This window comes from Ixodes scapularis, unplaced genomic scaffold (genome assembly GCF_016920785.2).
Source record: "Ixodes scapularis isolate PalLabHiFi unplaced genomic scaffold, ASM1692078v2 PGA_scaffold8__174_contigs__length_109621045, whole genome shotgun sequence".
Classification (NCBI taxonomy): Eukaryota; Metazoa; Arthropoda; class Arachnida; order Ixodida; family Ixodidae; genus Ixodes; species Ixodes scapularis.
The window spans coordinates 34,941,934-35,014,022 of record NW_024609883.1 but is presented as its reverse complement, the minus strand read 5'-3'; the positions used below and the strand labels follow the sequence as shown (position 1 = coordinate 35,014,022).

General features: G+C 43.8%; 1 protein-coding gene across 1 annotated transcript; it reads right to left on the bottom strand.

Annotated features, from left to right (window-relative positions):
- Positions 1 to 25,255: 25,255 nt before the first annotated feature.
- LOC8037821 lies at positions 25,256 to 55,129 on the bottom strand. Its single transcript, XM_002405654.4, has 2 exons — positions 55,101 to 55,129; positions 25,256 to 26,557 (listed from the first exon to the last, which is right to left on the bottom strand). Exon 2 carries the CDS (start codon positions 26,522 to 26,524, stop codon positions 25,256 to 25,258), a length of 1,269 nt encoding a protein of 422 aa, XP_002405698.4. The 5' UTR covers positions 26,525 to 26,557; positions 55,101 to 55,129.
- Positions 55,130 to 72,089: the final 16,960 nt, after the last annotated feature.

Sequence of the window (72,089 nt, the reverse complement as noted above, 5' to 3'; positions counted from 1 at the left end):
ATGGCTTACCCTCTACGCAACGAAGCCTAACTGAAAACTTTATGCATTGAAGAATAGGAAATAGTTCGAAAACTTAATAATGTCTGCCTAAACCCAAAACTCAAAACTGTAAATGCCGAAAATCCGAAAGTGCATGCGCAAGAACGCGGTGCCTGAAATTCTCTTTGAAGCTTTTGTTCACCTTTGAAAACAGGATAAAACAGTCAGTAGGATATCGAGGCTTCTTTCTTCCGCGGACATGCACGTTTTCTAGCCGTGCGTGCTGGTGTTTCCACACGTTGCCTTTTTGTGATAGTGCCCTTCTACTGCGAACCACCCATGACCTTCAGAGCTGCACACTCGTGACCTATATAATAAGTAGTCTTGTGTAATGTAGCGAATAGCGCTTGTTGGTAAACGTTATGCATGTTGAAAAGCACTCAAACGACGATGCCGGAAGGAAGACAACACACACGACAGGACGAGGCTGTTCTCGCAACTAAAGCTTTGTTAGTGAAATTAACAGAAAGAGAACAGCGTAGCCGACACTGATTACATCAACAAACCAGTGGCGTAGCATACGGAGGGGCCGGGGGGCCCTGGGCCCGGGTGCCAGGCGTTCCATTCCCGTGGAGGGGGGGGGGGGGGTACCTCTGGCAGCCCCCCCCCCACCCCCACCCCCCTCGCTTTACTGGTTTGATGTGATCTCGGGGAGTGAAGGGGGGGGGGGATGTCTCCGATAGACATAAGGGCCCCGAGTGCTAGATGGCCTAACTACGCCACTGCAACAAACACCTACTTATCTATTAGGCACTACAAAATATTTGGAGCTGAAACGGTTCACACACCGCTATTCATATTAGCTCGCAAAGAACAAACCTTTTTATCTGACAGAGCTACCGAAGGCGCACTGTCAGCTGTCAATAAAGTGTTGTCTTTTCTTACCAGTGTACGATGTTCTTATTTTATACTTGCGGCTTAATTAATATACAGAATGGGTGATTACTAATTTCTGAGGAATTAGTAAATATGCCCAATGAACTTCAAAAATATTACAAAGACAGAGGACATATTTTTAATGAAGTGACGAATGCGAATCGTGTTAAATTGCCACGTTTGACGCAGAATCCGCTAAGTTAAAAAAAAAATTCGGTGAGCTTTTTTCCGCATCCGCTCAAAGGCCGTTGAGCTTTTCTCCGCATCTGCCTGTTTTGCGGTGAGCTTTTCTCCGGTGAGCTTTTCTCCGGTGAGCTTATCTCCGGTGAGCTTTTCTCCGGTGAGCTTTTCTCCGCCGCCCGGGGGACAAACGTGCTACAATCGCATACCCTTCCAAGGTCATCGCTTGGGCGACCGCGCGCGCGCCCAAGAAACCTTTCTATCTTCTTTTTAGGGGTGGTGGTGGGGGGGGGGGGGGGGGGAGGGGAGGGGAGTGGTGTAGGCGCTGATTGTCTTCCTCTTTTGTGGCTTTTGACAGACGCACAACGAGACTGGCAGAACAAGCGCATGATTCATTTCTTTCGATGGAGGCGTTCTGTCTGTGTATGCGAACATGATTTTTTTCCCCTTTTAGTAGTTAGTTGTTCTTGCCTTGACTCGGGTCCCAGTGGATGCGTTGTCGTTGTATGCCCACTATTTCTTTTTTTTTAGTTTATGGTAGTTTTTGCGCTGATGGGGTATCAAGGTAGACAAAAATAAAAAAATAAATAAAATAGCGCCTCGACAAAAAAAAAAAAAAAAGTTGTTGCGATCAGGAACGTTTTTAAAGCGATTTTAGGAGCCTGCAGTGTTACCACAGGTGCAGGATTGAGAGCGTAACCCACGCACTTGAAGAGAAGGGGAAGCTCTCGTCTTATTGGAACTCTCTTTTATGGATTTCCACGTCGCGATTGTCCTTCAAAGTCAACTGACATTTATTTCTCGCTCGTGGCTTCCAAGGACTGGAAGCCACGACTCGAGCCACAATAGTTTTGCGAAATCAAGGTTTCGCTGAAATGGATAACTCTCACGTACAGTTCGACGCGCAATACCTTTGCCGTATTGACTCGCGAGAGATGCCCCCAACACGGCTGAGTATGGCGGTGCTCCAGACCTAACATCTAAATTTTGTTGCCTTACCTGTTACTATTTCGCACCCGTTTTGAGCCATATCAAAATGAAAGCGCATGATGAAATAAAAATGACACTCGTTTTCCGCTCGATGGAAATTTCACGCCAGCTCGCTGTCTTTGCTGGTACCTTGAGCGTTTCCCAGCGATGCGGAGAGTTAAAAAAAAAAAAAAAAAAAAAGAAAACACGTACGATGGCATCTTTTGCACACTCATTACTTCTATAACACTGAGCCACCTCGTATCCTTTTGTTTTTCTTTCATGGTACTTATTTCTTTCTGCGCATTACGGCTGTTACGACGCTAAGTCTGTCTGCCCTTCGAATTTGAACTTAGGCTCAGATCAGGGACGAACCACTTTAAATCAGGAAAATATAAATAACACTGTAGCAAAGAAAATCTATCATATCGATCGGAAATACGATTTGGCACATTCCATCTGAACACATATTGTGCACAGCGAATGCAATAGCGAGTCAGCGTGCAAAACGCCGCCACACTGAGCTACCATAACATCTCAGCGATTTTTGCATAGCACTGAGCACGGAAAAGATAAAACAGTTATTCATTCACATAAACGAAGCAAATTTATTTAAAGCCCGGACACTCCGTACGTCCAATCTAGCTAAGGTTATCAATAGACTCGACCATGTCATTTGTCGAAACAGATAAAAGACGTTGGCAAAAATGATTAGACTGAATAAGGAATCTAACGCACGTATTTTACCAACCGACGGTCGCGCGCCTTCAATACCCTTTCCAATTGTCATTGCGCACCTTGGACACACTTTGGGGAGCAATGCATATTTACATCGCCGCCCGAGGTCTCCATTGAACGTGTTGTGCTGACCCAAATAAAATGCTAACCTGACTCTCAATCGCTCACCGCAAAGGACGATTTCGAACAGGCGGTACTGTAGGTCACTTGAGATAAAAAAGAAAAAGAAAACAAGCTATAGAAACGAGCGTCGTAAAAAAGGGGACCGACATTTTTATTCCTACCTCCGAACAAAAACGAGCGCCACCCACTGCATCACACAGCGCAGAGGCCGGACTCGGCCACCGCGCGTACATACCAAGCGCGCGCGAGGGAGGGAGAAACTTCCTCCGCTGGGAGAACACGGCACATTTCGGGATCTATTTCACGCAGCGGATAACGCGGGCCTTTTCACACCTCGATAGTGGCGCCATCTAGAAGTTGCGCGTTCAACCACGTTTCGAGCCGCGCGCCATCTGGTGGCTGAAACGGACGAAGGATGGATGGATGGATGAATACGGCTGAGCCCTTTGGATCGGGCGGTAGCTTACGCCACCTAGCCATTTTGTTTTACCATTTAAGCTTAGAATATTTAAATGTGAAATCTATATTCACGAATAAATAGAGGTACCGCGCCCTCTTAAAGAAGAGAAAAAAAAATTGTACAATGATTGTCGCTATCACACATTTTAAAACAAATTTTAGATTTTTCCCCCTTTTTTACATTGAGGCAGGACAGAGAGCAGAGATAAAATTAAAGACCCTATCAGCTGTTTTAAGTTCCTGCTCATGTTCTGGATATTTTTCTTTTTGCAGGATCCGCGTTCCGCGAATATGCCTTTCTGGCGCGGCCTAGTCTTCTTTTTGCAAGCACGACCCCCCTTGTAATCCCAGGGTTTTACTTTTTAGTATTTTTGGCATACCTGGGAATAAACTGCCGCATACAAAGTGCCGTCACATCCGAGAAGTGATTCCACAGCGCCTGAGTGCCAGCACGTGACCGATAAAGCATCTGAAAATCATCAAGTGAACCTTCCAAACAATCCAAAATGCTCACGGCATTGGCGGCTTTAAAATTAAGAAACACTTTTCGCTACTGATTAGCATCAACGTCGGCTCTCATGTTCAAAGTCAGCATTACCATCTTGTGGTCAGATGAACCTTCGAAAATTTCACAGAGAGACATGTTTGAAATCATGTTGGTAGAAATAAAGTTTAGATCCACACTCTCAAAAAAAAAAAAAAAAAAGTATATTCTTACACCCTTTGTCCCGTATACGACACCCCAATACTTCATTTCGATGTACAGCGCGCCGACGTCGAACAGACGACCTCAACTTTTACGAGGTGCTTGAGAGCGGTGAGATATATATCACTCTAAGAAAAACGGGAGCGTGACTTGTAACCCTCAAGAAGGGAGCAAATGCGCTGACACAACCATTGGTCCTATAGGGGAGCAACGGTAACGGGAGCAACACTTGCTCCCCTACCGTTAGTCCCTCGAAGTTGAACCCCCAGGACTAACTTTTGCACCCTTGCATTTAGGCCACTGGGACTGAATGTTGAGCGCTTACCTTATTTATCACTAAATTTCGCCCTTACACACTTAGGTGGAGCTAGTCAACGTCAAATTCAAAATTGGTAAAAAAGTATGGGATCGCTGGGGTAGATCTTTTCCACGCTCATTACACCCACATAGGAACAACGCTTATTTCACATTTGCACGCGTATTATACATTTGAACATAGACAAGGAATTAGAACACAGATGAGACACGCACAACACACACGCGACGGCACGCTAATTCAATCGCCACCCGAAGCCTACCCATGCGCCTTTTATACTGATCATATGAAAGCAGTCGTTTTGTCAGTGACCATCTCAACCGTGAATGATGTTACAAATATGGTGCTGCTTTCGTACTAATATTGTTCTCCAATATTGTTGCTAAACTTTCCAAAAAGTGAATCTCCTACTAAGTAACGGTACACACAGTAATTACTTGTGACAGTTGTGGTTCTCCTTGGGGCCACTGCCTTTGGGAGTACCACGTTCGCGGCGAGACGCTCTACCGCGAAGCGGGTTCGTACTCGCGTGGCATGCTGCTCGTTGAGCGCAAACAGACACCAGTCACGTTGGTAACGGTGATAAACTGTTTATTTACAATGAAACAAATAACAACAACACAGCGGCTATAAGCTGGTGAACGCCGTCGGTGTGGAGATCGCCCACGGCCGAACGGTCGTCCACTAAGGTACAAAGTACGGGGTAAACGCTCACCGATGCGCCGGAAGGGTCCCCGTTGTCGCCGCCGCCGAATCCCAGGAAGAAGAGAAGCGAGACTGCTGTCCGCTGGTTTTAAGATAACGGCGGGGGCGAAGTGGCCAATCAAAGAGCGACACGTCGATCTCCTTTGTACGGAGGTCCGTTACGGAAATCGCCCCAAGGGGGGAGAGGAGGGAGCCACTCACAGTGGTAAGCAGCGCCACCTCTCGCTACGCCAGCGCGGCCGCCACGGCGCGCCAAAACGCTGACGCGACAGAATGTTGAGGGATCACAATCCCCACACAGTCTATAAAACAGCATTCCCATAGGCTCCCAGCAGCCATGTTCTCGCTTTCCCGCATAGACTGCCCTACTTTGCGCATGCGCGTCTCCATGGCAACCGTACCGTCTCTTGCGAAAAGAGAAGAAACCAGAATGAATCCTTTTTGTCTTTGGAAAAGTCTTAACCAGCTGCTACGTGGCTATTTTCATCCCAGATGAACCAAAAAGAAAATATAAACGCTTTCAAAACACGTTCAAAATAATGCAAAGGGTAAGAACGCCAGGACAATGGTCAAAAGCTGCATGACGAGTGCATCAACAATGGCGGCGCTTGGGTCAGCGCTGGCTTCCACGACGCACTGGAACAGAGGCTGCGACTGCCATAAAGTCAGCTTAAACATGCCCCCTCCTGCAATTTTTTGATGCTAGGATTGTCTGTGGATACCTCCCCCTGCGTTCCGGAACAATAAGTGCGTCGCTAACGTTGGCCATCGGCGATGCAGTATAGACGCCGCCATCTTGTCTGCGCGTCTTTTGCTCTTGGGCTCTTGCTCCCGCGGCTGCTTTTTCTCCCGCGCGCCTTTCGGTTAGTCCCGATCGAATGTAGATAACCCTCAGCATTTGCGGATGGTAAACCTAGCTCGAACCAGATGGTCTCTGAGTCTTTGGGGAGCAAATAAGGGTTAAGAGGACCAAATGCTGCCGTTAGTCCTTTGAGACCATCTTTTTTCTTAGAGTGTACCTCCCTAAACAACTAAAGTGAATATCAAAGACTGTAGAAAAAAACAAAAAAACATTGAGGTTTTGCAGTAATAACAAGAAAATCCCGGTTACTTTTTTGTAGTCAATAACACACACATTAGCTATTTAAATAAGTTGTCCTAGTCGGCTATCAAGGCATCTGTGAAAGTTGGGAACGACAGATCGGTGTCAGCGCGCTGTAAGTCGAACTGAAGATTTAGGGTGTCGTATATGGGACAAGGGGTGTAAGAATATACCCTTTTTTTCTGAGAGTGCAGTACCGTCGACGTCGTTAAGGTTGCTCTTGTATAATCTGTTACAAGCTGCGTCAGACCGTAGCAAAACGCAAGTTACAGCGATTAGTCACAAACGGAAACGTCAGCCTGTCCAGGAGTAAGTATCTGCCAATCAATGCCAGGTAAATTAAAGTCCCCAAGAGTAGGACATTGTTTTTACGATGCAGTTTTAAGTCCATGTAGTTGCGCAACTGCAAGATTGTGTCTATAGATGAGTTAGGGGTCCGTAAAAGGCTCCGATAACTATCAAACGATTATTCAGCTTAGTCTTTACTCATATCATTTCTAGTTCATCGACCATCTTCTAGTACCGTGAATACTATATCATTTTTAATGAGCAGTGCTACTCCCCTCCAAGCCCAGCACTATCTTTTCGCACTATAGTGTAATTTGGAGGCGTAACTTCACAGTCCAAAATATCTTTGTGCAGCCATGTCTCAGTAATAACGACGACGTCAGGCTCGTCTTCTAGCACAACACATTCAACTAGAGTAGCTTTATTCAGAATACTCTTAGAGTTAATGTTTATCCTTTCGAAGTCCGTCCGCGCACCCTGGTGCAGTCAGTTACTATTAGCCTCGCCGAGACTGGATGCCCCCGGCGACACAGGGTATACCTTGCCTTTCTATTTTCGTCCCACGCGTACATTGAATCGTTTACTTTTAATTTGTCATAGATCAATTTTACCTTTGACCCTTGTCTTTTTAGCTCGATAGCAGAACTCCATAAGTTTTTCCTAATTTCATTTATCCGTTTGGAGAAATCTTCATTAATGCTGTATGCGGCACATTCTAGTTTGACACAGTTTTTCAGAATTGTGACTTTGTCCCGAAAATCCGCAAGTTTAACAATAACCGGTCGATATCCGCGTGGAAACTTTCTGCCAATTCGGTGTATTCTTTCAATGGAGTCAATTTTTACGTTTAGTTTAGCATCGAACACATGATCAACCACAATTTTCGCTAGCGTATCCTCGCTTTCCAGTGGTTCTTCCGTGATTTCTCTAATGATAAGGTTATTTTTGCGCCACCGATTTTCTAGGTGATCGACTTGTCTAGTCAGATTAATCATTTCGTCATCGCGACCGCTGAAAGCACTTTCCAACCTGGGAAGTCTGCTACTGGTTCCTTTTACGCACTCCAGTTTTTTTCTCAATCTCCGACAGCCTGTTCTGCCCAATTAAGCAGCTAGCTTCTGAGGAATTTTGCTTTTCTTGGATTTTGGTTAATATTTTTAAGATGTCATTTTGAGTCTGAAGTATTTGCTCCAGTATCTCGCATGTTACTGGACCGGGGTTTTCCTCGACATCTGCGGATAGCTTCAGCAATGTACTTGCCATTGACCGATTATCACTTGCACATTGCAGGAGTATGTGTAGACACGGCAACACTAAAATGCATAGATGGTCACTATGAAGTCCATATTTACGATCACCAACCTGCGTGATTGTTTGAAGCAGGTTTGGCATAGTCACGGCGTGGTTTCCGTGTCCACATTTGGGAAGCATATCACATAGTGTGATACGCTTCCTAAATCCCTAAAATCTTAGCTATTCATGGTTTTTTCTTACAAAAGTCCGGGAAGCATACGGTATATTTTTTTATTTCACACAGCTAGTTAATAAATACAATAGTTTCTAAGGCGGGTCTCCTCCTCTTTGCTCAGCCGTATTGCCCCTTAAACGCAAAAATTTGGGGACCCCCTGCGATGCTTACATCGTGTAAAGGACAATTGATTTACTCCTAATTAACTTCAGGTGGAGACTCGGCTGATGCAAGGCCTTAATTAATATCATCAGCCTTCTATAAAAAAAATCTCACAATATCCTCGCACGAGTATTCCAGCGTAACTGGCGGAAACGAGAACTCGCAACAGACTGGAAAGGCTCCTAATACCGGTGGCAAACACTGTACGCCTCTCCGACAAATCTCTCTGTAAACAACCATAACCTCTGATGTTATTCTTTTAGTGTTTTACGTGTGCACGTAGAATATAAAGCTGCGCCAGGAAAAAATAATTCAATAGAATTACGTCCTTACGTTTACCTCCGCGGGAAGTTTTCTTCTGGATGCGGACGTGTATGGTAAGCCTTGTCGCGTGTACACACGCCACGTTTAACGATCTCCTCTTTTTTTTTTTTTTTTTTTCGCCACCGGAAGGAACATTCTTGGTTGGCACGTCCTTTCACTCGAAGGACTGTCGGAGACAGTGACCCAGTTAGGCGGTGTTATGCGAGCGCACGTTCGGCATGAACGGGCTGTGTATGAGGCCGGTTATTGATTAAGGGTGAGTTTATCCGGTTTATCCGTCGTCATTTCGTTATCATATAAAATCGTCTCTTCACCGAGGTTACGAGAACTTGAAAAGGGGTTGATGCTTTCTGAACCTTTCCTCTTTAGAACTTTGAAACTAATTTAGTGAGTTTTACCATGATCGAAGTCAGGATGAACACAAGATAATAAAATTTGACACATCAATAAAAACAACAACAACCGTGTTGACGTATTAAAAGTTTTAATTTGGGCTCCCTCTATTATGCAAAAGAACCATTCTCTTAATAAATAATTTTTAATTAAATTTAATTTTGTCACAATTTTAAAGGCATTTTGAGATGTATAACCCAGGAACTTTTTTGAGAATTCAAAATCTGATCGGTAGAATTAAAAATTAAGGAAAAGGCATTTTGTTATTTGTTTGAAGTTACTCGTTATGTTAGTATTGTTGCCTAATTACTGAAATTTTGTTTCGCATATATCAACAATTAGTTTTAGTTGTCGATTTCAAAAAATATTGAACACGAAAATGCATTAAATAAGGAAATGCACTTTGAAGACTTTATCCTCCTGAGGTCCCTTGCACAGCGGTCTCAGAAGGCTGTGCGCAGGGAGAGTTAATTTTCGAAAAAAATATCGCGCTATTTTGGTGAGTGCTAAGACCTCGTGTACAGCCAACGCTAGACTTGAGCTCTCCGCTCATTCAAAAAATAAACGCAAACTGTCCACCGCCTGAAAAAAAAAAATGGCGGGAAATTATTGCATGAGAGCATCGCCAGGCCCGTCCTGTCAAAATTTGTTTATCACTACTTCTATTTTGTTTGATATTCTAATTCGTGTTTTACTGAGTTAAGTAAGATGTCTAGCCCACTGTGAACACGGCTTTTAAATATTTAATCCGATAGAAACTAAATGCGTGTTTTACTGAGTTAAGTAAGATGTCTAGCCCACTGTGCACACGGCTTTCAAGTCTTTAATCCGATAGGAACTTTTCTAATTGTATCGCTGTATCAATGTAACAGCAGGCGCCAGGCCTCTCTTCATTCGTTTTGCATGATATTTCGTGAAAACAAGCAAATTGCACTTCTTCCCACTCCCTGAAAAAACTGTCTATGGAAGAAATTCAACTGCGCTGTAAACTATATTTCAGCAGGAAAGCGAACCTGTGTTCATTATCCAACTCAGGATGAAATTATGGATCTTCTTGCTCAGTCGTTTGATATCAAGGACTTGTCAGACGGTGACGAAGATTACTCGGGTATTAACGGTACAAATGAGCGAGAAAGCGGTGAATCTAGTTCCTCCGACTCAGAAGAACTCGACGTTGAGCCCCCAAGAAAAACGCCAAGAACATCGGGTTGTTATAAGGAGGCCTAGATGGGGAAAAAAAAAAAGAACATTTCACGAAAAAAAATGCAATGAAAGGTGTCTCGACATTGATATAGGTTTTAATTCCTCTTTTCAGCTGTCGTCCTACCTGGACGACCTTCTGGGATGACGACTCACCTCCTGACAGCCATGATCGTTTGGACTCCCATCAGTTACTTTACGTATTACTTTAGTAAGGACTTTTTTGACAAGCCTACGTTCTACCCCAATCTCAAAGTTTTGCACGACACGGAAAATTTCGATTTCGAAAATTCTACGCCCAAGAGAATTATCGAATTCTTAGGTGAGTGCATCGTTATAGCGTGTCTGAAGTATCCTCGAATACGTATGTATTGGAAAGCGAAGACCAAATTTCCCCGCATCTGTGACGTTCGTTATGTCAAGAGAACGTTTTTCTTTTAGGGGCGAAGCCTAGCCTTGTTCGTCCGTCCGTCCGTCCGTCCGGCCGGCCGGCGTCCGTGCTCACATAAAAAGAAAAAAAAAATGTTTGCGCAGTCGACAGGATTCGAACCTGTGCGGGGAAACCCCAATCGATTTCTAGTCCATCGCCTTAACCACTCGGCCACGACCGCGGGATGAGTAGGGGGCTCCGAGATGTGGTAGTGATTCAAGTGCTGGGGTTTCTGTCATGGATGTAACGTTGCATGTAGCCGCTCAACCTCTATACGACAGAAGGCGCTGCGGTCAGATGCGTATATAATCGCGTTAAACTTTGCATGCATTGGCTCAACGTTTATAGACGAGAGGGTGCTACGGTAAAATGCTCAAATGCGTATATAACCACGTTCCACACCACACATTCTCTTTCTGACATGGACCGTTGACTTAAAGGGCTTCTGACACGCCAAAAAAAATTGTTTCATGCTAGGCGTTGAAAGGGCATATCAGGACATTACAAAACATTTGTTTCACTATAGAGTTGCGTAGTTTTTTTTATAAAAACTAGAAATACGAGGCCCAATTCAAAGTTCCCGCCGTGCACTGTGACGTAGTAGTGTACCGCAAGGTGTTGGGGCGATCAGAAGGGAGCGGTGGAGATGCGTTCCCACGGCTTCTAGCGGATCCAAGCTGATCCGCTAGAAGAACCACTGGCTCTGCATTTCACCGACCATAAAGCAGTAATAATGAAGCAGAAACGCAACCCGAAATTCAGCACTAGCTATGAGCAATAAAAAAAATCAGCACCATCAGCACTATTTATGAACAATAAAATCAGTATCATCAGTACCACCAGAGCTTCGCCCCAATTAACATCATTCACCACGTGGAGATGCGGTCAGTTTTTTCTTCGCTCACTGCTGAGGTTTGTTGGCCCCCTCTTCATCAGCAACAAGTAAGAATAATGTTAGATCTGTAATTCGCATGGTCTGCGATGCCTGCATGGTGCAGCCAAGGACAAGAGCACTGAGTCTGCATGAGCAAATGGTGCCCTTCAGGGAAAGAGTACAAATCTTTCAGCATCTTTCTAGCAACCCGAAACCTGTTGGGGTCAAATTGTTTCTCCTTGCATGCCTTTCCAAAAAGATGCTAAATTTTCACGTGTACCAGGTGGAGGCAACGTTTGAGGAAAATGTCTCCCAGCGAAAATGTGGCGCTGGCACTCAAAATGTGTTCACACTTCTTGAAGGAGTGAAACCAAGCCATGTATTTCACTTTGATATTTTTTTCCACCGGTTCATCTTTACTAGATGAGCTCAAGCACAGGGGCTTTAATGCTACAGAAACGGTCATGCTGAACAGAATTTTCGCAGAGGTAAAACGCAAAATTCCTTCGGACAAACAGCTGTCTGCAACAAGAAGAGACAGTCATGTTGAGTTTGTCAGGGAAGATGATTCTCTCACTTGTGAAGTGGCTCGACAAGAAGGGAGTGATTTAACTGTTCACGGTGGATTCTGTGGAGCCCACTGAATGTTGCGATTGCTCGTCGAATACTGCTAAGGTTTACATTAGTGTCCCTTGGCCAGCTTTGATCACAACTTGCAACGAAAACAGGGGTAAGTGGAACTCTGCGACCGCCTTCTAAGTTACTTCTCTGTGAGAGCTCGAACCAAGAAGTGAATTGTGAGGTTCGTCTTTCATTTGGTCGACCTCGCCATTGTGAGCTTGTGGTTTCAGTAATGTGAAGAGTGTACCGAAACTGAGACACCCAAGAAAGACCTCCTTCAGTCTTTCGATTTCAAACGCCAAATCGGGAAAAGACCGCTGGAAGGCACTTGCTACACCAGACATTATTTCAATGTGAAAAGTTCTCATGAGAAGTCACCAATACTATCAACAAAACCAAGTACGCTTTCACTTCCTCGAACCGAGTTTCACGTGAAGAATGCAGACCACGTGCACGAAGTAGCGGATGTTTATCTTAAGCAGTACCCACGTTGCAGGAATCCCGGCTGCAATGTATGTTACAGAAGCGGCTGCACAACGTGGAATATTTTTGTTTTGTTTAGTCGGTCAAAAAAACTGTTTTGCCCGGATTCCATAAGCGGTAAAAAGGTCCCTTCCAAAGTTAAACGTGGCCCCAATCTAGTTCAGAAATAATGGTTTTCAGAGATTTGCAGGTTAGTGCAGAAATTGCGCGTCTTTTTGTTAAATGGAGTTTAACACAAAAGACGCGGCTTTTAGTTACATTTTCTTCACTGGCACTCAACGTACCGTACACTGTACGTGCCATAAAAACCAATGTAATAATAAAATCGAACCAATTTTTTTTTTTGCTCTCTCCCGTACCTTAGAGACACTACATTGCATCACAAAACAAATATTCATCTGCCCAATACTTTTCGGGTCTCAAGAGGTTAGACTATAAAAATGAGTTTCCTTCAACCCTATTTCTAAGAGACGACATTGTAGATACTCTTAAATAATTTTAATGGCGTGTCTGAAACGTGAACACCTGCCCGCACCTGCAAGATTAATCCAAACACAGAAATCCGTCAACCAAAGGTTTTCGAAAACCATTTTACGAACTTCCTTCCTCGCCTAAATAGTGGGAACAATTGAATTTTGTTTAAAGAAGTAAAACAACTGTTCAAATTCCAATAATCATAATAACAATGATGATATTAATAACATTAATATTAACACGAATAACAACAATAACATTAATAATAATAATAATAATAATAATAATAGCAACAATCATAATAACAATAGTAATAATAATAAGAATAATTTTATTGTCAGCGTTGTTGTACCAATGTTCATAGAAAAAATCGTAAAGGTGCAGGCGAGCTGGTGAATATTAATCATGTTGATTTAACCTGAGACTGGGGTAGAGGAGAAGCACCACAACGTAGAAGGGACAGAAAATAGACAGGACGACGTCTCAATTTTGATGCTTCTTCTCTACCCCAGTCTCAGGTTAAATCAACATGGTTTGTACAACTGTGTTTATGAACAAGTCAGAGCCTATATGATTATAAAGGTCCGAAGTACGTAACAGGATTAAATGGCGTTTTTTTTAATTTTTATCGCCTTCTTCTTCTCTGTTCCGCTTTTTAGCTTCCTCTTTGTTCTCGTCTTTGCCTTAGAACATCACACACGCCGGGCCTTTTGCCCTCAACCCTCCTGGGGTGATATGGAACCACGTTCCTAGGAGCAGTGATTTCGGCAAAGTCAAAATGAATGATCTCAAAGGGGACGTTAGAGTATTCGCGCGTGACCATTTCATCTCCGTGAGGTCAGTATTTCGCCTTATTCATTTTGCACGTGCGGCAAGTACGCACATAATTGGAAACGTCGTGCTTCATATTCTCCGATGTGAACCTTCGCTTCAGTTTCCAATAGATTCTCTAAAATCCGTCATGTCTTCCCGATCCCGGACTGTCATGGTAAAACTGCAGGATTGTAAGAACACTGGACTCTGGCACATGGACCTTTCCATCTCGCACTTCCATGTCTTGGGTGCCTTCCCAAACTCGGGCATGGTGAATGTCTCGGTGAAGATATCTTTAGGGATTCGTAGCTTGGAGGGGGCATCAGCATCAGGAAGCTTTTCTCCGGGTCGATGGGTTACGTCAAACGAGAACTGTTGTATCTCGCTGACCCACCTGACCAGCCGTCCTTTCGGTTTAGTTAAGCTTAAAAGATAAATGAGAGCTTGGTTGTCCGTGAAAAGTTTAAAATGCCGACTTCAAGGTAACTTCGAAAATATCGCAAAGCCATGACCCACCGCTAGAGCTTCTTTCTCTGTGGTGGCATAGTTTTCCTGGCTCTTGGAAAATGTGTATGAGTAGTATCCAACTACTTTTCAGTGGCGGTTGGGAGGTTCTGTCAAGTGTCTCTGGTAGAGGACGGCTCCTGTACCATAGTGTGAAGCACCTGTACAAAGTTCGAAAGGAAGTTCGAAGTCGGGTAGCACAAGGATTGGGTCAGAAGAAATTACCTTGACCAGGTAGTCTTACGCCCTTTCGCACTCATCTGACCAGATAAATGAAATATCCTTCCGAGTCAAAGTGGTGAGGCACTTCGTCTTCGTTGCATAATCTTTTATGAATGCTCGAAAATGTCCAGCGAGCCCGAGAAAAACACGGAGTGAGTGCAAGTCATAAGGCTTTGTCAGCCTGCAGATTCTCTGCACTGATTCCTCCTTTGTGCTTTTCGTTTGGCCGTCAAAAACTCTTCCAAGGAACTGTACTGTTTTTTGGAAGAATTCGCTTTTCTTCATGTTGATCTTCAACTTGGTTGTTCTCAGTGCTTCGAGAACCCGGGACAGATGGTCGACGCGCTTGTCTCTTGTCCGGGAATAAACGATAATGTCGTCGACATAGACGTTACAGAAATCACCCAAAAAGTGCTTGAGCACTTCATTCATCATCTTCTGAAACCAGGCTTCTGAGGTCTTCCATCCAAATGGTAGCCGGTTATACTCGTAGACATCAAATTGCGTCACCAAAGCAGTAAATCTGTTCGTCTTCTTCTAAGGGGACTTGCCAGTACCCTTTGCAGAGGTCAATCCGGGAAAACTACGAGCACCCTCCCGTCTCGTTGATGATGTCATCCACGCGTGGCATTGGGAAAGGGAAGAGCTAGGTCTGGCAATTAACTTGGCGGTAATCTGTGCATAAACGGAACGTGCCATCTTCTTCAGGTACGACGGTGATTGCAGATGCAAATGTGGACGTGGATGGTCTTATGATTCCGGCGTCTAGCATTCCTTGCAGCTCCTGTTTTAGCCACATCTTTTTTTCATGCGACATACTGTTAGGTTTTCTGCGTACTGCGGAAGTATCTCGTAGCTCAAAGGAAACCTTAATGACTGAGGTTGCTGGCGGATGTGATCCGACACATACTAGTTCCGGGTACACTGTAGGTACGTCATCTGAGCTCTTCACAATACGGAGCTCTTTCAGTGCGTCCATAGGCTAAATGTCCAAGTCCTGATCCAGTGTCACTTCGTCCTTCCAAGAAATGTTCATCCGAAAACGCTTCATATCAGGGCGTGATAAAATGAACATGAGCTCGATTTCCTCTACGACGAGTGATTCAACTGTAAGCTTCTTTCCCTGGAAGTCCACTTCCAGTGTCACCCAGTTTTCCATCAGCTTAATGGTGTTGTCATAGCTGTGAACTTCGATGGGCTTTCCAGCTCGTATCTTCTTTTCGTCCACGATCTGCTTCTTAACAAGACTGATAGATGCTCCGGTGTCAACTAAGGCATCCACCTGTCTACCACTGACGATAACAGGGTTATAGAGGATATTGTACCTAATAAGATAGACAGTCGCATTTTTTGGCATTGGGTGGGACTCAACAGTGTCTACACCCTTCTTTATTGTTTTTTGGTTGCTCGTCATCATCGCTCTCTGCGACGAGGTTGAGTGAATTGTGTCCCGACTTATTCATCCAAGGCTTATCACTTGCCTGGTACGCGGGGAGCTGGTTCCCACTACGACCGTCGGAAGTCGTGCTTTTGGGGTTGGTCACTGATCGTTGTTGCCCATGAGCAGTTGGGAGGTCCACACATACGTCTTTTAGTGAGTGCAAGAGGTCTTCAGTGGTCTTTGGAAATTTTGCTTGTACTTGCTTTTGTACGTCTTTGTTCATGCCATGGATGACCAGTGGGACGATGGATGTTTCCGGCAATGCAGGGTCGGCGAGCTGGAGAAGTCGTCTGTTCTCATAGAAGTAGTCCAGCAAGCTGCCTCCCCGATGTTTGTGGAAGATTGCCTTGTCTCAGAGTTCAACAGCATTCACCTCGAATGAAGTGGTGAAACACTGCTTCCAACGTTCCCACGATTCGCTCATGTACTCACGAACGCGGAGTTCATACCACTTCTTGGCATTCCCTGTCAAGAACAGCCGCAAATTGTTTATTCGTTCCGTGTCTTCTATCCAACGATTTGTCTCGCAGGCGTACTCGTAGAAGTCTAACCAAGTAGCCGCAGCTGAACGTTCCCCATCGGAAATATCTGGCTTCACCATTTCCTCCCGTCTTCGGTCGGAAACTTGCATAGTCTCAGCCATTGTCGCCATAAACTGCCTTTGCTGTTCAAGGTATGATACCTGCATTTGCTGCAACTGAGCAACAACTGGTGAGAGGTTCTCTTCGGGCGGAGCCACTTGAAGTGGAGTGGCGGTTGGCTTGTGGAACCACTCTTGGCAGTCGTCCATTTTGATATTCAGCTTTGCTGGTTTTTTTTTGGACAAGATCTTCTGGCGACAATGTCGCCTTACCGGAGATGAAGGTGATGAGCTCCGAGCTGCTAGATTGCTGAGGTAGATGAACTGGTTCCTTACCGTCTATTTGGTAGTTCTCCACAATGGGCCGTCCTTCTTCTCCAAGGGTCAAACATATTTGGATTCACATTGTGAACGGATCCTGTCGACTGCGCCAAGTATAAAGGTCCGAAGTACGTAACAGGATTAAATGAAGATTTTTTTTTATTTTTATCGCCTTCGTCTTCTTTGTTCCCCTTTTTAGCTTCCTCTTTGTTCCCGTCTTTACCTTGGAACATTACAATGATGACTTGTGGAACGGGGCCCTGGAAGTCGCAAAATGCGAGCTAGCACAAAAGAACTGGAAATATAATAAACAAGAAGTACTATACACACACAAACTCAACTGCACTCAAGGCTGATTCAAAACCTGCCTGGTTACCCCCGAACCCCATCTCCCCCCACCCCCCTCCCCACCTAAAAAAGAAAAAAAAACGTGCTACACTGCATTTATCATATATGCGAGGAGCCATTTTTTAACTTTCGTCTTGGAATCGAGAGAAAATACACAATCGGGTGGATGATTGAAGGTGTCGGGAACGCAGTAGCCTCGCATTTTCATTCCGTACCTCGGAATGATCGACTACCTAATAATATGAGATGGTATATGTAGAATCTTGTAGTTGTCCGTCCAAAAATACCGAAGAATTACTGTTTGTTGGTACAACGAACACAAATTTGGCATCTATAGATCGGTGAAGACATTCGTGCTGTTTGAGTGACTTGAATTGTACACCACGTTTTTTAAAAGACATTTCAAAACACTGTTTACCTTATCGTTCCGGAACCCAGCACTGTGCGAGAACACTGTCACACCATACCTTAGCACACTGTACGCCAAGGCATGAAGGAGGATTTTTTTAACGTCGAAAGGAGCAAAAAACTAATATTGTATAACAGACAAGCTACATTCTGTGAGCCAGGACATATTTATAGGCTAACTGATTTTTCCAGGACATGTCACATTCAAAAATAAGACCCATGTACTTCGTGCTGCCTGCCCATTGAACAGGAACACTACCGCCAGACACGCTATCCGCCCCGCGTTATTATAAAGGCCCATATATGAAACCATGTTTTATAATAATAATAATAATAATAATATTAATAATAATATTAATAATAATTTTGACTCTGGAGAGACGGTGACACCGCAGAAAGACCGGTGGCCCGTACCGTGGAAGCCCGCGGCGCTGCGTGAAAGGAAGAAAACGATGTGATGATTTTGTACGTATGAAAAGAGGGCACGAACATGATTCAAGTGAAGCTTGCGGCAGCGGTGGAATGAGTAGTGTTGCAATAGCAAAAAAAAAGTTACATAGTCTAGGGCATTAGTCTGGAGTCCGGTCGACAGAGTGTCTGCATGTCTTCATAATCGATGGGTATGTTTGCACTCAACTCGTGGGGGCAGAGAGCTCTACGACTTGGCTGCAGGCATCAGGCATGTCTCTTCGTGGGGTGTGCGTGCTTCCCAGTGCGAGCATTAAAGCGAGAGGCCTCATAGGACTTCACTGAAGTTCCCATAAGGTTACAGAAGAAACGAATCAAAGTCATGTCTCCGCGTTGAGCGAAGCTGCGCCCTTTAGCATGTTTTAGAAGGCTGTTTGTAGATGTGTCTCCGTAGGTAGAAAGCGTAAAACGAGAAATACTACGCCCGTAAAGTGTACACGCTGTACACTTTTCAGGGCTTGCAGTAGTGATTTCTGATAAGAGCTCCACACAGGTGAGCAAAACTCGAACTTCGGAAGTAACAGTCTCGTGTACAGGTGATGAAATGCGCTTGATGGTATGCCACGCGTGATGTGCGTGACAAAAACTAGTTTCCGGCGTTCCTTTGACTCAATGGCAACTATGTGGTTTGCGAAGCTCGAGTGGTTGTCAAATGTTACCACCGGCAGTTTTGCCCACCGGACTCGTTGGAGGGGAATAGCCCCCAGTGCGAGGGGCTTGAGGGGGGGGGGGGGGGGGTGCTTTTTATAGCAGTGAGGAGTGTTATTGTGACGCTCTTTATAGCGTTTAATGAAAGCAAGTGGTTCGTGGATAACTGGTGGCACGTATCCAAGTCAGCTTGGTGTTCGAGGTATGAGCAATGAGTACTGAGAGAATACATATTCGTAGCCTACATATTAAAACACCACGTAACAAGTTCTTCCCTAGGAAGCATAACACCTGCAACCCTGCAATTATTGGATTCAAATCCGAAATGGAGCATTCGCCGACCGCGTTCACTACAGCTCGAGGGTGTTCCATGCGGGCGCTACATAACTCTCGACTCCGACTTCGTCCGTCTCATTTGTTCGTAATCATGCGTACGGTGAACCGATCGACAACCCCTCATTACGGAGGTCCGGACAAATTAAATATTTATCGTTATACTTTTTTTTTGTTCTTCCAAGTCGGAATGAAATAAGCGAAATTGCGGCATTATACATTGCTCATAAGCCTTTATTAAATAATACTTAAATGTATACACGTTCATAAATAATTTATTAATCGAGGGTATTGCTCCAAGTTTCTATAAAAAGATAATTTATTTAGTTATTGCGTTCACCGGTAACTCGCAGAAATCTACAGGACCGCACTCCGTACTGAGGATTTGGTGGCTGACTGCGTTAACGCCCAGCGCCTCGAAGCACGGGGAGCAAAAGGTCGCGGTGCAGCACCTGTTATACGAGTCTTATGTCCCGTTTCGGTCTAGATACGCATCGTGTAGGCGTGCTGTTGTGTGCCACCACTGCGCGGTGCACGTTAAAACATTTCGCCGACAATTACATTGTACCGCAGCCAATTGAATGAACAATTATAAGCCTCTTAATGTGTTCTATTTGTTGATTGGTAAACGTTTTATTTTTTTTTTTCTATTACTAGTTACGATGGAGCACCAAAGTGAAGACATTCTTGGTTGTTTTCGTACGCCTAAATAAAGAATATTATTATTAATTGAATATTATAGACCAGCCGTCATACTGCACTGGACAACATTTATCATCTACTGCGGAGATTCTGGACGCCCATTGGGCTGACTAACCTCCCGCTGTCTGAACATACAGCACTACAAATACTTCCAGTGATTACTCTGGGGAAGTTCGGCTCTTTATCTGAACTACTTTTATTGTCATTTTGCACGATACCTGGCATTTGCGTGCAATTAGACAGAATTGATTTATTTAGTTCAAATGATTTTTAGAGCGCACTTCTTAGGCGCCCGTTTCCGGCTTGAGCGGCGACGCCGTCGCCGTCGGCGTAATGGAGCGTTGCATTATGGGACGTTTCCCATAATGGCGTTACACGTGACGTCGCAAAGGACGTCAAATGCGGTCCCGTGGCGCCACTAAACCCGGGAAAAGTTTTCCACTGAATTGAGCGGGAAAAAATTCCTGCTAATTTTAACGGGGAATTTTTTACGCTAAATTTAGCGGGAAAAATTTCCCCGCTAACTTTAGCGGGGAAATTTCTCCGCTAAGCTTAGTGGAAAATATTTACCTTCTTTACGCTACATGTGACGTCACTCTGACATCACACGTGACCCTCCACTCCGTACCCTCCCCTCCTCCTCTCAAGAACTGCGCTCAAATTCGACATAACAGAGAATTGTAAACGTCGTTCATTTTTAACGTTTTTTTTTATTACTATCGAATCCTCCTGAGCTCATCAACACACAGTGCTTCAAATCCACATTACAACAAAATTTCTAAAAGCAAAAAAAAAAATAATAATAAAAGAAGAAAGAAACTGATCTTAGGCAGGGTTTCATCACGCTTAATTATAGTGATCAACTCGACGGGTGCTTGAATCTCTGTCACTTTCTTACCTGACTCCGCTGCGGGGTTTCCATGTACATAAACTCCTTATAGCTACAAAAATAAAGGTTTGAAATGAGACAGAGACACGTGGTTCACTCAGGATTTTATTTGATCGTGACACTAGAGACGCATGTAAAGGGTTTCAAAGTGACTAGCATCTAGGATCAAGGCGTGCGGTTGTAAAGAGGTATAGGCATATCAAAAGGGGAAACTGGTAAAAATACGTCCGGACCTATGGGCACATATATTGATAAACCTTTTGTGTTGGTGTGGAGGGCGAACATGTCTCTTTTCATCTTTTGTTTCTCACTTCCTTCTGTGAAGAGTCGTCTGAGCCCAAACAAACAAAACGCTTATGACATTTGGGCATACGTTCATTTCAAAAGCACGACATCCCTGTTAAGTCTACCTCGCTTTGCTTGCATCTCACGTTTGTTTGACTTTGTCCAATCCACTAGTAGTGGTGACTTGGTTATAAGTAGCTTCAGAAGTGATGGATGTAGGATGGATTCTTTTATGCTCACTATCCGTCTGGTTCCTTACGTAATTCACCGTATCAAAATATGACAACATTTGTAATATATTTATGACTGCCACTTGCTTTTGGGCAACGAACTTTCAGTTATTTCTTCAGAAAATGCATACTCAAATGCCTCAGGTGCGTCACAAAGTCGCGGAGGTTTAGCTTTAGATTACTCCCATACTTAAGATGTTTGGGACAAGAATCACTTTAAAGGAAACATTCGGGATTCTTCCAATTGCATTAATATTTTTTGCTCCACTGCTGGTTTTTCATTCAGCTTATTTATTGTTAAAAATTCATGTGCTGATTTATAAAAGAATAAAGTGCTTGCTAGCGTACACCGTCCCAAAACTTGTAAATTTTGCCGGCGCGTGCATTTCCTACTACATGACTAGTGTGAAATTGGCATAACGTAATCTTAATACCAATTGAGATTTCCCGATAAATTAAGCTGGAAAACTGAGGTCACGTTAGCTATACCGTAATTAGGTTTCCCTTTTAAATTTAATGAAAAACATTGATGTCATGTGACCTGAGGCCGTGTTACCTTTGCGCCATTTCAGTTCCCCCTCTACATTTGCAGGGAATATTGACGCCACTGAGGAGGCGTTACGCGACGTGTACACCAATTCAATTTCTCCGTTAATTTGACGGGGATATTCATGTCGCATAACCTATGCAGCAAGTGAGTCTCCCTGCTAGATTGATAAAATAAGGGTTCCTCAGTCTCCGAAACGGCTGTTTGATGTATTCTAAATAAATTTGATCGCTTGCTCCTCAAATGCTGCATTTAATGCATCATATGACTTTGGAGATAAAGCTTATTGCCATTCTTTGTTTACATCCTAAGAGGGTCAGGGCGTTGACTCTCTTCCAAAGCACCGAAATAGCAAATCACTGTAAATGATAAGAGGCTAATAACTAATGGAGAGGCTCAAAATAAGATTGGACAAGATTAACACGATGAGTGCAAGGATTAGCAAAGGAAACGTAATGTTCATCGCCTTTATGAACGTTGTATTTCTCAAGTCTAGTGGTATTGTGAGCTTCGTCATTAGCTGGAATACCATTTTGTTCTTTGCTGTGATTGGATGCATGAATGCGATGCCGGAAAGCGAACACGGAGGCTAATTTTTAGAGTGCGTGTAGGCAAAGGTCTCACGCCTTGCAGTTCGTCAGTTATCAATGGCAGTGGATCATTCTCGAGTATGGGGTCAGTGGGCACATTTGACTGGAATCGTTCTATATTTTACTTACGAGGTGGGTATTTTCATTGGACATAACATCGTCCTTTTAAAATGGGAAGACGAAAATAACGTCTTGTACAGTGCTTTTACGAGCTTGCAGCGAACCGCTAAAGCTCATTGATTTAGTACAAACACATTTTTCACATTAAAATAAATTCTGAAATAGAAAAACACAAAAAGGTAGAAGTACAGAACTCCTATGGTCTTTTTCAAATGAACAGTAACATTTTGCGTCTCTTGTAAGTATAAATAATGTCAGATGCATTCGACACATTTGTCATATATTGATTCATGTTATACCCTGTGAGCACTTTCTGCAATAAGGTGAGGGTGTGTTCAGTGCAGGTTATATTTTTTCAGACCAAAGCTTTAATATCGCATTGAATATAAAAGTAGATGTTGCTTTTTCACTTCAAAAACCACTGAGCCAACAAAATACTGCTTTATATGCGAGAGCAAATTGTTCAGCTAAACACTTCCAAAAACAAAACATTTTGTTAACCTCAATTAAAGCCAGCGTCAGCAAAATGGATATTACATTTGCGATAACGTACAACTTGAATGCAACCAACGGTTCATCAACAGTAAATTAAACAGCTGAACCGATATTCAGTGCTTGTAGTTTTAAATACCGTAAGTTCGTCTTTTTATCCGACTTAAAACCGAATTGCTTAATCTTAGTTTTATCAATATTTCGAGATGAATCATGATTATGGATGAACACCAGAGACTCTATTCTCAAAACTGCAGTTGTGTAACACTACTCTCATATTTAATTTCTTGTATTTGTAGAACTTGAGATATATCTCTTTTTTGTGAGAGATGTCCTGTCAAAAAACGATGCTAACTTGAGGTAAAAAAAAAAAAAAAAAAAACTTTTTCTCCATACGAAAGTCAGACCATACGTTTCCAGCAGTCAAAAAATAACTAATGCTACTTCGGAACCACAGAGAACAGAACTGCGAGGGATTTTTTGCACTAGATTCTTTAAACGGTATTTTGTTGTATATACTACGATATCATCCGTGCTTATGACTTGATAACATACAGGTCACGGCAATTTCGGTAAGGTGTAAATTGGCACGATTTGAGCTTGTCCTATATGTACAATTGGGCACCTAATATTTTTAGCAGCAACGTAGTGTTAACATTCACCATCCACGTGATTGTATTTAGGGCGCTAAAACTGGGAGTTTAGAACAACTACAGGGCACGTTCAGCGGTTCCCAAGTATCCTCAAGAGCATTGGGGAAGTTGTATATTTCTTTTTTCAATCTCTCCCCACATCCAATCGTCTAACGTATGTCATCGTTCCCATGACGCGGTAGAAAAATAGTGGCGCTTTCTTAAAGATATGTCATTCGATGACACAAGTGTCCGGAAAAGAAATATTTTGCTTCCTGGTGCAAGGATTTGAGTGCGAATATGTTTCGAGTGACAGTTGGGTTTGAAGTTTTTAAACATTTCTACGTACATAACACAAATATATAATGCAACGACGGGTTGGGTTTTGTGCAATAATACCCCTTCCGCATGAAGGACTCACCAAAAGGTATATTTAAAACGTCATCCTACAATGAAAAAAGCTATCTACATGTGTGCGGTAAGCACACGTCTAGATTAATTAGAAAGAAATATGTTTGGTAAATCTAAGTCTACGAGTGCCAAAGATATGCGAACGCATCATTCTCAAGGCAGAAGCGTTAGTAAGTTGTTGCTGAAGAGCGCCAAGGAACCGTCGGAGCTTACGTTAAAATTGAGCTCGAAACCAAGTTCAAGAGTTATTGCCTGGACTAACTTTCCAGAAAGAGTCTTGGCTTTCACTGTGAAAGAAAGCCCTGCCAAATCCAGTGCATAAGCGGAGGGGCACTTGAAGTTGAATCTCAAGCGCTCGCGCGCACCAAGCTTGGGAGGCTCTTTCACACAGTCGTAGCAATGATGCTGCCTATAGACAGCCGGTCCTGGTCTTATTACTTGAGGCGAAAATTCGGCCAGCACTGTGGCTGCGACCCGACCTGATAACCAGAGCAGGTTTTTTTTTTCTTTTTTTTTTACTTAGACGAGTTTTTCAAGTGGCGTGCCTTGGCACTCTTTATCCTTTAACGACCCTAGAGATTCGAAGTCACAAAGTGGAAGGTGCAGAGACATCTGGGAGGTTCTAGCTAAGGACGCTTTCTCCACGTTTTTCCTTTGAAAGACTGATTGAAACTTCTCTCCTACTTGAGGTCTCATTTTGTGGGATTTCCTCCTTTGCAACGGCTACAAAAGCCATGGACGTAATCTTTCGCACTAACCTTGGTTACAACTCTGATATCGGTTTTCACTGTAGTAATAGATTAACAATTTTTTTTTTAAATTTAGCTTTATAAAAAAAAATAAGTAAAACATTTGTTTTCTGGCCAATAGTTAGAGATCAGAAACCTAGCAGACACATTTTACCATCGCCATGATTTGTCTAGGCAGACTGAGAATACTCCAACATATGTTAGTTACATATTTTGCATGCACATCAGCTTCGAGTCTTTTAAGCTGTTGCATAATTTACTGTTCATTTTTTAAGAGGAAAATTATTTTGTAAAAGCTTTCCGTGCTTAATTTTTTCATGACAAGGGGACACCTATTTTTTCCATTATTAAATGAAATTCTTATACGTGAAATGGCACGTGACAAACAGACTGTTCAAACGTTCATGGTTTTGGTGCAAAGAATCACATATTTGTACATTGGAAACCTTCACCTCCTTTTTAAATATTTCTCTAACTTATCCTGGTAAACTCTGGAAACATCAAACGCACAACAACCAGTCGCCGGTGGGGCTCGGCTTATAAGTGGCTCGAGCACTGTGCATTATATTTACACCATGCATAAGCACCACATTCAAGCATCCGAATGTCCAGGATGAGATTCGAGAGCCTTTTGCCTTGTGAAGGGATAGCGCTTCATGGTCGCCGATTTGGTTGCGGTGAGAACTGGGGTCACTTTCGAAGGTTCTCCATAGGTGTGCCGAGGACTCACGGAGACACTCACGGAGCTCTGAAGTTTCGAAGCGTCCGACTTTCTGGGAGTCGACGTTCTAGACCTTCTCGACGCCTCCGATCCCGTCGAACAGAAGCTGTCAGCGGAACCTGTATTATCTATGGACAGTCTTTTCGAAGACGTGGTGGATGATTTGCTTCCTTTTCGACTACTGCTCAAGGAATCGTGTCCTTTAGTCTTGTCCTGGACCTTCAAGGTCACGGCACCGTCCGGAAAATACACATCCATGGCCATGGAACCTTGGGACGATTGAGATTGGGCTGGCAGAGACTCGCCGAGGGATTCCATGACCGGCGGCGAGGCGCAGTCAACCGACACAACCTTTCGATAATCAAGAGGTGACACATTAAAGGGTCTTGCCCTCAAGAGCTGAGGATTCGGTGGCCTCAAGAAGTAATCCTTGTCAACCTCGTCGCGCGGTAGAAGCGGCGATGGCACCCTGAATGTCGGAGAGCCAAGTGCAACAACATTTGGATCCGATTGGCACTTCTGCAGCTTTTCCCTCGGACTACCACCGGGCACTTCTGGTGCGGCCGACGGGGGAACTCGACCAGACTCAAAACTTGTTTGCAAGTTTTTACTGAAATTAATGAGGGCGCTGGTCACCGCCGATCGGTCGGCCTCGGTAACTGTCGAGTCGTGTCGGATGCCAGGGAGGAATCTTTCCCACGAGACGTCGCTGACGCTGGTACCTTGGCAGCTGATTTCTGGTCTAGGGGCGACGTAAGACCTGCTTCTTTTGAACCAGGCCGATACCAGTTTGGCCGACGACGAGGACGTATCCCTCGCTTCGAAAGTCATGACGCAGGTGGCCACGATGATGAAGCCGCCCATGCCCATCACCAGGGGTCCGACGTAGGTGAGACTGTCCAGGTGCTTGTCTCTGTTCTCGTTTTTCACAAGGACAGTGATGTTTCCTCGGCGCTCTTCTACTGTCGAGAGATGGTCCGAGTAGAAACCGATGGTTGCCATGGAGGCGCCTATGACGATCAGGAGGAGTCCAGTGGTCATGGCCTTGCAGGCGGCCCAAAGGCACTGGTCGGACACCTTGCCCCTGGTGGCAGTCTCTCCCGCCCAAAAGAGCGAGGGATCTCGTTGGGCTGTATTCATCAGGTCTTTTTTGATACAGCATGGAGGAGCAATCTGCATGTCAAAATAAGAATGTGATTTAGAGTTATGATCTACATTAAGAATGGCAAAACTTATAGAAAAGCTACTACGTTCTGAACACCTTACTACACACTGCTTACGCTTCACAGCGCACAAGAACAACACAATCTGAGAAATATATCCACACAAATAAATAACCCTCCCGCAGCGCTGACTGTGAACTCTCCTTGACCTTTTTCAGACAGAGTTGACTCTATTGACCAATCACACTGTTTCACATTACATGTGAGCATAGCAGCAGCTACATGAGTGATATCCGTGCAATCGTAGTCCATGTCATTCACGTGCGGTAGTGCAGTTCAAACACAGTTCAGGGCACAGCTGGACTGGATTCGCGCGCTTCTTTTCATACGGCCATTTCCGTCACAAAAGAAAGCATGATTATCTCTTTGCTTATGGGAGTTGGCACACTACTCTTCTTGCTGTTCCAACCTGCTACTCAAAGGGGTCTGTTTCTCGAGGCCCAGTGGTGTATTGGCGTGTCCGGAATTGCATAGTCAACATCGGGAAAGACTTCTGGCGTGTCTTTCCACCAGCTACCCAGCAATGAATCCCTAAGCACCCCGGGAAAAAGAAAGATACCAAAAAACGAACGTTCTTGTCAACAAGTACCCCTGTACAATGTGTGCGTAAGGTCCTCTATTCTCTTACTGAAACATTTAGGAAAATATTAATTTAATGGTAATCAAATTAAAAAAAAGCAAGAAATTGCTCATACGGTACGATTTCTGTGCCGTGGCATTATTTGGGGAGAGTTATCAACATTGAGGTCTTCGGCCAGTGCAGTAATTATGCTTTTTCTAGTAATCCTTGAAATTCATGCTCAAGATTAACGTTCACCGCCAGTCACCCAGAATCTAGCAGCACATAACGCGCATGCCGCATTTCTAGCACAGCACAAAGAATAGGGCATAGCAGGCTACGCGATAGCTTTCAAACGATTAATGCCTTCGCTGTTTCTTTAGCGAAATTTCGAGTGAACTTTAACCAGAGTCCGCGCTCGGGGAACACGTTCCGTGGCACTGAAAATAAAAGTAAAAGAGCACGCGTGCACAACGTTGATTAGCGATCAAGCGCGCGCTCCCATATTTTTGACTGCATGAATTGGCGACGTGCGCGATCGAAAGCGTCGCGGTGGTCGGCCTCCCACAATTGGCCGAATGCTGAGTATGACGGCAGCAAAGGAGTTCTCATGGACGGAAATAAGAGGAACGTGAGGACTTCAATTTTGACGCTGTTGACAGTGTTGGTTCAATAACGCTATGATTTCAAGCTTCCGCCTTGCTAATTACAACCACCATCGAACTTGTTGTTCGCAAGGTAATGACGTCACGAAAGGTAACTATACGAGGGCGCCACCGAAACATCTCGCCGCTAATAAAAGTGACACCTCCGACCGCCACGCCGCGGCGCAGCCCCCGGCCGCCCAGTGGCGCTTCGAGCCTACTATGTGCTAAAGCCCCTTGATGTTTTAAGAGTAGCGCAAGGTGCCTCGATGCACGAGGCACGTGCAGCGTGCAGCCCTTGGGAAGATCATGGCGGCACAGCGCAGCACGTATTCCTAGATTTCAGACGCCATGTTCTTCCCAGAAGTGGCGTGCGGCACGTGTCTCGAGCATTTCTACAACAATGAATGGTGCCACTTTTCCCAGGAGAGAGGGGCTTTAACTATTTGCCAGTGCCGCGTTGGAAACGTACGTGCTACCATGCCTCACTAGAGAGGCCGTAAGACAGCGAGCGCGTATCCGGTCCGGCCGTGTTCAGGGGAACATATGTTCTTGCTTGTAGCTTGGGCCTCGCTTGTATAAAATAGTGAAACAAGCGAAAAGGACGTATTTTTCCGAGGTTGCCACTTTTGCTAGTGCCATCTAAAAAGCTTCGTGTTTTTTTGCTTGTTTTTTTATGGTGCACTCGCTCAATTTTCAGTTAGTTTCACTGATTTTAATGCTACAGACCCTTGTCAGCTGCTATGCGTGGGCGCAGCCATAAATACTATTTTGTTTTGTTTTATTTTTGCACGTTTCCTTTCATTATTGTGGTCATCCGACAGGTTACTGCCTTTTCAGAAACCACAGTGAGTTTATCTCTCAGGCATAGTTTGTTTAGATTTCTCAGAGTCGATATCAGTGGCAGAGGGCCTCGCTAAAACTACAATATAAGAAAAAAAAGGACGAGAAAGCTAGCAACGGCGCGTTTTCGTCCGTCCTACTGACGCGACACCAGGCGGACACGAGAAGAAGGGAGGAACGAGACGTTTTTCTCCTTCTCCAAGCAGACGGGAGAAAGGTTCCGCCCTCCCGCCTCATTCTTCTGTTTCGTTTTTTGAACACGTCACGCGCGTTGCCCGATAAATGTTCTTGGGTTGATTGAGCTTCAGCTGCAGTGAAGGCCGCCTGTAATTCCGTCTCCCAGCCCAAGCGTGCGGAATATTTCGGTTGCATTGACGCTTTTACCACTAATTTTATCAAACGAGCAAACGAAGCAGTGAACAACTGCGAAGTTAAGGAGCAGTGTCAGCAGCGCTACGTATACGGGACTACAATGGCCGCCTCCGGATTGCGGAACGACGTGTCGACGTTGGCGACGCTATGCAAACCGCAGAAACTGCGTCCAAGACAGGCAGATTTTGCTACCGGGTGCCTGGGTGCCTTCTGTGCTTGGTTCTTTTAGGGGCTAAGCTCCTTAGGGGCTAGCCATGTCCGTATGTCCGTCCGATGTCCGGCGTCGGGTGCTCGTGCTCACGAGCACGTGAGCACGTGCTCCCGTTCTCGTGTATCGCAAAAAAAAACAAAAAAACCGCATCTCCACGTGGTGAATGATGTTGATTGGGGCGAAGCTCTGGTGGTGCTTGTCTGCGTAGACGGTGAGCCGCAGCATGCCGAGCCTTAAGTTCGTTTTCATTCATGTCAGAAAGAGAATGTGTGGTATGGAACGTGGTTATATGCGCATTTGAGCATTTGACCGCAGCGTGACGTGAATGAAAACGAACGAAAGGCTCGGCATGCTGCGGCTCAGCGTCTACGCAGACAAGCACCACCAGAGCTTCGTCCCAATCAACATCATTCACCACGTGGAGATCCGGTTTTTTTTTTATGCCGAGTGCCAACCGGAAATCAATGTGGTTCTGTATTTCTGCGTTTCAGCAACATAGCAGCAACATCGCAATATAAGTGTTGTGCGTTGTGAACAGAAGATGGGAATTATCACCAATGTGACCGAGTGTTCGCGTATCAGTGGTGAAACAAAAAGATGAAATGACGTAAACTGTCGGCCATTGATGCCGCTGGTCTGGCCGTGATTGGAGGGGGCAAGGTGTCGCAGATGCACAATCCGCTCTACATTAAAAAGTTACAGGCCGCTTGAGGGATCACGGTGCAGTCGACCGACCTGCGGATAGTCATGTTCGAACGCTGGTTTGAACCGTAGCTCCTATCGTACAGTGACCAATGTGACTGTCGCCTGCGATGTCCTGTTGCCTCCACCCCAAGAGCCATTGCGCTCTGGGTAAAGGACTGAGCAGTATGGAAATATGACGGAAATTACATATATTTACTGTTTAGAATTTTAGCATTATAAAAAGAACTAGGTAAAATCGGAAAAAAGACTAACCTTTATGCTGCTGTTTAAATATACTTCGCTTCCTGGCGAAACTTCCCTCCAAGTGGCGCGTTGGGATGAGCGCTAGAGGTTTTTTAGCTCACCATAGCGTAGCTCCGTGCACCTAACACCTGCCGCAAGTCGCGGCTTTGACTGTATTCAAGTTGATCGAAAAGCGATTTCTCTGCCCATGAAGCATCGCTTCCAGCTGAATGAATATCTGCTCTAAGAGATTAATTGAAGACGACAATTGCAGCCTCGCGCAAACAGCACAAATAGAAAAGCAAATACTACAATAGAAGAACTGGCTACGACGTGACGTGTGGGGAAACAAACACATCGCTTGGAACCGCAGTGGAGCAGCTTGTTTTATTGACTTTCAAATAATTTTAGCACGAGCATTTACATTTTACTAAGAGATTCATCCCCTGAGCCGTTCAAAAAGATTCTCAAAAGCAAATTTATGGCATTACTCAAAAAAAAAAAAAATCAACGTGCTGGGAATGTTTGTTATTGCTGAGGTGGTAACCGAGAAAATCCGTACCTTCAAAACGACGAGTATAAAAAGCGGAACTGCAGAGCTCGAAGTGGTAGTCGAGTGTGTGAGCTGTTGTATTGATGTTTGCATGTGCCGTGTATGTGTATGGGCTCAAATTTTATGTTCGGCTGATGCTTGCAGACCACGTAGTGTATCTACATGTGTTTATAATAAAGGTGCCCGAAGGTTCTGTAGTGCGATGGTGGCGTGAGAAAATAAACATATTTTTTGTAGTACATGAATTTGGCGGCAGCTAGCGCCACCGAGTCTAGCTACTTGCAATTACTCTGCTTAACCCTGCTATCTGGTGGCAAGCGTCTTAACCTTCTTTCACGCTTCGCCAGAATTTATTTTTACCATGCAGCAATGAGCGAAGTAGGCTGCTTCGAACTTGCTATTTTGAGGGTGGCTTTTGGTTTTGCTAGTGGTTTACTTCTCCTCCGTGATGCGTGGTCGACGAAGGAATTGTGGTTCGCGGAATAGCAAAGGTACGGCGTAAAGTGCGCGAAGTAACTGGGTATCGGTTGTCTCCCTTTAAAATCGCAGTGCTCACAACGAGAAAACTGAGTGACTGCTTTCAAAACGCAAGTTTCTTTACCTGGGGGGGGGGGGGGGGGGGGGGGGAAGCTGGCTTCGGAAATAATCACAGCTCGGGGAAGGCTCGTGTTACGCTTTTATTTGTTGCTCTTCTTGCCCCGTACAATAGACGTAGCGTTCTCGTCAAGCCTTATTGAGCTCGATTTGCTTGATTCTAGGCCGGCATAATGAGATGTAGACGACGTAGGAACTTTGCTCCTCTCATTTCAGGACGAAAGTTTCCCTTTCTGAAGGAACATAGGTTACAAGAGCCTTCCTCCCTTTAGGGAGGGCTATATAGACCTTTCTTTTAAAAGAGTGTAGAGTCACTACTTAAGCGACGCTTAGAGTATCGGCACTCTATTCCCCAATCGCCTCGAAGGCACCGCCATTTCCTTGCATAGTGCAGAGCGGGCGCAACAGACGATACTGACGATACGAAAGTGTGACTTTCTGAACTTTACAGGCGGCGCCAGGAAGCTCGGGCAATATCCCATTGCTCTTCCATAAACTATTTTAACATCTTTTGATGACGAAAAATAGTTTTCGGTGATGTTAAATAAAGTTTCAGATACCTTCCAACTACGGTTTTAAGGCACCAAGGTGACTGACCTTATCGTGACCAATGACACGATAAGGTCAGTTCTGGCGGCCTATATAAGGCGCGTGGAAGAAGAGTTTATGTTCTGATGGGCCGGTTGGTCGCTACTTGGATGGGGCCTCCTAGAACCCGCCCAGGCGACGTTTTCAGCAAGACATGGCTCTTTTGACAGAGTATATTTCTACAGTGTGCATGGCTGTGTCTAGTTGCTATTTATTGTCTCCACGGCACTATAGCGCTCCACACGTTGCGATACTACTGGTACTGTTGAGTTTTTGGCGGAATAAATTTGGCGAGAAATCCATAAATGTGAATAGCTATCTAGAATATACAGGGCGGTTCAAAGAACCGCAAGAAAGGACGTTTCTGCGAAAACTACCCATCACACATAGACGAGATTCTTTCTTATACGTCAGTGTCAAGCGCCTTTTTAGGTAAGGCGATTTCTTTTGGGATTATGAAAAATGAATTTGTTTAACTTCTTAATTGGGTTACGTCTCGTAAATCTTGTCTCATTTTAAAATGGACTGTTGATAAGTCTCTTTGCTCTTGATTGCGCTTCGGAAAGGAAGGGGGGTTCCAGCCAAAGCTAGCCAAATGGGCATCTAGTCTTTGCGGCAGTTTGTAATAAGTTAAGATTAAGCATCGTTTGTGGAGACCCCATGGGGCCGACTCTTTAGAAGCAGAGTCTCAGCTAAGCCTGTGATAAGGAAAGCCTACCATGCCTGTGGCGCGCGAGCGCTTAGGACTCGACTTCCCGTGCCACTCTGCCTGTCAGCTAGTTTTGTCAGTGCCTTCTCTCTTAGACAGAGCTACGACTGCGTGTCTAGAAAGCCGGCCCGGCACGCTGAAGGCAGGGCGACAACGGTAAAGGTCCTACCACATGGACGCGCTTTCACCCGTTGCATGCCTGCTGCACGCGCCTGCACGCATCTGCACGGAGACTGACTCGGATGTTTCAGAGGGCGCGCCGGGAGCGCCCGGTCTCAGTTCCAGCCCGTGTGACTCTGACTGGACTCTCTCTGCCTGGCAAGCCACCACCGGCGCGACGCCGACTTCTGGCCGAGGCAGATTACCGGCGCTTCGCGCGCGTCACGCTGTTGTGTGTGATTTTCGAGCGACGCGCTCCGACACTGGGAGACGCCGACGAGGGCCGAGGTGCATGAAAAACGCCTTATGTGGTTGGGCTTAAGAAGTGAAGAGTGCGTGCTGGCGTTTTGTGGGAACGCGGTGGTTCACGAGGGAGTTCACAATGACAAACAGCCCGTCCCAATCTTGTCTCTGTCGTTACAGACCCCTTTTTGTGAAACAGCCGGGAGTAGCCTGTTACTTCGTGGGGAAAGGGCGGAGCACGGCCGGGCCGGAATCAAGTAGTACGCAAGTTTCAATCGGCTATTTGAAGAATTCATTATTTTAGATCTTTTGTACGAAAACAAGCTCAAGTTCTATGAGCTCACGAGCATTTATGACAGGTTTTGAAGCGGGAGACTTGTGCTGACGTTCGTGGCGAACTTACGCGTGTTCACTACAAAAACAAAAAAGGATGGGTCGGTAGTTTTTAACAACGGAAGATCATAAACTTGCTGAACATTGTAGGAACCCTTGTTCGGACGCAGGTGCATTAGAAGCGTGCATGCATACGAACACTGGGGGCTTTGTGTGAGTATTGTTTGTAGCGCGGGCTGACGCCAAGGCTGTCTGCGATAGGGTGAGGCAAAATATCGGTAATTTTATATAGCTTTGACCATTTTTCTTTCTTGCGTTCGCAATAACTGCAACGTTAACGAAGAAGAAGTACTCGGGAAAACTGTGATTTTTATGCCACTTGTGATTGAACTTAAGAGGTAATTTTGGTAGGTCACATTATTTTCCAAGCTCTAGAAACTCATTGGTCTCGGTTTTCTTTTTCAAACTCTGTATCCTACATCTACGAAGTTACCTCTTGTTTTCGACTATACTCTGTTTCATCTTGTGTCGTACCACAGGAAAGGATGCAAGCGCGAGCTCCTTGCTCTAGGGCACATCTCGGTGGCACAAGCTCTCGTGCACCAGGGGCAGCTGCCAACGCTATGAGCTCGCGCTACTAGCCTTCGCAGCGGTACAACATAAGGTGAAAGGGTGTATAGGTGGTTTGATATTCAGGGTGTGGAACCACCGCGGCCGCATATTTAAAGGGGCTGTAAAGTTAAATGTTGTATTGTCTTTTTATGGCAGTAGGTGAGTCTAGGCGGCCTAAGCGTCTTTAAAAGGAATGCTGAACCAAGAAATTCTGTGTCCAAAATAAGTGGCGCACAATCTTTGCACGAGCCAGCAGCCACCGGTGTGCGCGAGCACACGCAACGAAATTGACGTCATAGTCCTCCCTTCACGCTAAAAATGACAGTGAAATGTGTGGGCTCCGAGCAAAAGAAGAATGGAGGCAGATTGTGTATCTCCACAAGTAAAAGCTACGTGCTTGTTAGACCAATTCATCGCCTACCTTTTACACCAGACCCCACTAAGAAGTTGAAAAGCCTCTCTTTATTCTCCTTTTCCCCGGAGCCCACGCATTCACTGTCATCTTAGAGGGACCATAAAAGGATTTTTCAACTTCTTCCTCCTTAGCTTTCCTCCTCAACTCAAAAGAAAAATGAGAAATCACGCGGTCGTAACGTGCTTGGGCACCGGCACGTTACGACTCGAAGCTTCCACCGTCCTTCCTAAGCACACCATGGAACTTGTCGATCGCAAGCGATGAAGTGTGCCGTCACGGCACTCATTGGCCACGAGCGGGAGTTCAGATATTCGTTGACAGCTTGATTGTTGACGAGTGTATACGACCGTGTGACGCAGTGCTCGTGTCCAAGGCGGCTCTCTCGCTCGGCTGAGAGAACGTCAATTTACGTCGCATCTTTTCCATACAAGACTTTCACGACTAAAAAGCGAATAAGAAAACCATGGGTTACCCCGTTTATTTTAGCAATGTTACGGAAAAAAAATCGATTGTATCAGACCTACCTCTCGTCAAGAGATAACGATGATAATACTGCGTTCAAGAAATATCGCAATCAACTTACATCTACACTAAAAAAGGCAAAGTCAGATTATCAGAAACGTCTCTTTCCTGCCGCGCACAAAAAGAGCCCCGCCATTGTATGGCAGTCCATAAACACAGTACTTCAACGTAACAATAAAAAACAATCAATAGATACGCTTTCGATATCTGGTGAAAATGTATCGGGAATACCGCTCTCTGATTATTTTAATCGCCATTTTACAAACTTACCTACCCGCACTCACAATGCGTGTGCTTCCTCGTCTATCTCGAGTCGAGTAGACGAATCTGTTTTCCTGGCCCCTACTGACGAGTCAGAAGTGTTTAATGTATTTATGAAACTTAATAATAGCAGAAGTCACGACATTGATGACATACAAATAAAGCCCGTCAAATTTGTGATTGATATAATTGCCCCAATGTTAGTATATATATTTAACTTGGCCTTGTCAACTGGCAAGTTCCCAGATAACATGAAACTCGCGAAAGTTTCCGTTTTGCATGAGGGAGGCGATAAAAATGTTATTACAAATTATAGACCAATATCTGTTTTACCCATATTTTCCAAAGGGCTAGAAAAAATTATTTTGCGTCGTTTAGATAACTTTTTTGATAAACATTCAGTGCTGACTGACTTCCAGTTTGGCTTCCGTAAGGGAAAGTCTACGGAATGCGCCTTGTTAACGCAGAAGGAACTAATATTAAAAAATATAGAGCAACGACAGATGACACTGGGACGTTTTATTGACTTTAGCAAAGCTTTCGACTCTCTTAACCATGCAACGATCCTTGATAAACTTTCCTGTTATGGTGTACGGGGCACGTCTTTGGCACTCATTCAGTCATATCTACAACATCGCAAACAGTGTGTCTCAATAAATCGTTATACCTCATCTTTGCAACTATTGAAGTCTGGTGTTCCGCAGGGCAGCATACTTGGCCCACTTCTGCTCAATGTGTACATAAATGACATCATCAACATTTGTCAACACTCACGTTTTATAATGTATGCGGATGATTCTAGTATTTTTATTTCTGCGACGAATATCGATGAACTGATTATTAAAGGTAATGTTATCTTAGAAAAGTTTCTCTTATGGTCAGAAAAAAATGGCCTCGAAATAAATACTACCAAAACAAAAGCGATTGTTTTTAGACCTGTAAATAAACATATTGATGCTAGTTATGCTCTTAAGATTGGAAACAAGGAAATTGAAATAGTAAGTCATCATAAAACGCTAGGCATAATTTTTTCAGAGTTTATGCAATGGGATCATCATATAGAATTTCTAACTCACAAACTGGCAAAGGTAGCTGGCATCATCGGTCACTGTCGATCTTTTTTGCCTACAAAAGTTAAGATTCAAATTTATCATGCTCTGTTCGGCTCACAAATCCACTACTGCCATTTAGTTTGGGGCACAACGACCAAAAGTAACGTCAACAAATTAATAACTCTTCAGAAAAAAATTAATCGTTTCATTGCTAACGTTCCGTACGACACACATGCTGAACCATTATATTTGAGCTACAATATCATGAAAGTTTCTTGTATTTATGACTATCGTTTGCTATTTTCTTACGCCTTTTCAACTTTAGAGTTTTTGCTTTTTTGTCACAGCTAGCAAACCTGACTGAGCGTGAATCAGTCTTCGATGTTCGTCGTAGAGAATTCTGGAAGGTTCCCCATTTCCGTACAAATTATGCATTGCAGTCTCTTGCTCATAATCTACCTACATTGCTTAACAACATTGTAATGAACCGCATCGATATTCATTGTATAACTAAGAAAACATTGCGTACTTTTTTGTGTTGTTAAATTAAGAAAAAAAAATTTCTCTAATGTCGGTGATTTTAAAATTTTTATTGGAACATTCTAAATTGTTTGATTTGAATATTGTAAGAAATATTTAGGATTGTTTAAATATGATTGTGTTCCCTGTACATGCAAGGGCACCGGACCCAGTCAAGCTAGCTTCTGTTAGCTTTTTGTCCGGTGTCCTCGGCATAATGTTGCTGAAATAAAGTTCAAAGTTGCCGGTGGAAACTTCAGTTGCCGGTGGAAAGGCATACTTTAGGTGACGGCCACGGTATTTCACGTGTTGGTGTCCGAGTCAGGGCGAATCGTGGAGAAAACCAGACGCTAATTTTATTATTATTTTTTTTTGTGTGTGCAATACTAAAGGCAATAAAACGAAAACGGGTTCCTGCTCCGGCTTCTATGGATATTGATGTTGAATTGGGGTATTCATTGGAAACAAAAAAGCTGAAAAATAATTTTATGGTTCCTTTAAGGGTGAATGGAGGACTATGACGTCAAATTCGTTGCATGTGCTCGCGCCCACCGGCGGCTGCCGGCTCATGGAAAAGTGGTGCTCCCCTTATTACGGACACTGAAATGTTTGGTTCAGCATCCCTTTGCTCGCGCTGCAGAACGTAGGGATCTTGGGTTGAAACCCCAGCCCTGCCCGTTTCGATCTGGACGAGCATCGTAACGGCGTGCGGTCATATATCACTACTGCGTAATGCACGTTAAAAAAAGAGGCTAGCGGTTGTTCTGCGCTGGCTAAATTTCTCATCTACAGCTGAGAGACAAGTCGCCCGTTGAGGGAGACGAAGTTCAGGCTGTATAAACATACCCAAACCGCAAATTTCTTTTTCAACAATAGAAAAATACGATATGTGGCCTTTTTTCCTATCAAATACGTGATGGACCATCGAGTTATGCCCCCTTTTTCTGAGTTATATCTTATAAAAAGGGGCAAGTCGCAATGTTTGGTTACGTTTTTAAATGTAGAAAAATAAATTGAACGCATGATTATAATCTTGGATGTTCCACGATTCTTAGGGCGCACAGTTTGTATTTAGACAAGAAAAAATGTCTCAGGAGCCTTTTAGACGTCCCTTTAGTGGCCCTTATTTCAATTGACCATTTTCGTTTCCGCGAAGCCTCGATACTATTATCTGTCGTCTTCACGTCCTGGGGTGCTATTCTGGTCACAAACGGTCACGTTCGTGTTTCTCGAAAACTCCTCCCCCCTACGAACCGCGCGCTCCTATTGGCCACAGCCCGCGTGACAATTCCACGCGGTTCCCATGGGAACGTTCGCGAAACACGAAAGCAACCGTTTGCCGTAACTGTCGCTCTTCGAGTTCGGACCGTGACGACAAAGTGACGTATGTCCACGTCCGACATACGGAGCACATAGCGGAAGTCGCGTCCCTAGATTAACTGCGGTATTACTCGACACAGCCTACTCTCTGTTTCACTATGAGTGCGAGCTAGTGCGGGTGTAGGAGCTACAAGAACGTGCTCCGGGCTTTCAACGTCCCTGTCGAGGAGACGTGCTTGCGCAGTGCAAGCCAACGTTTGTGCAAGATCGTTCGGGGTGATGCCCATCTCTTTCTATTGCACGAAGGGGAACAAGCTTTGGGCAGGATTCTAGAGCGTAGAAAATGGCGGCGATGCTTATTGCTCAACGATGGCTCAACCAACGCGTACTATGACGGGTTTTCCGCGAGCACACGGTTGCCTTCGCGATGCACGACGACTGTTTCTGACGACAATACCGCTTGTCAAAAAGCACCCTGTGATCGCAGTGTGACCAGCTGCGCAACGAGAGACGGAGACGATGAGAGATGATGACCGTCGAGCAGCAGCTTCTAATTGAATTGCACTGAGATTTTTCGCAGCGGAGAACTACAAGGGCGCGGTTGCTACCGATGATCACATAGCGAATGCCCAGTGGATGGTGATCAGAGCCGTGACGGCCGTCGCGGGGGTCGCTGTCAACCGGCTGGGAAGAGACGGCTGGGTCGACAAAACCCCGGACCGAGGCAGCTGAGGCATGTGCGAAAGGAGGCTTTCGTCGCCACCACGACAAGCAGACCGACGTCGTGGGGTGCGTTGACTAAACTTAGTCTCTAACTGAACCTTCGTCACCGTCGTCATCGGTCTGATGGAGACCGTCACCATTCTGAAGGACTCCAACACTTTGCCGCAAACACCACTTTGTTATTAACAACATAGTGGTAAGTTGACGTTAAAACTTCAGGGTTTCTACCGCTTCGAAGTTAGTGCACGCTTAGTACCTATGTCTTCGGTTGACAATTTGTTGCGGCTTGTAGCTACTGTCAATCACGCAATAAAATCTGGATGGGGTTGCTGATGGCATTTTGTTGTATCAATTAGATATTTTACCTTTTCATGCCAAGCTTCTGGAATTGCATGTCAGTCATCGGACAGTCATAAGAACACTTTTCGATGCCTTGCAATGAACTACGAACAGGTGTGTCCTAAAATGAATCGTTACTTGTTTAGACAGCAGGAGTTTTATCTGACAGAGTATGGTAACATTGTTACCCACTGTAGACGAGAAATTTAGCCAGTGCAATCTTGTGGATGGTTGTCATTTTCGTGACCAAGAGAAACAATAAAGATACAATTGTCCTACATTCAACACACGTGTGTTTAATGTAAAGGTTATGATACCAATTAAATAGATTGTCGTTTCTAAAGTGACAGTAACTCATTGAAATCAAAGAGTAGTGTAAGCTGGATTTTTTTAATTTGCCTGTGATGCAGAGCAAATACGCACTGTTGACTTATTACCATCAAGCATAAACGACAAGCGGAAGCAGAGTATATGTGTGCAGGAAAAGCGAGCATGTGTACTAAAGAAAGAATTGCTACGTAACGTGAAGAATGTCAGCAGCTATTGTGGTACGAGCTGATTGGCTATGCACATGCTTATAGCAGCCTGTGAATGTACGATGCCCCCCTTATGGTATCATCCAGTGGCAAAGCGAGGGGGGTGCAGGGTGGGGGGCAGGGGGGGGGGGGCCTATGGGGCTTCGCCCCTTCCCTTCCCAAATCCGGCGGGCCCTAGAATATACACACAAATTTCGACACCATACCCCCCGCACCCCAAGTCATGAACATCCCAGCCACCTCAACCCCCCTCCACCCTCACCGACTTAAAAGTTCCTGGCTACGCCACTGCTATCAACAGCGCTCAATAGATAGTCAACATTATCAAGATAAGCGAAATTTCTTTTTTTTTATTTTATGCACCACATAGGCAGTGTTTCTGTCTTTATATGCCTGCAGTCAAAGCACACACTGTAGAAAATACTTATGTGAAGCCTGCGTTCACAATGCAGTCCCCGTCAAACGTTCAAGGCGTTAGCGAATTCCACAAATTAAATTTTCAACGAAACGCATTCATTTTGCAAAACCCTGGCAAACTTACGTTGCGCTTTAACACATTCACTTTGTCGTCCGATGAATCAGCAGTCAGCACTACACAAACCTCAATGAGCTTGTCGTTTGTTTTCTTGCCGTTGGGGTGATCGCTGGCGGTCGTGGCGGCGGCACAATTCTTTCTTAGACCGTTGGCTGCTGCCTCCGTGCTCGCGGAAACGTGGTTCCCTTGGTGTCAAGGTGAGGTTTTGAATCTCAATGCATGGCAAAGCTGAATGAAGGTCTATTACCGTCTTCATAATCTCATCAAGGCTACCGTACGAGCCACAACAACAACACCACTTTAAAGCTTCATAACACCGGCACAAATAGAAGCCAAGTCTTGCATCTCGCCAAGCGTTATATTGGAGACGTTAAACGCCAGCTCACTGTGCTCTTCGACCCAGTCCTGCCGTTAAATGGGCTCATCGAACAGCACGAAAGCATTCGTGTGCGCGTTGATCAAGTGACCGATCGCATGTCAAACCCCAGCCGGGGTCGATCCGACGAGCATCGCGGCCATGTTCTTTCGAGTTTAACTCGCCAAGGGTACGCTTTTCGAGTTAAAACAATGCAAATAGTCCCGTGCATTCTTTTTCTTACGTCATTTTGTCGTCACAACCCGAACTCGAAAAATGACTGTTAGCGGCAAACAGAGGCTTTCTAGTTTCACGAACGTTTCCATGGCAAATAGCGTTGAATCGTCACGCGCAATGAAGCCAATGGGATAGCGAGGTACCTATGTAGGGACGTGTAAAAACGTAAAAGAATTTTTTTTTTTTGCACGAGCTATTCTGACAATAAAAAGAATAAGCAAAAAAGACTGCCCAAAAGACTGCCCGAGATTATGCCGTCGCGTCCATTTCTTCAGCGCCGAAAGAGAAGAGCATGACTTATGGAGACTATACCGTCGTAATCACTGCAGTGAGCAAAGGGAGCAAAGCATTATTAAAACTGCCCGAAGAAACTTTCCTGCATCATCCACAGAATGTTCACAACCGTTGCACTCTGCGTCGATCTCACGACTTGTCATATATTACGACAGAGTCGTCGTCAGCCCTGTATTCATTGGGAGTCTCCTTCACAGGCAAACAGGAAATTTCATTTGCAGCTTATGTTCACGGCGGCTTCACAAAGGATGATCGGTGTCGCAGCGCACCTTCACATAATATTTTTTTCTCGTAATGCCGTCCGTATCGTGCAGAAGCAGGCAAAGCAACGACGTAAACGAGACACAAGCACCACAAGGTCGTTACCGCGGTTTTCGCCATGTTTGTTTTCAAAGACCGCAGCGAAAGACTTCGGAAAACAAGCTGAGATATCTTAGCTAAATTTGCTTTACGTCATAATTATTGAAAAAATTTTTCCGTATTTCATAAAAGAATAATATTTTTTTTTCTCTGTTTCCTTCCATTTTCCGGAAGGTAGCCTTTTCTCCGTTATTCGCTCGTTCTAACTCTTGGAGGAAAGAAAGAAGATAACAAAAAGAACAGGGGGAAATTCGGGGATTTCGGCGCCCCAACTGGCGTGGACACGTCATCGCGACGTAGGGGGATCGTCAGATTCTAGCTGACCGCGTGCGTGAACCCGAATGTTGGGGCGGAGCCTCAAACAAGAATCATTCTAGTTTGAGGCTCCGTCCCTTCTTTCTCGATACGTCACAATTCGAAAGGTACCCGTTTGCGACCACAATAGCACCCTTGCAGGAACTGCACCACCTCCTAATAGCTCGACTCAGTATCGGAGTGTTATATATGTGCAAGCGCTACATGGACTTCAGCCCCTTGTCTCCGCTCGCAACTAAATAAACGCATCTAGGAGCACGTCATCATCGTCTTATTGAAAACGAAAGTACGTTAATAATACTGTTCGGACACGTTTGATCAACCAAGTAGTAGCTCGATTTTATGGTCTCCTAAAGCACACGGCTACAGGAGCTCACAACCTCGACATGCATGAAATGATGGTATGCGGCACTGATCGCTATTGTAGTGGGCTGAACCGCGGACCACCATCTTGGCAGCTGGGGCCGAGTATCGCCACCGGCGGCCATTGATTGACACCACCAAATGAATTGGACTCTATGGGAAAAACAAGAAAACATGCCGTTTTCCCCATCTGAGCTGTTGTCGGCACTGAAACGTTTTGGCTGCTTTTCAAGAAGACCGTCAAATAGCTTGCGTACAAACATTAAAACTGACAGCCCCCTCGCAGTTCTTATAAATAAATATTTTGCGGTCGAGAGTGACTCCGCTGGGCGAAAGATGTAGCGCAGCTCAGTGAGGCGAGAGTTACCTAGAGTTACAGCGGAGTCGGTGGCGGTTTCTTTGAGTTGGGTTTAGCAGACGACAAGCTCGAAGGCTTTGCTACGCAGAATTCGTTCACTCCCTGAAAGCCGCTGTCGAGATGGAACTTTTTTGTCACTCATTAACTTTTGGGCTTCTCCGAGGACGATCTCACTGTCGGCAAGCTCCTTTGTTTACTCCACTACGAGAGCAAGCTTAAGCTCAGCCGTAGCTGCTCCGGCAGGTTTGATATTTTTAATCGGCGTTCGAACATTTGACAAATACCGATTCGATCTCCAAATACCCGACGTAAGAATCACAACACACCATAAAATACTCTTCTCCGAGCACAGCGTACATGCTTCAATATTCTTATATTTGTGCGTTTTTCCCATAGACTTGCGTGTGATGCCTGGTGTCAAGCAATGGCCGCCGGTGGCGACACCGACGGGATTCCGATCCGCGATACAGCCTACTACAACAGAGATCAGTAGTATGCGGCGCGCAAGTTCGTCCGCTTCTTTTTACAAGGGTTGTGGTGACGTCAGAAAGCCGAGCTCCAATTGGCTCTGATTAAAAAATAGTGGGCAGACCCCAAAGCAAACTGCCTCGATGTTTACCCACTATCTTCCAATCAGAGTCAATCAAAGCCCGGCGTTATGGAGTCTCCCTTGCAAAAGAAGCAGTCGAACTGGCGCTCCGCATAGTCACTGAGAGACTAGTAAACGCAGGGCGTGGCTTGTCCCGGACATCTCATTATCTGTCCGCAGCCAATGAGATGGCGGCATCAGCCGATGAGAATTCCAAGGAACCAATCAGAAACCAAAGATCATGTACAAAACCCTGCCCTGCGTTTCTTCATCTGTCGTTGATCAGGCGGGTTTCAAGTGATCGATCATGAACGCATATTACAGCTTCTATCTATGAGGCATAGTTAGCGAATAGTTGTGCGGCAATTTGTTCGCTGCACCAAAAGAAGAAGAAAAAGAAGTCGTTTAGACAAACTTTTTTGCGCAGTTCTCGTCCGTCTGCAAATTTCTACTTTTTTTTTTTCCTTCTAAGAATAGGAGGGTTTTCAATTTAAGGGCTCGTATATAGTTACGCTTGATTTAAGACAAGCTATTTATCCTGATCAACCGAGACAATACCGAGCGGAAAAAAACACACAAAAAACTCAGTGTCGGGGGCAATTACAATAGTGAACCGAAAACAATGGACTGACAGGAACTATTGAGTGCGAGCGGAAACTGTAGAGTCACGATAGTATCTGCGGAAATTGGGATATTGCTTTTACAGCAGCAATGGCCGAGACAAGGCGAAGAACCTAACAATTTATCTTCGCACGGCGAGTTAGGCGGACTCTGTCCCGTGTTACCACATCACACGAAAACTCATTTATCTGTCGCTATCCCACGTTGGAAACCTTATGCGTCCGCTTTTGTTGTTGTAGGTTCTCGGCATTTTTGTTTTGTTTTTGTTGATATTACTGCTAGACGGGTCATTAAAAAAAAAAACAATTACATATCATGAAGCCTCAAGGATACTCTAATTGAAATCGAGCTGTTGTTCAAATCGCTTTTATCTTTAGCCTGTTCTAGTATTACTACAAAATGAAAAAGAGGTGGGTTTGCAACTTTGTTTAATTTGATTGCATCCATCGAATTTATAACGGTTGTTTTATTATTATATTCTCGGTACCTAAGTCGCATTTTTTACCCCCATGATTTCCGTCGGTGCGTGTTAGAACGCTGGGGTTTATATGCATTGTTTTCTATAAGTATGAATCTTAATTGCGGAAATTTCTGACGGGGATTCTATTTCTTTTTCGAATAATTAACGAAAATATTGAAACGCTCTCGCTTACCCGTATATTGCGATCATATTACACATATCCGGGCCTTTAACGCAGTTTTGCCGCGCCGACCGTACAAAGATGTAGCGGTGTCTTATGCAAGGTTGCGATTTATGCAATTATGGATAAGAAAATTCGCCATTTTTAGCAAGAAAAGCAAGAAGCAAGAAAATGAAACAATGGGTGGAACACAACTTTATCTTGAAAATGGAGTCTTGCAAACGAGATACTTTAGCAGCTGTACTTTGAGTAGTTTATCTTTTTTTTGTGTGTGGCAGTCAACGCGTTGTTAAGGGACAGTATACATTTTAATAACATGTTTGCCGACATGCTAAGGCTTCCAGAAGACACATTTCTAGTTCTTCCTACAAGCATCAACGAAGTTTTGGGTTTTGCTTGGTGTTTCATTCAAGGAGGTGTAAAACACTCAGAACCAATACATTTTTAAATTTATCTGTTGTGAAGAATAGATTCCCGGCGTCAACTCAAATTTTGTAAAAAATAAAAAAAAAAAAGGATGGTGTTGCATTATGGCAGTTACGCATGATGATATGAGCTCCAGTTTGAATACATCATTGAAACCTAAATTCATTATTTATGCATGCATAACCGCAGCTGTTTTGAATAAATTAAGGTTACCCTAGCTTAAAATAGAGTTCTTAGAAGCATTAAATCTTGCGATGTAAGCCAAATGCACAACTTGAAGTGCATTCCGAGTCTTCGACCCATGTCAGCATTGCAGTTTGAACGAATAAATAGATACAAATGTCCAATACCTACCTGAAACAAAAGGGATTCTCGTTTATTAGGTCCTTACTTAGATTCCGTAGTAAAATTGCTTTATAAGAACGCTAAAATTGGGAAAGATTGGGAATTCAAGCAGTCACATGGCGGTAATATTGGTGTGTTCAGTCGAGTTAAGACAGACTAATTGGGAAATTTCAAAATTCAAGCTAAAACCTCGCTATAGCCTCCGCTTCACATAAAGAAATGTTTTACTTCTAGAGCGGGCTATAGTTACCGAATATGTTTTGCACATTCAGAGAGGTATACATCGTTCTTCTGTAATCTACTCAATTCGTTATAAAGAGTCATCTGGAACTGTTTGCACTTGAATCTAGTTACCCGAAAGCGCTGCCTCGTACGATTCGCTAGTTCCTAATGCCGCCAGCTAGTTTTATTTCAAACTTCAGATCAATAAAACAGTTGTGCACCTATGCTCAATTTATCAAGCCTTGTATTAACCTAATATTAGAGCTCATGAGATAGCAACAGACAGCTTATAACTTACCAGCTTTCTAAACTGCAACGTTTGCAGCAAACTTAGATATGACACGAAGAAACGTGTGCCTGCTGCTAATATGTTATAACCGTCTGCAAACCCTGCGGAAAGATATATTTTAATAACAAGGACATCCCAAGATTGCTATAGGTCCCGTCTAGTCGTGGATATTTATTAAGTCATAATACATCTATGTATGTTTCCAAACCCACGCGACTATGGTTTCGGGAATCGGACGTAAAAAATCTCTGAAAGTAAAAAAAAAAAAAAAAAAAAAAAAACAACAACGAAAATTTGGTGTTAACTTTGATTTATTTTAAGATGGACCGCAACGGACGCCAGGAGTCATCCCAACCAATCCAGCGCTATGCAAGCACCATGTGACTGGGCGCCCCGCGCTTTGCCGCTCCATCTCTTCAAGGTCACGTGACACTACCGCGGCACTGGATTGGCTAAGGTGGCTGGTAGCGTCCTCCTCGGTTTATCGTAAGGCGAAAACGGTGTGTATAGTAACGGCGGCTCTAACCAGCGAAACACGAACTATATAAACAGAGACTGGGTATAAATTCTACTTTACGAGGGCCACTGCCTGCAGGGGACGGCTTCCCGTTCGGGCAACCGTAAAAGCGTTAACGACCATCCGGACACCGTACGCCATTTCGCGGCGTCAGAGACGTGGATGCAGCACCTCTTCGTACCACCTGACGTGACCCGCTGGGATGTGAGTCTGCGCGATTAGGCTCCTAAAAGGCGATATCCGTCGTCTGCTATCCCAGAAGTTCTCCGAAGTGCTTTTTCTGACGGGGGGCGATTCATTTTGTGTTTCTTGTTAAAAACAATCGTCGACTGCTCTGTTTTTTTTTTTTTTTTTTTTTTTGTAAGCGTTCTTTATATTTGGTCTTACGTTGAGTATGAGTGAGTGCAAAGACTAGAAGACAAACAGCGCAGACGAGAAGCGTAAAGTCATGGCGCACTCTCTGCCCTTGAATGAATTAGCCGGCGGATGAGTACGAACAGAAATACGGCGAATGGTCGTGTTGGTGCGCCTCGGGCGTTGCTTTATTGGTCGCTAGACTCGCACCGGCGACTGCGTTGAGGTGAAACGAAGTATTGTGCCGATCGGTCTGATCAATGCCTGGATTTCTCTTAAAGGGGAGGTAAGTTATGGTATGCGACAACCGTCCAAAATAGTAAAAATAACAAAAATAATAAACCGCTTTGGATTTTCATTTTTTCTCGGCAAAACACTGACATATTCACTACCGGAATAGAATGAACTTTTTGTCAATATCTAGTTGTTTTTCGTTCGTTAGGTTCGGCTTAAAATAAGGCTTTTCCAACTATTTCTTGAGCACCGTACAAATGCATGACCAGCAAGATGATGGAACGTGTCTTATTTCCAGCGATCATGGCACAACTCAATGAAACTGACCTATTTTGTTTTCCTTCAAAATCTGCATAATTTCAGAAAAAACAAATTCCTCGTGCAACACTCAGTTCTTTTGAATTTGTCACTGATATTCACATGACCGCTAATTGTGATCGCTAGACTAATGTCACTTTAATCAATTTCGCAGAGGCATTAATAGAGTTCTGCACTGTAGCCTAAACCCTCGCGTTCCCAAATACATTAAATCTACTGCTCATTCCTCTGCAGAACTTTTACTTGGCAGAACCTACCCAGTAAAGATAAATAGCGCCAGTCCGTGTTGCGTCTCTTCTTCGTCCATGTTTTTTGCGTTTTTTAATCCTTTAGATCACAATGAACCATCTAACCCATTCCAAAGTTTTTATAAATACCATTTTGTCCCAACTTCCTGTCATTAGGTGCATAACAGGGAAACGCACGTGTTTCTCTACTGTTTCTCGTTGCAAAAACAACAAAAACATGTTGTTGCTCTTCGTTTTTTTTTTTTTTTTTTTACAGGAAGATGAAACTAGTTATTGCTAAACGCTCATTTTCCGCCTAGACATGCGGCTAACGATTCGAACCAGATTTCTAGTTTTTATTGTTTCAATTTAGCGTCTATAAGTGTTTTAAAACTGTTTTTCAATTAAAATTGGGCATTCCTCGTAGCAGACGACATATTCACTTCAATGTATTCACCGGTTTCGGTGGTCACTATCTTACTGCATTTTTTGAAAATAAAAATAAAAATAAACGCTAATTATTTATAACTTCGGTTGCGCTAAGGCACAACATCTTGGCATTAGACAGTTTTAGTAGACCGCAGGTGCGCTGCGGGAAGCGGGCACAGCGGGCTATTGCTCAATTTATGCGTCGAAGTGACGGCACGACCTCCTCGTAGCAAAACGTAGACCTAGAATAAATAGTTTCAGTAGATCGTGTTCTCAGGCCACGCTACCTGTAGCGGGAGCTCGCGCTGCCACTTCGATGCAAGCTCTGAAGAGCGCGCGCCCGAGGCTGTTTGCTAGCGCTTTGCTAGCGGGAGTTTATGCCGTTAGCGGGAAGCACGGATTGAGCACGCGCCAGCTGGGCTCCGCCAACACCACCTAGACAGAACATAGAGTTATTATAATGTACGCTAGAGGTTCAACTGGCGCTAGTGTCTATGCGACTTCCGGGAGGCAAATTGAAGCAGACAGCAACCAGTCTACTTTTGCGGTGCTCCTGTGCATTCCTATGGGAAAACGCGCGTGCGTTTTGTCTCTTCGCCGTAAAATAACATGAATAACTTTTATTATTTCGGTTGTACCGGATAGTATGTACATCTATTAATATTGTAAAAGTGTAATTGCTTTAATTACAGCATTTTTCATTATCACTGAGCGATGTTAAGCTTCGCTATATTTCAGGCCCAAACCTATGTTCCATGGCAGGTATGTAAAGACAAGCGACGATTCTAAGCAAACTAACGATCGAAAAGAATGTAGAGTGTGTTCAAGGTTCGCTAGCAAATATGCCCGTCCGGTCACTCTATAAAAATGACTCCGTCGTGCATCTTTACGACGGTAAAACACATCAAACATTCGAATGTAAGAAATAAAGTACGTGGACTGCGAAAGGTGTGCCTTTTTATTATCTCCTATGCCGGGCAGTTTTTATCGGGCACCTGTTTTCCGACTTTTCCGTATTTGCAAATATTTAGAGCGTGCAGTTGATGATTTGAACCCAAAACATGCATCTTTGCACATATTCATGAGCAGAAAGAATAAAGCAGTACTTATTTATTGCAAATCGGACTATATTACGTGGCTTTCAATTTATTTTGATCGCCTGCATGCACAACGAGTTACTTATTTAGTGTTACTGCGTAGTTCTTGCCGTCGCTCTTGGTTTTCCACATGTCCTTCGTTCGTTTGACACGTATATCCCCCATGGTGGAAAGCGCCGATGCCGTGTTCGCGCTAACAGTGTCCGACAGTGCACATAAATACATGTACGAAGCGGTTTTAGCACCGTTTTTCATGCCACGAATTTCACATAAAAACGCCGTAACTGACCAATTATTTCATCTGCGTGACTGAGAAATGTTCCAATGTGCCAGTACGTACGGAATATTCGTGATATTTGCTCTTATAATCGAGCACCGCGAGAAAATGCACTCGCTTTTTCCCATAGAAATGCATTACCGGAAGTCAATTTCCGACTGGTTGCTGTCTGCTTCAATTTGCAGCAGCACACTAGCGCCAGTTGAACCTCTAGCGTACATTATAATAACTCTATGAGACAGAAGGCCTCCGCATGGTTTCCTCTTCCTCTATGAAACGTCATCACAGTCGGATCGCGCTCGGTCGGCTATTGGACCCGAGCCCGACCTTCGACGCGCTGATTGGCCACGAGCCGCAGCCGAACACTGACGCAGCACTCGTGCCCAATCTCTCGCCTCGATCGATCTGACTATGATGACGCGTGTGGAGGCCTTCTGTCCAGGTGATGTTGGCTCCGCTCACCGCAGCGTTTGATCTACGAAAACTTTGTACTGTCTCCTGAAGGTATCTACTGCACCCTAACGTCCCTATAGATGAACGCTATGCGATGTAGCGGCAAGCGTCCCTCTCCGCCTTCCTCCCCTTGCTCTTGTCGTCTGCTGAGCGCCGGTCGGCCATGTTCTTCCTAACTCGCCCACCATGGCTGTGTTCGAAATCTTCCGAGTTACTCCGGCGGGTCGTGTCACGCGACAATTCAGACAGAACACCCCTGGACGCGGGTAGATTTTCGAACGCCAAGGTACCACACCGTTTCTTGAGAGTGGGGTCGAGTCAAATCCGCCATGTTCTTGCTAACCGGAAACGGAATTCGGGCGCGGGCCAATGGGAGACCGCGTTGGCACATCAATCGCTTTAGCTATTCGGCAAATCGTTAATCGAGGGACTTTATTGTGTCCCAGCCGCTAGCGCTCCGTTCGGGCGGCGCCTAAGGATTTTGCGACGCGAATTTTTTTTTCTTTTTCATTGAAATTAACATGTATATATGTTCTCCCAAACACACTCTTCGTATATGACATTCCGTCCGGCATATTATTATCGTCCAGTATCAAGAAATTAGCCGACAACTACGACATATTAAATAAAGAATATATGATAATATGGTTATACGAAATTATCTTGAAAAGACTGGTACAAATGCTGCCACATTGACAACTTAACATAAATATTAGTAGATGACGAGCTGCTATGAATTGTGTCGTGGACTCACTACAGCATTCTTTAGCGTCAACGTGGACTTACAGCGATATAAGCTTTTAAGAGTCAATTTTACGCAACATTTACCCTTGAACAGATCATTCATTGCATCATATCGGTTGCCTAAAAAAAAATCGTTTTTCTTTTTTTTTTTTTTTGGGGGGGGGGGCTGTATGTTGCATCGAGTGCCACTCTTTTTTATGAAATGCTTATCATCCAGTGGCTATATTACCTTGCGCAAGTCTACTACGGAATTTGCGCCTAACACTTCTCATCACGAGATCTGAAGCGCTGCCAAATATAACCTATTGCTTCATCTCTGGTAACTCATCGTGTAAAATAAGTGTTACGAGTTTCAAACAAAACCTCGATCATTCTTTTAAACTATGACGAAAAATTATTTGAGGGTTTTGTTTTCATTATATCGATTTCAGTTCGTCCTCTCTCATACAGTCATCCTTTAAGCCTACAACCTGCATTTAAGTTAGAAATAGTTAGATAACGCAAATAAAGTACAAACAATTACATCCACACTCTAAAAAAAGTTTGTGCGTCTACTTTCACTCGCAACACTCGGAGAGCCAATCACCGGAACTTACGGAGGTAGCTCAGCGAATGACAATGCCGAAGCATATGTTTATACGAAAAAACGCAGTCTGAGTTGTGACATTAAGCAATGCAAAACGTCACGCTTGCATTGCTTAATGTCACAACTCAGACTGCGTTTTTTTGTCTAAACATATGTTTCTGCATCGTCATTCGCTGAGCTGCCTCCGTAAGTTGCGGTGATTAACTCTCGGAGTGTTCAGCGGGAAAGCAGACGGACGGGCTTTTTTTTAGAGTGTGCAGTAGTAGAAGTTATTTTGTCTCCATTTGTTCTGTACATTTACTACTCAATTGCCCCCCCCCCCCCCCCCAAACAGCTTGACTATTGAGCAAGATGAGCGATTGTATAAATTTCCCCCAGTGGTTACTTTGAATGGCTTTAACTGAGCTATTTAACCTCTCTGTTTTCATCCTCTGATCTTCTACTTCTTCTTCTTCACATCATATTTTTAATTTGTTGAAACAAATGCGTAACGTATTGATAAGTGGCTCTTTAAAGCTATTGATTTTGTCAATCGCCATTGAAACGCGAACTAAACTAATTATTACTGGATATTTGATAAGTTAGAAATAAATGTATTTACGGCTCTTATATATATTTTTTTTTTATTTATTAAGAATGTTAGAAGTGCCATAATTCAATATCACACGTTCTCAAGGCTAGAAAAAAAGATATTGAGAGCCTTTTTGGAGGTTATTTAATTTTAAGTATGTTTAAAAAAGAACTGTGTTCTTGAACAATAATTTATTTTGAAGAAAACTTAATCGCAAGAAGTTAAAAAGCTGTAGTTCAGAAATTAATCGTTGCATTGATCATGTGATGCGAAGCTCTACGCCTCCTTATTTTAATATTAGATCATGTATTAAACGAGTCTCAATATTTATCACTTTATTACCTATACAATATTCTTCATCTATCATAAATTCGAATTACCAATGCCAGGTAAAATATTTTAGCGAAGTGACAGTTGAATATTTGCTTCGCATTTGTTTAACAGGCAATAAAACATTTTATTGACGTCGTGTTTGGGCCAAAGCCTTAAATTTGCAATAGTAATTTATGAATGCCTGATTTTAGATGCGGCGTTCATATCGGTGTTGACAGTAACGCGTTGCGTGTAACCGTCTTACCGGTACCGGGTTCCTACGGAGTTTTAGGGAACCGTTTTTGCACATCCCATACGGTAAGAAACTGCGCATGCGCTACCACAGAAGCCTCGCGCATGCGCAGTTTGTACCGGAGGGCCCATCGCACCGTATCGGATAGGCAGAAACGGTTCCCTAAAACCGTACTTTCGATAGCGTAGTAGCTTACTCGTCAAAGTTTAAAACATTAACGAGTGACGTCCTTACGTTACTTATTTCGAGTAGCAGGTGACAAAGTTACGTTATTTGTTACATCTTCCCAAGCCTTAAAAAAGAACTCAAATTTTTTGCCTGTTTTTTTTTTGGGCGCCAAGTAACATGAATTTTTGCACTTGTCCCACATACCTTCCAAATCATAACCATATAAAACCAAAAATATAGTGTAATTTTTAAGTTTCCGCGTGGATATAATGTTTCTTGGAGTGTAGTTCTTATGCTTCAGAACAGTAAAACGGTCGGAAATAAAATGTAACGTAAAGTAGGACGCGTTACTTTTTTCGGGAACTGTAACGCGTTTCGTTTATTAGGGACATTTAGCGAACCGCAAAGCACGCGCCCCACAGTCACGGGGTCGCTCCGGGTGTGCGTTTAAAAGCACGCTTTAAAGGCTCCACTAGTGTTGTACGCGGAACACGGTAACGGTTTTCTAAAAGTCCGTATTTTAAGGTAACGTAGATCGGTAATGTGTTTGTTCTATTGGCAGCAAACAAATAACAAATTTTCTTTTTGTAACGCTTACAGTTTGGTTGAATTTGTGCTATCTGATTTGCGTCCGGTAGGATATATCCGTGTTTTCGAATACCTCCGAAAAAGAAAATCGAAAAACATTCGCTGGTAAAATATGAATCCATTCGGATTTATCCGGAAAAAAAAATAGAATTTTGAGGCCACGAAGGCAACACAAAAAGCAAAAAGACTATTGTACGAATACATTTTATAAGAGCAGGGGGTTAGTGGTTAAGTAAAAGCTACTTTAGTTTCCTTTGAAATATCGGATTGCTACTGACAAGAGGGGATTTACGTTTTCGCTCATCAAGGTTTGTTCAGGACAATGGGTCAATTTACCTCTGGGTCATGGCAGAAGCCTCTTTTAGTTTTCCATTTTGTATTATACTATTTGTGTGCTTCTTGGAAGAAGGAGGGGGGTGATTTATAAGAGCGATAGCTATGCACTTGTATATTGCAAAGGAGGGGAGGGTAGTTGAAGCTTTTATAATTCCCAGGCGACTTCGTTCAGGAGTTCAATTATTTCAAAGTGTCGAACGCTGCCGAGGCAACAATTTTTTGCAATATTTGTTGCCGGGAGAGTTAATATTGCCAATGGCAAACCGCCAATGCGAATGGCTGCTGCACACATATCACGCAATACAGGTAAGTTCTCATGAATTTCGGGTATGTTTGTGTCCAAACGTTTCTAATTTTTTAGGCGTAGTTATGAAAAAAAAAATTGAGGACATACTGTAAAATCCCGAGAGATGCCCCACCACCGAAAGGTAACCCACCCCAATTCTCGGCTTGATTTGCTATTTTCTTTTAAACACTGAAAGTTAGCCCACTCCTAGTAATCACAGTGTTGGGATCAATGATGACCTTGGCGTAAATGTGTCTAGTTAGCTATGGCGGGATATAAGCGAACATTGCTGACTGGGAAGTTCAGAAATCTTTGCTGCATTCCCCCTTGCCGAGATAACAAGCTTGACCGAGACATGATCTAAAAATTTTTTTTTCAACTTTCCTTGATTGTACACCGAAAGTTGGCCCACTCCTTATTTTCACCTAATTTTCTCTCGAATTCAGGTGGGTTATTTCCCGGGATTTTACGGTAGTAAAATTAAACTACTAATCTGGAAGACTTGGGAATCTAACAAAATAAACTTTGATAAACCCCGATTCTTCAGTTGAATATAAACACCGAAAAACACCCACCTAATTGCATGAGAAATAAACTCCGAAAACAATGAACCTTGCATATAAAGTGTATCTGCAATGTTTGTTTGAATGGTACTCTTGGATCGTGCATTTTTGTCTGTGTTATCCAGGGCTTTTATATGCGCAGTATTTATATTCAGTCTGACAAATTTTATGGTTTATTGTTATGGTGGTTCTAATCACCACTCACGCCTTTCGTCAAAGTTAAATAATGAAATTTGAAGTAATTGTTTTCTTTGTCGAACCGTATTTCAAATATTTTTTTTTAAATGCACCCGACATTTGTTTTTACAAAGGTGACGGTATTACCCTTTCTAAACGTCCTTGCCAATTAAATTTGTCACATCTAATTTTCTCACAAAAGCTTAAATTTTGCGTTAGACCGTCAATAATCATAAGCTAAGAATTACGCTGTAATGTATATATAATAGAGATTGAAAGAATTTAATTGTTGAAACAAAATTATAGTGCGACAATTAGGTTGATAGTCTCTACACCAAAACAACTATTGAAAAGTATTGATTTCTTGCAAACACCCTTCATAAAAGCGAGTATACACTAAAGGAATTTAGTTTACTATCCACATCATAATCGGCAGATTATTATTTCTTAATTCTTAGGTGTTATCAGGATCGCAGCCTTTGTGTAAATTATGTGCGCGATCGAACGAAGTAGCGCTCATCAGATGAAATCATTCATTCTAAAGACTCCACTCATCAACTACTTTATTTTTTAGAAAATCGGTTCATATAAATCCGATTGCATGGCTAATATTGCTTTAAGGAACGCAACAGTCGCCTAAAAACCACAAAATGAATTAGCGAAAAAAAAATAAGGCGAACTACCTTTTAAAAGTTTTTGGAGAACAAGCAATATTTATAATTTATATGGTCTGCCGCATTCAGAATGATCTAACAGAACACGATAGTGAGAACATGAAAGCAAAAAACGATAGAGAACCAGCGTCAGATTTCCCAGTTCTCTCGACTGAATAAACAAGTAGGGCGAGTGCCGCTCAACAGGTAGGTACGGAATTCACCTCTTGGTCATTCGACAACATCGACTAAAGACGATAAGATAATTCAATAGTGCACACTGTGAAGCAAACACGCGCATAAGAAAGACAACATACTGCGGCTCACGAGTCCACTCGAGCACCGAACGACCTTCAAAACTCTTACCTGGATCGCACAGTATCCAGAGGAGTCGTCCTACGGTGCTTTAAAACCACGCACCAGCTCCCAGCGCTACGTCGGCCATGGCGCTGCAGGATGAGTTTTCGAAGCAGACGGAGCACACCCGCCGTTGTTTTGCAGACGACAAGCAACAGCGCGGAGGTGACGGTCAACTAGACACGTCAAGCGATGTTCGATCTTTTGTCCGATATGAAGCACGTGCAAGGAGCTACCGAACCCCACTTTCTATTTGCTAGGTGGACATAAGCTACGATGGAACCCAAAGAGGGACGTCTCCACCGGTGGCGTGTGCGATTGGGAGAGGGTAAAAAAAAATACTGGGCTCTGTGGGGTACAGTGCGCATGTGCGGTTGTATCGATTGTCTAGAACGCGGAGCGAAGGTGAAAGGGGAAGGGGGAGGAGGAGCATAGGGACGTGGGTGGATGAAAGGAAGAATTATTAGGATCTTTGTTCAAGATTTTGTTGTGTAATCTCCTTTTTTTACGTAGTTTGTTTTTAGTGTTTGGGGCTGGAGCAGTATAGTAGCAAAGTTGCGTGCTATTGTGAAATTGCGTAGGTTGTGCGGAGAGATGAGAAGGATTGGAAGACGCTGAGGAAACAGTTTTGTTGCTTGAAGACGTCTTTGGTTATTAGCCTAGTCGCGTCTTACCTTTTTAGTTATTTTTTTTTAAGGGGAGGTTTTCTAAACATAGGTTACTGCGGAATCGTTCCTCAGAGCCCACTTTTTTGTATACGTGCGTACTTTCGCTCTTTAGAAGTTTTCGGTTACGGTTACCTCCTCTTTCCTAATGTGTTATTTTATTATTGTTCAAAAAGAAGAGAGCCACACTAATAGGAAAGGTGTGCTTTCAGACTCTTCTGGAGGATGTCGTACTCCGTTGGCAATGGGCAATGTATTACGGTCGCCTTAATAATCTAAATAAATAAAACTCTCGGGAACTAATCAAAGCTGAACCTTACACTTTATGGTTATTAGTTGGTTTGGAAACAATTTGTGGTAGGTCATGTTAAATGCTTGAGTTAAATCTAGACAGAGCTTCAGTACAAGAATATTTATATATGTGTAGTGGTTCGTCTAATGTGCAAAATCTATCAGCGACTCAGTTTTGCTTCAACGCATCCTAAACTCATATGGTGGAGACTTGAAAAGAATGCATCTGTCACAAGAATAAGAAATCGCTCCATATGCGCGCTTTTTTGTGATTATAAATATAACCATTAAAACAGAATTATGTGTATCGCTTTATAAGTCTTCTTCAGTTCATTGCTTCAAAATAGGCCTGACCGCTTACATTTTTAGGCTTGTCGAATGACTCCCGAGGAAGGGAATAAATTGTTTATTTTTACAAAACATCTCCAAGTCTGGCGAAATTTATAGATCTGTTTCTGAATCAAATTCTTTCAGCATCTGGTAAGTTCACCGATGAAGTATATTGCACTTGATATTCCAGATCAATCTCTCACTACTCTAATGCTGCAGTACTGTGCTGCAGTAAGCACACAAAACCTTAGGCAAATGCAAGAATACTGAGATCCTTCTTTCTCAGAACTTTTATCTCCCGTGGAAAGGTGTTGTTAAACATATTACACAAATACTTTAAGTTGCAGCCCTCGAATACTTATACTGAAACTCTTGCACTTTTATTAACTTTTTTTACGCCGCTTTATATTTTGTGCCATTCGTGGCATTGATTTTAGAACCTGCTTTTTTGATGGTAGCATCAACAATAATGAACACAAATTTTATATTTCAAAAAATAGGCGTGGATGTATTCCTCGGAATCTTATTATCAATAAACGCTCACAACCAGGAACCCTCAATAAAATCTTTTGCAGAGCCCTTTGAGGGTAAGAATTCTGCCACCAGTGTCTTTGGCCTTCGTCCGCAGATTGGGCATTCTTTCTCGATGCGCATACCCTAATTTAACTATTGACGTATCCGTGTCAATAATTAATTTACAATTCTTTAAACGTTTTTACGCGTCCAAGATCTCAACATTTTTTTTTACAAAAATGCATTTGCGCGAAATGAATCTCATCGAATGATGATGTCACGCGTCTCCTTCCGTAAACTTTGACAACCCACAAAAACACTGGCCCCGAGCATAATCACAGTACACTTTTGATGAAGCTTGACGTGAGCCGAATTGGCGTTGACTGTCACATCTGGAAAAATAAGATCATCGCCCATGCGCCCACACATGATCATCGGCAGGTCGCATAAATTGCGTTGACTCTTAACAAGTGTGTCTCGATTCAACGTAACTGAAGGTAAGAACAAGGGCGAACAATTCGACACATTCTTTAACCTTCAACACTCAGAATTTTACTCGAAATGCTTGCCTCTTGGTAGAACACATGGTATTAATTGAGTGTTCTCGACCTGCAACTAATCCAGTCAAAATAACTTATTAGCAAACGCACACAAATTTATTAGAGCGGTGCGATTAAAAGGGATCAACGGCGTAACTAGATCAAAGACCTAACCTGCGTAGCATCCTGAATCCTTGGCTTAAGCAACTACATTTTTCTGAACCTAAATGCTTTACTTCCCTATTTATTGTGCAACTTTTGGAAATTGCATCCTATAGATCCGCCCACTGCACGTGCACCAAATTCGTCCCATCATCCGCAATATTTGATTCATTCCTACCGGCATCCTCCCATTTCAAACATGGATACTGCTGGATGTCGCTCGAAGCTCTCGAGTACCCCGAGTTCCAACTATATATGTCAATAGAGGGTACGAGCGGTCTTAACAAGCATGGAAAACTATTTACTCTGGATCTGGAACGAGTGCACCGAAAATATTATTTCAAGCGTAGCAAGATTGATTTCGTCATGTTCGGCTATCAGTCTGGGCAAACACAAGCATTGAGGGCCGTGATTTATTTCTTCAAAAGCGAGTTCGTCTTCTGGTTGCAGAATTCAATAAAAGAATGTGAAAAAGTTTGTTCGTTTTTAATTTCTGCTCGCACGCGACTGCAGGAACTCGGACATATATTTCACACGAAGAATATATAAACGTATAAAGACCATTGCCATTTTCTCTAGGTTCGGAGCAGAGACATGCCAGTTTCAACACAAGAAATGCCAGTTGTCCGATAACTTCTGAGACCCCTTGGCAAAAAGACAAAATTAAAACAAAAAATAGGGTTGCCACACCATCCACGGCAACAAAGTCGTCACCATAAGGTTTTCTTTCCATTTCTCTGGTATTTCAATACACCTGGTACGGCCCCTTTGAGATGGACTTTTTTTTTCTTTTTTTTTTTTTGCTTTTGTACCTTTAGGAGAACCCCCAATAGCAGTACGTCACTGCGAATGGTCCAGCGATAGCAACCTTACTTTATTGCCACTTTCCTACAGTTTGCTCTTCACTTCGTCTACAACCGATCTTATCTTACGTTTGTTCAATCCTCTCTCTCTCTCTCTTTCTCTTTCTTTTTAGTAATGTTGACTTCATTTTTGTTGTGTCATGACAGTTTTATTATATGGCTGTCGGGCAATGTATACCTTTCTCGATTTCTGTCCTCTTGCGAAATCTGCAGCGAGAAACTCAATATTGAGACGGAAACTCAACACTTGCGGCTAGTGACAAATATAACCACTAAAAGTTATGTTTACCTTGTTCGTGTTTATTAGCGTCTACATTGACGCTAATAAATATTGAGTCGCAGAAAAAAACTAGTGGGTAATACAAAAAGAAAATGAAAGACGTTTACGAATCTCTGTAACGCGAAATTAGAGCGCAGCTCTTGAGGAGAAGGAGGGGAGGGTACGGAGTGGAGGGTATGTCCCTCCTCCTCTTCTGTAGAATTCAGATTGGTGTTGAGGTCACGTGACGTCCGTCTTCCCGATAAATCTAGCGGAGAAACTGAATTTGTTCATGGCTGACGTGGCACAAAGTTCATGTGACGTCATTTTCCTCGCTAAATTTAAGGAGAAAATTGACGTCACGCGACCTCAACACCAAATAAACTTCCTGCTAAATTTAGCTGGGCGGTTACGCCGACGGCGACGCCGACGCCGCGAAACCCGGAAACGGGCGCTTGAGAGCTGAGCTCTAAAATAAGTTTGCGTCGATTGTAATGATCATCATCATCATCACTTTTTAAGACCCAAAAGTGTATTACACAAGTGTTGAGCATGCATATATAAAAAATCAACACAACTTGGACAAAACACTAATCTATATAGGGAGGCTAGAGAGGAAGAGGGTAGTGGCGACAGCAAATGGGATAATGTTTTTTCTGGAAACAATGTGGTCAGGTAGTGCCTTCCAGTCTTTTATGGCCAATGGTAATGTAGACATTTGATAAGAAAATGTGGACGATGAAAGTGCAAATAATTTGCAAGAATCGTCAAGACGACGGCAAATTCGGTGAACAGGTGATAGCAAAGAGTTTTTGAGATGCTAGCTTGTGATAAAGATTTGATGACGTCGCGAGAGGCGGGGCACACTCAGGCTGAAAGAAAATGTGTACACAGTCTAGGTCAGCTGATCGGTGTAATCCTAATATGTTAATATTTGGAGAGCAATCAATAAATGAAACAAACTGATCTATTTTGAACGGCTTCTAGGGTGTTACTTAAGTATGATTGTCATTAAGACTCTATTGGGAAAGCGTATTCCAGTTTGGATCTCACCAATGTAGTGTAGGCTAGTTGTTTTACAGAGGTTGTCGCTAGCCTGTGGTCACGGCTTAAGCATTTGAGAGCACGGTTAGCATTAGCAACGACAGAGGTTATGCGAGCATTCCATGATAGATCAGAGGTAAGATGGATTTCCAGGTATTTGCCTGATAAACAAGGCGTCACTGGGTGATATCACGGTTATTTGTTTTCTTTTGTGAAGTGCGTAAAAATAAGAGCTATTAAAATTTATGAAAATTTGAAGCCAATTGCTATTTTGGCATGACTTGGTTATTATTGTGAGATCGTTTTGTAAAAGTAGTTAATCAATATATGAATGAATTGGTTTGTAAATGATACTATCATCGATAAATAAGCGCGCTAATGAAGATATGTTATTATGCAGGCCTTTAAGGTAGGTTACAAATGAAAGAGGGGCAAGTGCCGTCCACACAAGGACGCCGAACGTCAACTATAGGTCGGTGATTTCACGCTGTTCATAAAAAAGTATCGGGTGAGATTAATCAAGAATTCGAAGATACCGTTCACAACAGAAGGGTGAGTATTAAGATTTCTAAGTTAAAAAAGGACGTTGATGAGGAACTCTGTCGAAAGCATTGGAAAGTAGATGTAAATTCTTAATTCTTAATTTTTTTAATTATATAGTCAATGAAACTTATTTTATTCTTAATTTAAACCAATTCTATCGTCAAGGACATTCATGTTCCGGTTAAGTTATTAGCGGATGATCTTGTTATTTGCTCTCAGGTGAAATCACCTCAATATCAGGTATTACTTAATGAGGCATTAAAGAAAATTAAAGAATGGTCAGAAAAATCGTAAATGAAAATAAACTACGATAATACCGTTGCCTTGTGAATAACCTAGAAAAATAATCCTTTGAAATATAATTATTCAATAATTGCGAACCCCACCAAATTGTTTTACCACTACCAATACCTTGTGGTGAGAATAACTAGTAAAGTACTTTGGAACCAGCATATAGATGACATAGCTACTAAGGCCCGGAGAAAATTGTATACACTTATAAGTACCTTAAAGTTCGCGGATAGAGGAACAAAAAAGATCGCTTACCAATCACTCGTACGACTTATACTGGAATACGCTCACACCGTATGTTACCCGCACACCGCTTGATGATATTAACAAGCTTGAACGCGAGCAAAAACTGGCTGGGAGATTTATATCTAGTAACTTTAGATATACTGTGTCTGCGTGAAGTTCACTGGAACAAGCCATCCAGCCATTGAAAGTTACAGCAAAAGTAAACAGGTTGAGAGATCTATAGTCCGTTAATAATATAATCTTTAATGTCAATAGTGATATATACATTTAATTTTCAACCAAAGTTTCTTTTAGACTAAATCGTGCTGGCACTATTAAACAATATAGAAATAGGCACGATGTCTTCAAATATTTATTTTTCTAGGGCAATGAACGAATGAAATTCATTGTCTAACAAAATGGTGACCCTTCCGTCGCATTATATTTTTGTTTAGGCAGTCGCTTCTGCCATGACGAGGTACACGTAAGCACATCACACCAAGTCAATATGTAACCGCCCCTGCTATGGCTCACAGATGGGAGCAACAGTATTATTTAAAGAAATAAATGAAAATAGCGTCAGTTTGCTCATCAGGATCGAAGCCTGGCAAATGGAACAGTACTTAAAAAAACAAGCGAGCTGGTTGTGATTCATGGTAATAAAAACCCGTAACTCAGGAACACAAAAGGGGACGAAATGTCGAAGATGAATGCTGTTAATTGGGTTTCCCACAACTACGACTTACGAAATCCATGCTGATATTCAAAAAGAAGGTTGTGTGTGAGCAGATAGTTTATTATGTTTGAGTAAAGTGTATGCTCGAAAGGTTTAGATGGGACACAAGTAAGAGAAATGGGGCGGTAATTACCGAGTAGCTGGCGGTCACCTGTCTTGTGCACGGGAATTACATCAGCAATTTTCCAATCGTATGAAATTTCAGAAAGCCTGTACTTGAAAGATGCCCAACCCATATCCATATGTACTCCCTTATTTGGTGTATTCCCACGTGGCCCCAGTGCCAACCTACAAACACCCCTTTGCTGTATTTCTAAATCTGCCTGGATTTTCCAGCGGAGCTGTTAAGGACTAGTTCCCCCAGTTTCGTGTCCGGTAACAAACAAATGTCGACACAAAACTACACAAAACAGCTACCGCCATCTATGAGCGACGGCGGCAACTAGAAAACCAGTCTGGTTTCCGCCCTCTCTCATAGATCGCGGCAACATTTATAGTAGAAGAATGGATAGTTGGCGAGTTGGTGGGAATTCATCGTAGGAAGCAGCGCGCAAAACAGACGAGGACGAAGAAGAAACACACGGGACGAGCGTACAGCTTCCCTGGCCTTCCTTCTTTAACAGAGCGGAAAGGCTGAACGTTTTTCTGACCTCATACACAATTCCGACGACACACCTGGCACCATGACTCCCTTCCATACACCTCTAACGACTTCATATCTATAATTGTTCCAGAGTGTCCTGTGTTTCATAATAGCTGAATTTCGTGTCCCCTTCTTCATTGCAATATCTTCATGTAATTTTAGATACTTTTCTTCCTTCATTTAATCATACTCCCAAATATTTGGACTCTTCTACGTGTTATATCACTGTGTCCTGTATCTCCAGAAGTTTTCCCTTCTTGTCGTTGAAAACTATTATACCCGACTTGTCCCCACTGAAGTTTAGGCCGTAAACTGTCCCCTTCCCTGCTGCAAATCCGAATTAGTTCCTGTATTTTCTCACGACTTTCTGATACGAGTACAATATCGTCAGCAGACGTTACTCCTGGCAGTATTCGATTTACTTTATGTCCTTCATCTATGTCAATGAAGTCAAAACCTAGGTTGCGCTGCTCAAATCTTTTTTTCCATTTTACTGAGGTATATCATAATGGCAGGGGAGACAATGGGCAACCCTGTCCAAGTCCTCTTTTTATTGCTGCTTGTCTTGCAGTTTGGGCTTCCCATGTTATAACCATTCTATTCTCCGTGTATACCCGTTCTAGAAACTTAACCATGGTTCCCCCTAGCTCATATCTTTTCAGTTAATCCCAAGGGTTTTTCTGATAGACATTGTCATATGCCCCTTTGATGTCGAAAAATGCTACCTATAATGGCCTTTCGCTTGTCATTGCTATCTATATGCACTGAGTGATTACGAATAAGTTACCATTTAGTCGCCTACTCCTCCTCAAACCATTTTGAAGCTGCCCCAAAATCTCCTTTCTTCCTGCCCGTTGTTACATTTTAGGGGCGAAGCTCCTTAGGGTCTAGCCTTGTCCATCCGGCGTCCGTGCTCACGTCAATCTTGCTGGTGCTCGTGCGCTCACGTGCTCACGTGCTCGTGTAGGGCAAAAAAAAGATGATGAAAAAAATGTTTACGCTGTCGACAGGATTCGAGCCTGTGCGAGGAGACCCCAATGGATTTCTAGTCCATCGCCTTAACCACTCGGCCACGACTGCGGGACGAGTAGGGTGCTCTGAGATGTGGTAGTAACTCAAGAGCTGGGGATGTCATGGATGAAACGTGGCATGTAGCCGCTCAACGTCAATACAGGAAAGGGCGCTGCTGTCAAATGCGTATATAATCGCGTTAAACTTTGCATGCATTGGCTCAACGTTTATAGACGAGAGGGCGCTGCGGCCAAATGCCCTAATGTCTATATAACCACGTTCCACACCACACATTTTCTTTCTGTCATGGATGAAAACGAACGATAGGTTCGGCATGCGGCTGCTCAGCGTCTACGCAAACAAGCACCACCAGAGCATCGGCCCAATCAACAAAATTCACCACATGAAGGTGCGGTCATTTTTCTTCTTTTTACAATCAACCCAGTAAGTGATGACGTCACAACAAGGCGTCTGGGTCCAAACAAACCGTTTCTAGGGACATTGCTATGGACTAATGCACGGAGACTCCACATGAGGCTCGATTTTTGCTTACAAGTAAGTAAATAATTTTTTGTAAGCAGCATAACTTCTTGATATCTAATTATGAAGATGTTCTTGTCGTCTCAGTGTCGTATTTCAAATGAAAGTCATTTCTGAAGTATTACAGTCCTCTTTGCTTTGGCGGCAGACGACACGATAGATTTGCTGGCCTCTGTTGCAGCGGGCCTCTTCATTGAAATGCGTCGGTAAACTAACGACAAAAACAAGTGCATTGCCGTAGCCGTAGAGGCCTCCGCAATGTGCGTTTTTTTTCTGTGAAGAACCCAGCTTAGTTCAGAGGGGTGAAAATGCCGTAAAATCAAACCACGTCATGCAGATAATTTACGACGACGACCTGAAGTGCATTACGGGCGTAGTGCAGGCCAGTATAAGAAACAAATGGTACGCCGTCAAGGTAATTCGTTTATTATTATTAGTGAGGTTGTCAGGTTATTAAAGAATTCTATGCGTATCGCGATTTTTCAGTAACAATTGCAGCGATGGTTACAACCAGATACTACGCACCCTCTCATAGCGCGAGTCCACAAACAAAATTTGGGATCTCGACCGATCGCCTGAAGTGCTTTTCTCACGGGTCCATTGCGACCTTTTAGCAGACGATCATCTCGATCGACGCTCGTACTTTTGATAAACCATATTTTGCATCGCACACGCGATGAATTATTTGAAGTTACTGAAAATCAATATATTTCAAACAAATGCAATATCAGGATATCATCCTTATTCACACGATTCAAACGACAGCGCCGGCTTGGCCTGCCGGCGTGTGGCAGACGGCATTCTTCTTGCATTCGTCGTCTGCTGCAGGCATCTTCAGGACCGGAAGTTGCAGTCGTAAATATTTCAGAAACAAGTGATTACCGGCACATTTCTGTCGAAGCATATATGACATTCAAGCTTTCTATATTTGTGATCTTTGGAAGTTTAAATCCTACTCGTGATTTTTTGAACGGCCGGGTTTTCGTTGGGAAACCTAGCCACATGTATTCGTCCATAACAACGACCCTAGCAACGGTTTGTTTGAACCCATGACGTCACACTTACGGAGTTAATTTTTAGGTGCTGATGTTGATGTACCTGTAGATGGTTTAGCACAGATAAGGCCCTCGGTAATCTTGTTTCCGCCAGAAAAACATTGTGGTCGACGTGCGCTTGGCGGATAGGAAGCGAGCGAGCCGGCCGCGTCGCGGCGGTCGCCTCTTATTCGCCGCGACCTAGCGGTAGCCGGCGCAGGAGCATCGGCGAGCAATGGCGACGAACACCACAGCGGACAGTGTACCCGTCATGATTGCGACGGGATTTAAAGCAGTTACGAAATCGGGAAGTTTCTTCGATAGCCGGTGCCGCCGGCGCCGAATCATCGGGAAATAATAACAACGAACAACACAGCGGACAGTCTCCCCGTCGAGGTTTAAGGCGATTAGGAATCCGGAAAGCTCCTTCGGTAGCGGGTGTATAGAATCATCCGTTGGAAGCAACGGCGACGAGCAGCACAGCGGACACTGTTCCCGTGGTAATTACGATGGGGTTTAAGGCGGTTACGAATTCAGATAGCTTCTTCCGTGGTGCCAATATTGCGAAGGGAAAACTCCTTCGTGAATCTAGCCGCGTGTACGACTTAAAGGAGGTCCGTACTCCGCAAACAAAATTAAACGCGCCCGCAAAAAATGAAAAACAAAATCCGAGTTTTGCGTAATTAGACAAGAGAGCTTTCTTAGTTGGCGTTGTGTGGAGTGCGCTAATTATGTACGTTTATTTCTGAATCAGCTTGACAATAACTGGGCGATTGTTTTCGCGCCGTTCCGCGATTCCCACTCTTCCGGTAGGCTGATGGAAGCATCCAAGGGTGGACTTGGGTGAACGACCGCATTCCGCTTCTCGATTCCGGTGAAGTATTTGCTGCATATTTTAGAGTCTGCCGTAGGTGCCCATGCTGTTCCATCGTCGCTATAATAGAAAAAAAGTTAATTGTATTATTCGTCAGCAGCTTAAAGCGAAACGCAAACTGCCAGGTAAGAAACGCCACTTACCTGCATGGACGCATACGTCGCGCGGTAGTCCGCCACGTACGGCTTCGAAGAGACGAGGTAGAACTGCGTGGCCATGCGCGATCTTGGACGTACTGTTGCAGCCGACCACGTAGCAATAGACCTATTCCTATATTATCCAAGCATCGAGGAAAATGCACGGATTGGTGTTCCACGCGCCGCACGTGCTGGCCTCAGCAGTAGTAACTTTTCTAAAGCAAATACCTTAAATAAATGACATCTTGCACGCGCGTTCGTCAACGCTGTATTTTAGCTACTTACTGCGAATCTTTTATACGAGGAAGGCGTGCGCGTGTGGCGCGTAGAACACCAATCCCTGCATTCTCCTTGATGATTGGGTGATATAGCAAATGGTCTATTGCTGTGGCTTTCTTGGTGCGGAATAGTCATCTCAGAAATTACAGCTATAACCCGCTACAACGCACAACCAACGCAGCGACTTGCAGAGGCTCTGCGATACAACGGACCCGTTTTCTCCTAGGGGCGCCCTGGGGCCCTAATCTGGACACTTGGCGGAAAAGTCGGCGAGAAATTCGGCGGCTATGATTGGCCGGCGCCAAGGTCAAGTGTGGCGTTGGCCAATCGCGGTCGCCAAATTTCTCGCCGTCGTTTTCACCAAGCGTCCAGCTTAGGGTCCCTGGTCGAGGCTTGAATTAGATCCGCTCGGTTCCTATGGCGATTCGCCGTCCGGAGATGAAGGAAACCCGCGCTGACATGATGCCTCCGGCTGAGTTGAGGTCCACGTATCGGTACGCTTAGGAACTGTGTTAAGGTGAAAACATGAGCAACTTCAAGGCTGCAAAACTTCCATGCCCAGCCAATCGGGAATATATGAAGCCATCTCAATTTATCAGCAGACCTTGATATTGCCTTAATACATAACTTTGGTTAAATCAAATTGCACTAATTTTGTTTTATTAAAAAGCGTCAATGTATGGAGCGTAGACGATTTATAAATAACTCACGCGAAGTTGTGTCGTTAATTGCAGGCAATGGCTATTCACACAATTTTAAATGGCATAAACGTCTGAGGGACTATTTAATTTTAGGTCAACATGATATTGCATGTTGGGATATCCATTTCAAATAAATAATGCCGATTACTCATTTTTTATTATCAAACAGGCGGGTACATGTCTGACTTTCAGACACTAAAGGTGTCACGTGAGTGTTTTGAACAGTTCAACTGAACACCATTTAAATCTAAATGAGTTGCTGCGCATTAGATTTACGAAATACTCGGTACACGCAAAACACCTAAACGTGTAGTAAAATCGACATGTGCTGTTAAATTTTTAGCAACGTCTAAAAAAAAAACGCGTTTTTTTTTTTACGTGTAAACAAAGGAACCGCCACCACAAGCAAGCTTAAAATCCAAATCAGTTGTATTTATACAACCGACCGGTAGTACAGTACTCTGCGGGGCCATCACAAAAGGCGTAGGCATGCCTTACGAGGCGCCAGCCTCCTGCCCCGCCCTCGACGTAGTTCCAGGCCAAAGCCCCTGCCACCCGAGCCATACTCGTTTAGGTGGGAACACAAGCGTCGGCACCGTGATTGAAACACGAAGGCGTCTCGCACTGACGGCGCATATGTCCCGCCTGCCCACAGCTGCGGCAGCTTGGGATTCGCCAGACAAAAACAGCACATCCACGCCGAGCACGCAGAGTTGGTGTGAGATGGCGCTGACGGACACAATTTCCTGAAGCAGCAGGTTCACCGTTCGCGACCCAAAGTCCTAGTGGCCACGTTTCCTCCATCTCCCCCTGGCGACATTCTTGACCTCATTAAGGAAACCAAACGCCACTTTCTCGTGAGGAATGAAAGGTGGCAGCTAGTGTACCCGGATCCCCTTTTCGGTGCTGTTTGGGTAGATGACGTCGCTCGTTCTTCCCTTTATCGTAATCTTTCCCTTGCTCGATACGGCCTAGCTGTTTTGCATCCTGACTCTTACCGCCGAATTCAGAAACCTCACTCAAACTACACTCAAACTGAAGGGCCCCTCCACTTCCTCGAGGAAGGCGCGAGGGCCGGCGCTGGCCAATCGCGACGGCTGACCCGTCCTCGCGATTGGCCAGCGCCGGCCCTCGCGCCTTCTTCGAGGAAGTGGAGGGGCCCTTAAGTTTGAGTGTAGTTCGAGTGAGGTTTCTGAATTCGGCGGTTAAGCCTTAGCAGCCAGACATGGTTGTAGCGAAAAGTTCCAATGACAGCTGCATTTTTTCTCTCCATCATCCTCCAAAACTTCTTCGAAATCGTCGGTTCGGTAGTCATCGCATTAGGATCGCAGTGTAGAAAAAACGTATTCACGACGTACTCAACCGTTGGGAGGAGCGGCAACAGCATCCTGGCGTCAGCCGGCGACGCCGCCCCGTTAGCGTTAATTTTTGCGGACCTTCTTTAATACGCGTCCTTATCCTTCGACGGACTCGAAGCGTCCCCTCCTTTCACGAAAGAGAATTGTTAGTGCCACACCTACGGTAAAATATACAAATAATTTACCGGATAACATATCTTCCCTTACTGAAATTACGTGGAACAAACTTGCTACGTAGTTTTATTATATTCAACAATTTTTTTCAACTTTAGCATTGCTTTTGTTGTTTAATTTGTTTTTATCGCCTGTAAAAACCATTATTGCTTTCAACACAATCAAACAACCTTACTGCAATTACTTCGTTGCAATTTTGTCACGCGTGTAGATGAATAATTGGTAATTTTATAAAACTCGGTTTACATATTTGAAAAAAAAAAAAAAATCTTGCGGTGGAATTTTTTGTAAGGGCAATATCAGAACATAATAAAATGAATGACACACTCAGTGCGACCCGACCTTTTTGTAATTACGTAAGATATTCACAGATGGCCACGGCGCGTGAGACCACGGAAGTTTGTCTTAACGTCGATATTCTTCGATTTGAAAGACGTTTTTCTACTCACAATAAAATAAAATTTACAGGCTCATTACTCGGTCTTCCATTACCCTAAGAACGTGTCCAACTTTTAATGACATTACATTACGATTCCTTATTAATTTATAGCCCCCGATTCAGTGCGCAGAAACCAACAGAACAACGGATTTCGAGGCACCCTACGTTCATTGTTCGCTAAGAGCAAAAACGTCTTTTCTCTGCTTCCAAAAGGAGTACGAAACCCATTTTCCTTTTATCGTTCTGAACTTTTATGGGTTTGAAATTTGTTTTCGGTACAGGCGGTAATATCTTATTCGAATATAACGATTCAGGTAATGGTTGATTTATTCGATGCTTATGAACTCAACCGTGTGTGAAGGCAATTAATGCAAGAGTTATTATGGTCTTTGTATGTTTATATGTGGGTGTTCGCGCGTGCTTGTGTGGGAGTGTTTGTATGTTTGTGTGAGTGCGTTTGTGTGCATGTGTGGGTACGTGCGTGTGCATATGTGTGCGTGTGTGTACATGTGTGCATGCGCGTGTATGTGTACATGAGTGTGAGCGTGCGTGCGTGCGTCTGTGTGGTGTCCGTGTGTGTGCCCACGTGTGTGTGTTTGTGTGCGCGCTTGCGTGCGTAAAGTACCCGTGCATATTCCCTTTTTCAGGTTAAGAAAAGCAGGACAAGCGAAGCCCTACACCCTCTCCACTTAGCAAAGCGAACACCAGAGAGGAGGTGAGACGAAGCGAGGAGAGACTCGACTCCTCCCTGACGCTGGCTCTGGTGAGGTGTAAATGGTGGTTTTGTAAATGGCTTCGCTGGAGGAGCTTGTCCTGGTTTTCTTGATCTCCTAGGGTGCTCGCGGCGAGAAGTTTTGTTGTCGCCATCTAGCGGCAGCCCGACACAGCCCAAAGTGAGGATTCTGACGATGGTACCGACGCCGACGCCGCTTCTCAGAGCTGAATGAGTTTTCGTTCACCCTCGCTGCCTCGCTAGTAACTTTTCATTTTGTCTTTTTTTTTTTTTTGTAAGATGTTTTTGCGTTCGTCTCCGTACGATTATAAATCATGCGTCTGGCAGGCCTTGATCCCAGGCTTCAATGCTGCGAAGTAAAGTGATTTTTTTTTGTTTGTTTATGGCAAAACACGGTGAAGACGCTTATTCATCCTTTACATCTACATCATTTTTACAGACTCTAATTGACAGTTTCAAAAGCGAAGCGGTCACCTGGCGAACCCTTGGCGGTTCCGACGAGGCTTGGCGCACTTTTGGACCTTGACGATTTTTAAAACGAAGCGCGGTGGAGCGAAGCTAGGGCTGACCTCACTCAGCGCGGTCTGTTTGGCAGCCTATATTGGAGCCTAAGCTAGCGTTGCGGCTTTGGTAGCTGGCGGCACTCGGACGATGAGATGATACGGATGTAGCTGGCTTCAGACGCTGCGTTCGCGCGCGCGTCTAGACATTCGTTGATTATAGCAGACGGAATTCGTTGTGCAGAAGGAGACGGGGCTTTAGCGAGATCAGTTGCGTACATGGGCATTCTCGCTGTAAATTTCGGTTGGCGGAACGTGATCAAAAAGAGTTCGAAAAAGGAAGGAACATACTTTATTCACAGCAACCCATTGTCCAAACCGCGTTTCAAAAAAAAAAAAAAAAAAGTTCATAACGCAGGTTGCGGCTTTTTTTCGGCGCCTAATATGTTAACAAACCTCCCCCCCACCCCCCAAAAAACAACATCAACAAAAAAACACGTTGTTTTGCCCATTTGAAGACTGGCTTTTTTTTCTGGCATTGGAGCTAAAATATTAAACTGCCCTAAAGGAAACTGCGCAATAAAATTAGCACAATCCTTTTTTTTTGTTCTAGCATGGTTGCTAACAGAGACACTGACTGAATGTTAACATTTTCTTTCAGCACTATTTACGTTTGAAGACTTGAAAAGATTCTAGGACTGCACAACACTGTTATCGCGAAGATGACATTGACGTCGCGTTTTCGCAATTTGCTTCGAAATGCTACTGGCGGGCCCCAAAATTTACCGCTTTGGTTACTGCCCCAATGAAGCACTTTCCATCACGCTAGAAGTTACGATGCCGGCCTCTGAATTACGAACAAAAACAAACAAACAATCTGAAATTTCTTGTTCCTGTTAATAATGTCCTGCCCGGTTTGGGTCGTCTATAACAAAACGAGCGATGACTGTCGTAAACAAATATCTGGCAATGACTGCTGTTAGTGCGAGAGGGTCTGCAAGATAAGCTTGTCGCGCGCTGCAATTAATTGAGGCCTCAATGTGTGTGTTTATAATTCACGCACAACGATCTCATCTTAAGACGATTTGGTCAAACATTATTCTCTGCCGTAAAATGTGAGTTACTGGCAGCTTACGAAGCGCAGGGCGTAGCTCATTATAATCACGAGTCTCAATTGTCTGGTAATTCGTTCTTAGTCATTCTTATCGTCTAATGTCGCCATCTTATTGGCTGTGGGGTGATAATGATCGCAACTCGCCCTACCCTGCATTTTCTAAGCCGTGGTCGACTATGGACCCAACAGCATGTTAAACTGTATGCTTTTTCTGTATGCTTTTTCCTTTCCCTATACATCTCAAGCAAACTTTTAGGTGCGCTATACCGTATTTTCCGCGCTCGATGCATACTGAGTGAGCCCCTAATGTCTACTCCAAACGTAAAAAAAAGAAAGAAAAAAAGTACGCTTGGGCAATATCCTTTTAATAGCTCATACATCAATCCAAATCGTAAATGAATCATTATTAATTTCTTCTGTGAGTCTCAAAATCTGTTGCGTCTTGTCCTAACGAATCTAGAAAAAAAAAATCCTTGTAGATGTCCGGGCCTGTAAGTGGGACCACGCCAAGCAACATTTCAACTTTTGAACGCGTAAAGCCCGCGGATTATTGTCATAAAAATACGATACATTGTTTTGTTTCTGTCTTGGTGTTTTGTTTCTGTCTTGGTGTTCGTCTTTCGGTGCGCCCAACAGTTTCCTCGGTGTCATGCTCCATGCAACTGGACCAACAACAAGTCTCGTTTGTTGGGATCGTCTCGAATCGGATTGACGCCGTGCAAAGCAAATCCAGATTTCCACCAGATCCCCCCTTCTTTCTTGAAACTTAGGGTGGAACGCTTAAACGCGGCAGCGTTCTTTTGGAAGTACGAATCGATGGTACTTGAGAAAAAAAAATAATATTTTCCCGAACTTCATTTTTCGTTGGCAGGGTCTCGGAAATACTAAGAGCAAGGAAAGAACGACATGTACTTTTGTTACGACGTCACGTTCGCCCGATTCTATAAAACCGACTTCGTGCGTTCTGAGTATGCTACGATTTTTGTATTTTGTAAGTATG

Coding starts and splice junctions, on each gene's coding strand:
- LOC8037821 (XM_002405654.4), bottom strand. CDS start 26,524: ATGAATACAGCCCAACGAGATCCCTCGCTCTTTTGGGCGGGAGAGACT.